The sequence below is a fragment of the Podarcis muralis genome, chromosome 3 (genome assembly GCF_964188315.1).
Source record: "Podarcis muralis chromosome 3, rPodMur119.hap1.1, whole genome shotgun sequence".
NCBI lineage: Eukaryota > Metazoa > Chordata > Lepidosauria > Squamata > Lacertidae > Podarcis > Podarcis muralis.
The window spans coordinates 36,454,899-36,526,780 of NC_135657.1; the positions used below are offsets into that span (position 1 = coordinate 36,454,899).

The following is a 71,882-nucleotide window of genomic DNA, read 5'->3' on the forward strand; positions in this document are numbered from 1 at the left end:
TAAAAAGGGAACCAGGGACTGTTTTTTGGTCAAGGATCTTCCATGTGCACCCAAGACAATTTCTGACTAACCTTGGAGGTTCTTTGCCGCTTTCTGTCCACAAAACCATTGCTTCCTTCCAGGCAAATCTGTGGGACCATCTGAGGTAAAAAAATTAACCTTTAGCCAGCTTCCCACACATACCTTAGACTGAAAGGGCAACCTAGAGATGGGAAGCAACAACGATGAGAGATTCAGTCATGTACAAACATCAGCAACACAGAATACAGCTGAAAAGCTGGGAGGCGAACTTGTTATGCCAAGGATGAGAGTCTAGTTTGCAATTAATAAGGCAGACAAATGTGGCATTCTCCCTATATTACAACCAACAGTTAGCAGCCTTTTGGGGTCATTGGGTTTTCCCTTTTCTTCAGGACATCTTTCCTCAAGTAACGTATCCTTGTACTGTTGTCTAGCAGTTATAGCAAAGTGCTGTGAGCATCACAGCTCCTGCACTTTCCCACTGGCCCTTCCACCAACATGAGCCACAGTTGATCAGTAACTTTTTATCACTATTAGCCCATCCAGGAAATTAAGATATCAGTTTCGAGAGCAGAGCCACCTTACACTCACTATTCCCTAAAACTATGTGAACGTCTTCATAGGACAGACGGCTACAGTAGTCTTTAGCCGTAAGTGTGCTGCTCCCAGCTGAAGGAAAGATAAAGGGGTGTGTGAAATCTGTTTGCATTAGTCTCATGTTATCCAGACCTGATGCTCATAAAGCTGTTTAAACAGAATCTCAGCAGCGTGAGCCGAGAATACAGCCGTGCGATTCTTCCGTGCCTCTTGGAACAGGAACATTAACCCAGTGAGTGCTCCACTCAACTAGGTCGCCTCTGCCTTCCCAACCACAGTCATGCCCTACCTCACAGTGTGCAACCGGCAGCTCAGCTGGACTCTGCCCCTGGTGCTGGGGTACCTCTTCTACCTCCTCCTGGGGGCCTTGGTGTTTCAGCTGCTGGAAAAGCAGGCAGAAGCCAAGACTCGGGACCAGTTCCAAATGGAGAAACTCAAGTTCCTGCAGAACTACACATGCTTGGATCGACAAGCCCTGGAGCAGTTTGTGCAGGTAAGGAGAGCAATCCCAAGGAACCCAACTTTATGGTCATCTTTGCATCATGTAACTTTAATGGTGGGGTGGGTGGCTGGTGTGCAGGAAATCCTGGCATAGGACTAGAGGTTGGGATTTGGGTCTTCCGCAACTTCTGATACTATGGTTCCACAGAGGATCTGTGCCCGTAGGAACTGAAAATGGACAACAACAACCAGCAGAGAATGCCCAGAAGAGAAAATATGATTAGGAGAAATCAGTGCTGTGGAAACACCCATGTATGCAGCAGCCATTTTGATTTTCTTGAATTTTCTCTCTGATCCCTAACCCCTTTTCAAAATTTAGCAATGCAGCTAATATTGAGTTTGAAATTATACTACTGTTCCAGTCTCCCCTTTTCATCCCATGAATAAGGTTTTACAGTGGAGTATATGTTCGTGTGTTTTAATGTGACCAAAGGCTTCCTTCCACAATCTGTTTTAATGAGTTTTTAAATGCACATGTGTTTCTGGTTTCCTGCATGTCTTCCCTTCAAGGCTGCACCTTCAGTGGGTGAATATTGTTGTTTCTTAACTTTCCAGTAGTTTTTGAATAGGGAAATGTTATTCTTTCCTCTTTCCCACTCCCCCTGCCCCACCCAGAGTGGATTGCTCTGTGGAGTGTGGCTGTGTGGCCACAAGTGTGATGTCCCTCCCTCTGAAACTTTCTGTGGACATGGAACTTGTGAACAGACCCAAATGCACACAAATCTGTACCCAAATATGTTCTTCATTCATCATCTGAATTATTTGTTGTTGTTGCTATTACTATTGCTTATATTGTTGCTTTTTGCCACAAACACTTGAGCAACTATATCCCCAAATCATTTGCCCATTTCTGTTCATGCAAGAAGATTTAATGAGAAATATATTTCCTTTGTTAAGATAAAACTAAGGATGTTAAGTATATGGAGTTGAGGAAACCATGCAGTGCACATCCACTGACACCTGGCTTTCCAGTTCATTACTGACAGATATTGAATGAGTTCTCAAAACCAGGCAGAATAGTTCTCTAGATTTAAAGGGCTGCATATTAAATAGTAAGTGTAGATACAGTTGCTAAGGAATAATGGGAAATTTAATCCTTTGTTTAATTTAAAAATCTCAATTCTGCCATGAATTTTGAGATCCTGTTTCTGAGAAAACAAGCTTTTATTTCACTACTTGAAATGTTTAAATGAGTTTTCTATAATTTAGCTGTGCTCCCATTTGAAACCAGTGGTTTTGCATTGGGCATAATAATGGTTATGATGAGTAACAGTTTACATGCAATTCTCACTGAAACCTGGATGCACTCCAGAGTTTGGTGGGACTAGATAAATTGGGGAGGGGGGGCTGAGCTGAAGGGATGAAAGTTATGCCAGAGCATGCTGAGCCGAGCTCCTTGTTTGTAGAATGAGAAGTGGAGGTTTTCTGGATAATAAGGGAGGACTGGAAATTGGGGCTTTGGGGGAAGTGGAAGACTTTGGGGCAATAGCTGAGAGTAGTGAAAATAGGGGAATCTGAGATTCTGGGGTGACCTAACTAAGGAGGAAGAAATAGCACAACAAGGAGAAAAAAGAGAGCAGTTCTCCCCAAGAAAGGGGGCTTCAAAGCTGAAGAGGTAGAAGGAGCGGGGGCTTTGGCCAGCTGATGGGCTTGAGAGAGAGAGTTGAATGCCTTATTCTTATTCTGTGAGTCCATAGGGGTTGGTGGAGGTCTCTTCAGTGCAGGAGCGAAAGAAAGCCTAAGAGAGAAGATGAGTTGGGAAGGGGTCCACAAGAAATGCTCTTGTCCAGAGACAGACGAATCCTCTTGATCAGCCAGAGATTCCTAGCCACTATTATGAACAGCATTCCCTCTTAGGCTTGAGCTGGGCTCCAGAAATTAACATAGAAACAAAGACTGTAAATCCCGCCTTCCTGACAGTGAATAGGTTTAAGAAGCTTTTGAATGGTGCCAGCTGGGAAGAGTTTGTCTAAAGAGTTGCAAAATGCCTTCTGGGAAAATATTATTCTGCTGTCTATATGAAATGAGGAAAAGGAGTAACATATGTTCTGGGCTCTGCTGGCAAGATCCTCAGGCTATCAAAACTTATTGATTAGTAATTGTGTGGGGGAGCAGGTGGTGGCTAGAGGGAATGACACGTAGGGGACACTATCTTGGTTATATACTTCCAGGAAGAGTCTGATGTCCTTTTACTTTTAAATTTACACATTTCTGACAGCAAGAGCTTAGACTACTTCAGAGGGTGGTGGATTCCCATTGATTGGGTTTTGTTAAGCAGGGGTTGGGTGTTCATCTGTCAGAGATTCTTTAGCTGTTAATACAGCATTGCAAGGGGTTGGACAGTTCTATGATTCTATGAAATGTATTTAATGTTGTCACCCACCCTGGAGCCTTGGGGTGAAGGGCAGGTAATAAATATTTACCAGATGCTCTTTGCAACTCAGCTGCTTGGACATGTGAGCCTGGCTTTCTGTAATGCCATAATTAACACTTCCATCTGAGGTGCAGGCTATCACAGCAAAGCTGGGTATGCTTAGGGGTGCTTCATAACATACACAAATTGCTATTTTGTTTTAACATTTTCTCTGGCACGACGTTTTAAATAGAAGACCCCTGTGCATTGCTGTCCAAAGGCAAACAATGCAGGTCATTTGGGGAGGGGGGAGCTGAGCATTTTCTCCTCTGTTATATAAGCAGAAGTTCAGAAAAGCCAGGGCATGTGTATAAGTGCTTTCATTAAAAGGAAACTTTTTTGATGTAGGAAGCCACAAGGATTACAGCAGTGGTTACTATACAAACAAAACCACTAGAGGGCACCAACATTTCAGCTACACAACACAACAGCTTTTAAATATCTCTCGTCAAAATAAATCATCCACGACCTTATTCAGTAAATAGGAATCCTTATCACCAATCTTGGCTTCATACTATTGTAATCTTAGCACACTCTTTTGATGCGATGCTTCATGCTAAACCATCACTCAGCATCCTTGAGCCTGCAAGGATGAACTTCTCAGCATCTGTATCTATCTGCTGGGTTTCTCTGCTGACGCTTTTCTGATTTCTGTGGCACATGAAGCGGGTTCATAAGGTTAGGCATTTTCTTGGGCCATGGGCCATGGCAGATTTGGCTCACCCCAGACACAGCATTGGAGTGTTTAATCACAAATAGTAGCGTACATGGGCATAGCCAAAGGGGAGCAGGGGGGCAGCTGCTTCCCCCAAATCAAGTAAATCAATAAAAAATACTTGTGTTTCTGCCCCCACCAACATAAATCCTGGCTATGCCCATGGTAGTGTAAGACCTTTAACACAGGACTAGGGAACCTGTGGTCCTCCAGATGTAGCTGGATTTCAACTCCCATCAGCCTCTGCCAACATGGCCCATAGTGAGGGATGGTGGGAGTTCAACAACATCTGGAGGGCCACAGCCCAGCCCTGATTAAATTGGGGTGGGGTAAGAAATTGAGGGAACCCAAAATTGACACATTTGCTCATCCCCAGCTGTGGCTCTCCAGTTGCTATGAGACTCTAGCTCTCACCAGCCTCAGCCAACATGGCCAATGCTCAAGTTGGATGGGAGTTGTAATGCAGCAGCTGGAAGGTCACAGGTTCCTCCTCTCTGCCTTAGAGTGAAACAGGCACAGCAGGGAGCAGTCATGTCAAGGACAATATCTGGGACATCAGCAACCAGGTAGTTAGAACACAGCTGACACTATGTATTTAACAGGTATGTCTCCCCTTCTTTTCCCTAATACACTTTGGCCCAGAGCAGATGCCCCTTCCATTAGCCCGCTCAGATCACAGTGTTGATCACAGAGTGCAGGAGCAATGCAAAAGCATATCTACAGTCCAGACAGTTCCAGCGTTAACCAAGAAATCCTTGCCAGGAAACCATTTTATGATTTTTTTGCATATTCAGAGCCACTTTATGAAGCTATGTGAGTATGTTGGTGTATCAAGAAGTGCTGCTTACTTTGGCTCATTGACCGTTGTCCTTTTCAGCCCTGCTACAAAAGCAGCTGTTGACAGACTGAACCTGTGCTTTACTCTCTGGCTGGTGAGACTCTCCCAGTTCATGATGTGACAACATTCTTCTATTCCTCCCCCTGTAAATGATCCCACTTCAGGTCATTATGGAAGCCTGGGAGAAAGGTGTCAACCCTGAAGGGAACTCCACCAACCCCAGCAACTGGGACTTCAGCAACAGCTTCTTCTTTGCTGGAACGGTGGTCACCACCGTAGGTAAGGTGAGCTGGGTGTTTTGCGGGAGGTTCCCCCCGATAAATCTTTCCTTGTTGGAGTTCCGCAAGGTTTTCAGTGAAGTACTGAATCATCTGTGACAGATGGTACAAAGCGAACCTGGCAAACCTGCGTCAGAAGGGTCTCTGGCGTTGAAAGATGTATTTAAAAAGCCATATATTCAACCAACGCCTATTTTTATGCGTACGTTTTCCATGACTAATTTTCTGGTCCTGTAGGATGGAGTGTGTGTGTGTAGTCAGTTTTGCATGTGTTGAAGTCTATGACGTGCATTCCAGCAGTACCTAGTGCCAATCAGAACTGGTAGGGCAGTAGCCATGGAGACCAACAGTAGGTGGAGCCGCAACTGATGACAGGCAGAGCCAACTCATTCTAGTTTTGTCTCCAACCTCTTCCCTGTTGAGGGCAACACTAAAACTAAGGAAGAGGAACTGATGAGAAGGGTCATCCCCAGTAAAAAGGCAGGCAGGTGGGGTTTGGGTGAGATTGGTGGGGCCCTAATGGACTAGCTGCCACTATTGCATACTCATGGAAATCTGAAAGTGTCTGCTTTGTAAATATACAGCATAAACCAGCCAATGCTCTGTAGCAATTCTAAACTTGCTCACCAAGGAATAAGTCCCATAGAATTCAACAGAGTGTGCTTCTGAGTAGACAGCTACATGCTGCCCACTTTTCCCCAACAAGATAGTGACAAATGTGCTCCAAATAAATGGGGTGCAGGGAGTCTGGAACTTCATCTGGAACTTGGGATTAGTCACCCAATATAGATGACTATTCCACGTCCGATGTGGTCAAAGCAAATGTTGAGCCCTGTTAAGCGAGTGTGACTATTTTCAATTCTTTTTGCTTTTCTTTCAGGTTATGGGAATTTGGCCCCCAGCACAGTCCCAGGGCAGGTCTTCTGTGTGTTCTATGCCTTGTTTGGAGTGCCCCTCAATCTGGCATTTCTCAATCAGCTGGGGAAAGGGCTCACCATTCACCTGATCAACTTGGAGAGATGGGTCCACAAGCCAGGCCGAGCTCAGGTACAGATGCTTGTTCAACATTGTTACCCTTTAGGTGACTTTCATGTATCATTTTAGGACAGGCAGGGGTGCCTTAGACACATTATAACTCATACAGATGTTGCTTCCTCTCCTGTGACAGTAATTGGCTGACTCAGGATTTCAGGACAGGGATGTACTTGAATTTCCAAAAAAAGAAGAAGAAAGCTTTAAATTGAACAGATGCAAGTTGCTTGATTGCAAACACCCATGGCTGCTATCAAGTCAGTTCTCTGTTCTGTGTCATTTTCTCATTTACCAGAACCTATTTCTGCAAACCACCATAGAAAGAATGTGTCAGACGCCATTTCAGCAAATGCAGTTCAGGCAGTCCTATAAATGTAAAGGATCCCTCATATGAATAATAACAAATGATTCCAGATGGTCTGTGGCCCCAAGAGAAAATGTTGGAGGAAGCAGGCAAGGTTTCGTGGAAGGAGATGGGGTCAGAGTTGGATGGTGATGGTGTGCAAAATGAAAGTAATATAAAAAACAGGCTTGCCAGAACACAGTGACAAATGAAGATGACAGACATGACATCTTAATTAAAAAAAATCTTTAACAAGTGGAAACCACCCTACCCCTCAAAATTTGTAGATCTTTATTTTTAAAAGAACAAACAAACTTCACCACCCAGTAAATCTAAACTATTGAAAGGTCATCAGGATGAGTGGTCTGTTCAAGTTGAGTGAGACACTCAGTCTTTCGTGGCGAAGACAAATTGCAGGAAGGTGTAATTGCTTATGGAAGTATAAGGTAAGCTGAAGAGAAACCTTTGTTTTACTGAGAACACTGGTGCCTCAAGACAAGATTGCCCCATGGAGATAGCCATCAATGTTTCCTGTCAGTAGAACTTAAGTTGCACAGTTAATTCTTGGAACAAACCAAAAAAATCAATTGCATAAAAATGAAGGTGACCCCTGCCTGGGTAAAGTAGGTCACATTGGAAGCACCAGAAACGTAAGATTTCTCCTGGCAGACAGCAACACGTTCCTCCATCCATCCAACCAACCAACCAAAAGGCATGGTCACAATTCAAGGACACATCACAGCCAGGCAAAAGCACTCAAGAGGACCTGAGGCAGGGCCAGTGAGGGGTGTGGTCTGGGGAGGTGGCATAGCCTGGGAAGCATCCTAAGTGGCCTGAGATACCCCACCCTTGTTCTAGAAGGTTCCAGGTTGCATACCAAGGAAGCAGGAGGGGCCTTCTCCATCCTCTTTCTATTATCTTTTTTGCTCTGGGATGCTGGACAATACCTTGCTCTGAATATATGTCCAGCACCGGAAAGACACTGAAATGTTTGTCAGGTGCATTCTGCTCAATCCATACCTACTCATTTGAGTGCTACATATCCTCTCTCCTTAAACAACAATTTCCAGGGTGAATTAAGAGGGTCTGAGGAAATTTTGAGTAGCTGTCAGCAGGGACAACCATATCTGATCTAGTGGATGCCTGATCCAGCACAAAGTGGGAACCAGGCAGGTCCTCATGACCGTACACTAGGCTTTGGAGAAATCATCTCCAGTGCAGTGCACCCTCACCCTCTCTTCTCCCAAGTCTTGGATCTGGAATAAGGGCAGGGGTTGTCCCTGACCTTGCACTGGACTTCATAGACACCAGAAGCAAACAAGACTTCTTGCTTGTTCCTTGGACCTAGCCAGAAATGAGAATTTACCTCAACCCTTGAGTCAGAGACTGGGATCAGACACTGTAGCAACCAAAAAATTCAGCTAAACCTCTAGGGCCAGGCAAACTTTGTAGATGCCTCCTCTGAATTACAACTGTTCACAGGGATATTCCAGGAGACAATTGTTTGTGCTCGTTCTAAACTGTGTGGCCCGTACCACACAAAGGAACCTTTTCCCTCCTGAGATAAACAGATTTCATGTGGTGTGTGTTTTAAAAGTGAGCATGTTCCATGACTCCATGACAAAGGAAAAAGACATGCAGGAAAAAAGCCATTTATAAATCATTGTTCCCAGAAATAGCAGACACCATCAACCCAACTCAAATCTCTGCCTTTGGTACTTAGGCCAGAATCACTTACATGGCAGTTTGTCACACTGGACTCAAAGGGACTTAGTCACAAGTAAAAATGTATAGCATCGCACTGTTAATCTCTCACGACATATCAAGTTTTGAAATCCTGGAAGCAGGATGAAAGACTGCAATTTCACAAAACACAAATATCAGACAGATTATTCATATTATTTCCCAGTATAGTATGCTTTCTGTATATGACTATGCAATCTTAGAGGGAAGGACATTTTTTTATATTTTCTCAAAGCAGATTTTCTTCCACTACTTTCTTAACTAGAAGGAACAAAAATCCTACCTGACAAAATTCAGGGGAACTGCAGATTTTAAAACTTCTCTAGTTGCCTCCTAGTCCATAAACTTTGCCTCTTTTGCAGAAAAAAACCTGCATATGAAAGTTCTTGTGGCTAGTTGTATCAGCAGTCCTGTCCACTGCATTCCTAATTAACTGTTTCCTAACTCCATGAAATGTTTTCTGGGGTCAGTCTTGGATCCCTGTTCTGCACCACCAATTATCTACTGCCAAGAATCTGTCTTCATCTGTTCTTGACTCCCACTCCTCACCTTACCAGCCCCTTGCCTTCTGTTTCTTTTTTAACAAGTTGCTATCTGTTATTCTTTTTAACAAGCTCATTCCCTGTTGTTTTAATATGTGATCAAGGTTGATCATAGGTTGCATCCAATGAAGTCGTCCCATTAGCTAAAGGATTGACAGGTGGTGGCACCTGTTCGCCGATAAACCTTGGCTTAACACCACCAACGAAACTTCCATCTTATTTAACTACCTTATCTGTGGTGACACACAGGTATACCTTTATAAAGGCTAGATTCAATGTTTTCCCATCAAACGTGTTGGGTAACAGACTCTCCAACGGACAGATCTCACTCCTCTGTGACTGTAAAAGTGGATCTATAGAATTGTTATGTCATATAATCTTCTGTTGTCCATTACATTCGGCCTCACGGTCCAAGTTTCTGGCCCCATATTTATCGAGAATTGCTGACGGACCTCAGGAAGCCCAAATAATATACTTACTAAACGACGAAGATACAAGTAGATCCCTTGCAGTCGCTAGATACCTGATTAATGTTTTATTTCAAAAGAGGAGAAATGGATCACTGTATGACTCTGACAGCTTAGCTAAACTTAAGAACCATCAATAAGTGCAAGAACTAAGACGCATACCCCCCAAAATCTGATGGATTTGAATTGTGGTTTACATAGAGGGAGCTTATTGTGTATAGTGTTTACTTAACTGAAGTAAAATTGGTTTTATATGGGTGTTTTAACTTGGAACTGTTTAACTTGTACTGTTTTTGGATAAATTTTGATGTATTGTCTTCGATATGGGCCAATGGCCGCAATAAATCTATACTATACTAGCTAAAGGATTTCAGCCTGCACAGCAGGAAGAAGAAAACAGACCAAGTCATGGTTTGATAAAGATTTATAGAATGCTAGGAGTGAGTTGTGGAGGAGGCATTAATTAATGCTAGTTGATTAAGCTTCTCTAGCCCTTGTGAGCTTGGAGGTGGGATACTCCTGTCTAGACATGGAAAGGGACACAAATTCTACCTTTTCCTACTTTTTGTCTTTTTGCTGTGTAAAAGTCAGTCTCCGGAATACATGGTTAAGAGGCTAAGGATCATTTACATCTGGGGAGGGGAGCCTCTGACTCATGGTCCAAACTTGACCTGCCAGACTTTCCCATTTGTTCTGAGAAGTGGTTCTGGGCAAACTACACCCACCCACCCTGCACCTGACATACATATATGATGTCAGGTGTAGCAGGTAAGGGCAGGGCTTCAAAGGAACAATTGGGAGCTTAAAGTGAGTTCACAGTTGTTCCTCTGCTGGAGCAGGGTGTTCTCCAGAGGGGGTGCATTCCAGGAGAGGAAAATGGCTTCCATTGACTGAAAACCACTTTTCCCTTCAGCTCTGTTCCTTGAACTTGCAAAAAAAAAAAGGAGGCTCGGTGAACAGTATGGGGCTGTTTGAAAGCCCTTTTGTAAACAGTCCTATGCTGCTCTCAAAGGGGTTTTCAAACAGCCCCACACTGCTCTTTGAACCTCTGAAATATGGAGGTTCAAAGAGCAGTGTGAGGTTGTTTGAAAGCCCATTGGGAAGTGGCCCTGTGCTACTATTTGAACCTCCAGTTTTAGGGAGTTTAAAGAGCAGTATGGGGCTGCTTGCAAAAGGCCTTTCAATCAACCTGCACTGTACTTTGAAAACAGAGGCTTCAAAGTACAGTGGTACCTCGGGTTAAGAACTTAATTCGTTCTGGAGGTCCGTTCTTAACCTGAAACTGTTCTAAACCTGAGGTACCACTTGGGGCCTCCTGCTGCTGCTGTGCCGCCTGAGCACAATTTCTGTTCTCATCCTGAAGCAAAGTTCTTAACCTGAGGTATTATTTCTGGGTTAGCGGAGTCTGTAACCTGAAGCATCTGTAACCTGAAGTGTCTGTAACCCAAGGTACCACTGTACAAGGTCACCTGACATTATAGTGACAACAGATGATTGACAGATGGGATAAGGATCTGGCCTACCAGCCAGAAAAGGTTCCCCACTTCTGATTTACATGGATCTTTGCTCCATGGAGGAGGTTTTTAAAAGTTCCTCTGGGGGAGCTATAAAGCAGTATGAAACAGGTATGAAACAGCCTTTAGGTAGCAGATCTGAAAGCACTCAGACCAACCAGACCAAGTCATGCCAGGCAGAAGCATAGTTCTTCTAAACTGTCATTTCCCTTCTCATGTTTCTCAGGTGGTTCAGACTCTGACAATGGGATTCTTCCTGATGGTTGGAACTTTGCTTTTTCTGGTTTTCCCACCCATGATCTTCAGTTACGTGGAAGGCTGGAGTTATGGAGAAGGCTTCTACTTCACCTTCATCACCCTCAGCACCATTGGATTTGGAGACTATGTAGTAGGTAATAGAAAGGGTGGTGGTGGTGACATATTCTGCCCCTGAGATCGTCCTCCTCTCCCAATTAACTTTGATCAGGAGGAACTCTAATGAAATCCAGGAATGTGATCACACTGCAATCAGCGCATGTAACATCTAGATTATTCATGACTTCTCTGCTGAGGCTGCAAATAAGTGCCAAAATTCATGCATTCATTCACTAAACAGTGCTTAACCAGCTCTATTAAGAACTAAGGAGTTATACTTTCAAGGAGGAAAATACATTGGTTTAAAACATGCTCTTGCTTAAATCACATGCAGTCCAACCAACTTAAGCATCACACAAATGACAAAGTGAACTAATAGCAATGGCCATTTGCTTGTGATCAGGGCCGGCCCTACAATGAGACAGAGTGAGGCAACTGCCTCACATGGCAGATGCTGAGGTAGGGGGAGTGACCAGGGATGTGACTGCATCCCCTACACAAGTGCTCTGGGGAAGGGCCCCATCTTGTTGTTTGCCTCAGACAGCAAAATGTCTTGAGCCACCCCTGCTTGTTTACTGTGGCCATGAGTGAGTCTCCACATTTATAGTGATAGGAACAGTTCCACACTAAGCAGCACAGGACTGACAGAAGAGTGCTCTCTTTCCCCTTCTGTTATTGTTATTTCTCCCACTCAGTGCAATGTTAATGTCCTCCAATCCTGAAAGGAGTAACTGGAATTAGAAGTGTCCTGCTGGATCAGACCAATCAGGTCCATCTGGTCCAGCATTCCATCTTCAACATTCACCAGCCAGATGCTTCTGGGAAACTTATAAGCTGAGCATGATGGTGACAACCCTACATTTACACAAAGCATATATAGATGGGGGTTTGGGGGGGGGGGGTTGTATATACACATAGAGCCTGAAATGTGCTCAGCCAGGCTTCACAAAGCACGCAAAAAAAAATTGCTGTTCCTTTCATGTCCAAAAAATAATGTGTGTTTGGTGGCAATCTACACAAAAACATGTTGTGAAAAACCATGTGCTGCAAAATGGCACATCAAGATGACTTAACACACTATTAATAACATGGGAAATGCCTATGGTGGTGTTTTGTTTTGTTCTGTTTTGTTTTGTTTTGTTTTACTTTTAAACCTGTGTCCATAGACTGCTATAGGAGCTGACAACATTACGTGGTCTTCTTTTTGGAAACAGACATAAATGTTTGTTCCTTGTTCCTCATTGTATTTGCTTTGGAAGAAAAGGATTCCTTGAGATTGCCATTGATTAGTGCAGTAAGAAACTGCAGTGTGTTCTATTTATTTATAGACACACACACACAAAAACCCTCCATGCATAGGGAAGCTTATTTCACCCTAACTCTTTGGTTCCTCTTTCCCCCTCAAGTACCACTTCCTGCATCTCTGGTTTGCATTCATGCAGAGCCAGCAACATGTGAAACTTTCTTGCAGACTCATGTGCTTTTCCTAAATCAACTTACAGGACTAAGTTGAGGTCATGTGTATCCCAAATTGTTTTCTCTTGGCCTGTCAGGGAAGGGGACACAGCTTAGTGGTAGCACATATGCTTTGCTTGCAGAAGGTCCCAGTTTCAATCCTCCCCCATGCCCCACCCCAGAAACTCCTGTTAGAAGAATTAGGTAGCAGACAATAAGAAAAGCACCTTTCTGCCTTACACTCTGTAGAACTATTGCCAATTGGAGCAGATAATGTTGGACTAGATCAGGGGTCAGCAAACTTTTTCAGCAGGGGGCCAGTCCACTGTCCCTTAGACCTTGGGGGGGCAGGCTATATTTTTTTTTCTGGGGGAAGAGAAAGAATTCCTATGCCCCACAAATAACCCAGAGATGCATTTTAACTAAAAGGACACATTCTACTCATGTAAAAACATGCTGATTCCCAGACCATCCACGGGCCGGATTTAGAAGGCGATTGGGCCGGATCCAGCCCCTGGGCCTTAGCTTGCCTACCCTTGGACTAGATGAACACAGCAGGGACGCGGACTTATAAAAAATATTGGGGGGGCCCGGGAAAGCTCATGAATAATAAATAAGCTCATGAATATGCAAATAAAGTGGCGCCGCCTCCTCGTGAGCGAATAGGGGAGAGCGTGCTGCGCCTATTAATCAGCTCCAAAGGAAATTGGGTGGAGCTTTTGCTCGGGAGGGAGGGCAGGAGGCATGCAGCCCGCCCCTCCCTGTGCATTTTGGGCTGGGGGAGGGGCGGCGATGGCGCTCTGCTGGAGGGGCGCCGGAGATTATTGGGGGGGCGGAGCCCCCTCAAACGAATTTTTGAGGGGGCTCGGGCCCCCTCAAGCCCCATGGAGTCGGCGCCTATGGAACACAGATATTCTGGCATTAGACAGCTAATTAGTGTATGCACCATGATTTTAAAAATCCTTCGTCACACTTTAACCCACAAAGCACTGGAATTCTTGATGAATTGTAATTTGGTTGTTTTATGCTGTACTCTTCCTTTGAAGTTCCTTGGTTCCAGAATGACAATCTTAAGGTCATTTACAGGGTGTTCTGGAAATGTTCAGAATGTTCTCCGACGAGCCCCACCTGCACTGTTAATGCAATGATTTCAGCACTTACCACTAAGGGTAAAAGTTTGCCTACTTAATTTACAGTCAAGCTCTACTTACCTCTGACTGTAACTTTTGGCATCCCATTGCCACTGAACTCTGATTGTATAATGTCCTCCTTTATATAGCTGCCAACTATGATTTTACTTTCATGCAGCTGATGAACTGGGCTTGAACCAATGAAAGCTTATGCTGTTATTAAATGCGTTAGTCTTTAAAGTGCCACAGCAAGACTAATTGTTTTAGCTGCAAGCAACTAACATAGCTAGCCCTCTATAATTTTTTCCTATGTTGCTGTCATCAGAGTAGCAAAGTTCAAGGACAATGATCTGGTGGCTATGGTAAGGATAGTTTCATGTAGATCTCGTTCATGCTAACAGTAGAGTTGGTGGCAACGTTGGGGATGGTGAGTAACAGTATGGGAAAGTTGTAAACCTAGGGAAAGTAAGAATGGGCATAATCCAACAGACCACACTGCAAAGGCAGAAAAACCAAACCTACCCTAGGCATGCAACTCATAATGCGTATCCAGGAAAATATCACATCACTTCTAATCTGTGGACAAATGCACACAGGTGGAATGCCAGTTAACAATCTTGCATGGTTTTGTACACAAGTGCATATGAGTTGTGTATGTGTGCATGGTGTTCATTGTGTTGGCATATATTCCTCCCAGTTGTAGAGAAACCAAATCTTACTTGTGGGTTTTCTTGGTTTTTTCTTTCTTTCTAGGCACAGATCCTAATAAGCATTATATATCAGTGTACAGAAGCCTGGCAGCAATCTGGATTATTTTTGGCTTAGTCTGGCTCGCTCTGATCTTTAATCTGGGAGCTGACCTGATGGAGAAATTCCTACAGCTTAATTGGCAGAAGTCTGGCCCAGGCACTGCAGAGACAGCTGTCACCAAATTAGAGGATAACCCTGATCAACCCAGGATCCATATCCCTAGCTGAGAGTGACTAATGGATAAGCAACACAAAAAACCAACAAGTCTCTTGTCCTTTCCCTTATGCCTACAAAGCGATGTTTGTGGGCAAGACATCTTGCATCAAATACTGTACATAATGAGTGGGTCACTTCATAAGGGAAAGGAGATTTTTTGGAAACAGAAGAAACCCTTTGGCAATATGTACAACAAACAGCCCAATGAAGCCTTTGGAGGAAAACGAACTGAAAGTGTCAATGCCACATGTTTTCCACACATCTGATTCCTTCCGCAAATATACAGTCTACCATTATACCACATCATCTTGTTTAATTCAATTCAGCATTTGGGCTGATGGATACCACTGTTTCCAGCAGGAGCAAACCAGCTGGCACTACCAAGGTTGCAACACACCATTTGTAGAGATTCATTTTTCCTCCAAAACTGATATCAAGAGAAACAAGGGAGAGTCACTGCTATCTGCTTTTGTGTTTTCCTTAAGCAAACTGTAATCTGAAATCTCTCAAGTGGTTCTGATCTTTGTGGATAGAACAAGATTTAGATGTTCCCAGTTCCACATGTTAAGTTTGGGACAGTTTCTGGTCTCAGGTTTCCAGACTGCCAACGGAAATTGTTCCCTCCCCTTCTTCCATTACCAGAGACAGAGAAAGGTAAACCAACTTATTTTATCCACTGCCATTGTTACAAATTTGAGGGTATTTGTAGGTTTAGGTCCTATGATCCCCAGAAATCTACACTATCAATTTAGGACTCCTTAAGCCTACAATGGATGTCTTCTCCCCTAGTGGGAAGAGAGATCAAGATTCTAGATGTCAAGTCATGCTAGGCCAGCCAGCATTCAATAGATTTCCTTCCTCCTGATCTTCTGGTAAGTGTGGATTGAGCTAGGTGACTACTGGATAGCAGTAATGTGTGAAAGGTTAAACTTTTGCTTAGCACATAGAAATGCCAGTGGCTAAAACAAATGAGTGGGAAAAAGATTTCTACATTCAGCAGTGAACCATGAGGGCAAATAAAATGTGGAAGACATGCTTCCTCCTGTCCCTACTTCTGCTGATGGGAGAGGGAATAACCTGTGTGCTACATTCTGCATACTTCTGCCAAGTGGCTGCATGTATGTCCACATTGATCAGCAAGACAAAACCCTGACAAAGAAAGCTATTGAATGAAGATGATCTTCTGTGTATTACCAACCCCATTGGATCTTCTGGACAGATTGAGCCGACTGTCAGGAGCTCTGCAAATATCAGCCTAAACCACTGTTTCCTTATGCACAAAATGCAGTTAAGAGATATAGTAAAACTAACAGGGTAGAATTCCTTCATCTGTTTTCAAGCACCTCTCAGCAACATCAGGTACCAACTGTTGAAAGTTGTTAGGTGATCCCTATTCCCTTTTTAAATGGTAGCTCTGGCAATCACTCCTTAGACTGTCAATCAGCCTTATCTTCCTTATAAAGCCTTGATAGAACCAGTCGAGATGGGGAAAGTTTCCATTTGTAACTGAATGCCTGCACTTTCCTCAGGACCTTTTCCATAAAAAATGCTGATAGTAAAATTATCCCCATTAAAATTGCACAAAACTGAGCCTCCAAAAGGTTAGCTAGTCCAGGCATGTCCAAAGTCCATTTCAGGGGCCTAATCAACTTCAATCCTAAAAAAAGGTTAACAATTTTGGTCGGCCCTTCACTCTTCACTTCATCAAATCTGGCCCTCTTTGAAAAAAGCCTGGACACCACTAGAGGCTAAGCCATAATCAGCAAACAGTAAAATTGAACTGCATGTGTCAGATTTTATTCTTGGAGATAACAATTGTCCTCAAAGTTGTCTATTTCAAGATAAGAAGTTTAGGGATATAAGGCTCACATAACCTCCAATTCTGTGCCTCAACACCAGCCATTCAGTATCATACCAGCTTCATTTTTCTGACACAAAATATAGCAATCCACACACTTTTTTTCCATCTCCTGGATCATAATGTTCTAAGCACACAGAAGATTACATGTTGCAGGGTTCAACAGTGTGTAGAATATTACTCTCCAACTGGTCATTTGTTATATATCACTTCTTTGTGGAGAAATGGCAAGCCCCTTGAAAAATCCATTCATAATCTTTCTTGAAACTGGCAAATGGATTCACCTTTACCACAAAATCTGAACTCTCTTGTTTGAGAGTGGGGGCTAGCCAATACACTTTTTATTATTTTTGGATTTTATAAAAGAGAAGCAATAAACTATACATGGTTTCCACATCAAATAAGGTAGGTATTGTGGATGCTGCCCTGGACTCTATCAGAAGAAAAGAAGGGGCATAAATTCAACAACAACAATGATAAATGGCAATTGATAATAGATAATACATGATGCCATACATGGGTTAAGACTTTAGAAAGGTCATCCATAATAATTCAGTGTCATATGCAAACTTGGCTCCCTCACTGCTCACTCCAGACCATTTACAAACAAGTTTAATGAAAGAACTCACCTTCCCACTCTCTGCTTCTTGTTCTCTAACCTGCTACTGATCCATAAGTGATAATTGGAAGCAACGAAAAATTTATTTCAAAAATGTATAAAATACTGCTAGAATGAGAGACAAAGGATGAGATTATAAAGGTGACTATGACACATTGGGCAATAGACATTGGCCATAATATAGAAATGGAAGCGTAGGAGAGGCTATGGAAATCAACACTGAACTTCTTGGCATGCTATGCCCTAAAGGGGAAAAAACAGATTTATAGGTGGTATTTAACTCCTAGTAAATTATTGAAAAGGGATCCAAATTATGTTGGAAATGCCAGGAGGTAGAAGGGACCTTCATGCATATGTGGTGGTCCTGTAAACAGGCTAAATGGTATTGGGAAATGATCTACACAGAATTCAAAAAGATGCTAAGGTTGACTTTTCAAAAAAGAAAGAAAGAAAAAATGAGGCTTTTTTTTTACTAAGCATAACTAATGGAGATATCCCTAAAAAGAAATTTAGCCTCTTCCTCTATGCAACTACAGTGGTTAGGATATTATATGCTAAAAAATGGAAGGACAAAAAAAAACTCCAACAAAAGAAGAATGGCAATATATTGAATATGCGGAACTTGCAACTAGGACAGCAAAGATAAGAATCCAAGATGAGAGAAAGATATGGGAAGAGTGGGGATTTTTTGGAATTATTTAAAGAGATACAATAAACTAATGAATTTCCAAGTAGAATTAGAAATATGAACAGCAGTCAAAAACAGTATTGTAAATGTACAGAGTTAATCAATGAAAAAAGATAAGGGTTACAGAAAGCTGATCAATTGAAAAAAGCAAAGAATACCAGAGCCAGGAAAACCTTGTTGTCTAAGGAAGGCCTCTTTCTAGACAGTAACTCTTTTATAGCTCTTCCTGACTAGGAGTACACAATAGCTAACCCAGCTGGATGAGAATCTTCACTGCCAGGAAGATGTTCCAACCTATTGTTCTAAAGATGTTTTACCAGCTTACCACACGGGGAAGCTGCATAGAGATACCAAAGTTACTGGTTCTAGACTCTGGGGGTCCTGACACTTGTATCCGTCAATCATGTTTTTATGTGCCTATGTCAGTAGTTAGGAACTGGGGGCCTGTGCTGCCCCTTTTACCCAGATGGTCTTGCTTATATGCCACATCTGTTTCTCCCATCATCCAGGACAGGGTGCAAAGCAGAGCTGGAAAAGCCCTTGGACGTCCTTCTTCATTGTTTCTGGGCTGTTCAGAGGCAACAGGGTTGGTCTAGTGTTCCAGCAATCAGTGATAATTCCTTTGCACTATCAGTCTGGTTGCTGGCCACTAAAGCATGTTATTCTGAATTACAGCTGCAGCTCCTGCTTCTCTACATGGCTTCAGTTTCTGTTGTGGGTGGAAAATTTCAGGCATGTACCCCCACTTCGTGAAGCAGGATTCATTAAAGAAGATCCTCTCAGAGTCACATTAGTTCAGGGTTAACCAATATGGTGCCCTCCAGATGTTGAGAACTACAATTCCCCTGATCCCCAAGCACTAGCCATGCTGGCTGGAGCTGATGGGAGTTGAAGTTCAAAACATGCTGAGGATGATAGGTTTGCTACCCCTGCATTCGTTCATCACAAAGGTGCTGCAGGGAATGGTAATACTCTTCTAGGCATCTTTCTTCACAGCCAGTAATCCAAAGCTTCTCTTCCTAAAGTTCAAAAAAGGGCAAGCAAAGTGATCAAGGAGTTGGAGCAACTCCCCTACATGGAAAAGTTATACCATCTGGGACTTATTAGTTTGGAGAAAAGGCGGGTAAGGTTACAAGGCAAATGAAGCTGAATGCTGGAAAATTTAAGACAGAGAAAGAGAAAGTACTTGTTCACAGCACATAGTTAAACTATGGAACTCATTCCTTCAGGATGTAGTAATGTCCAGCAAGTTGGCTTTAAAATAGGATTTGATCAGTTCATGGAGAATAAGGCTATCGGTGGCAAACTAGCCACAGTAGCTATGTTCTATTGTCACTATTGGAAGGCATCAAGCCTCTGATTACCAGGAATCTGGTTGGCCACTGTGAGAACTGGATGCTGGACCCGATAGGTGTTTGATCCAGCAGAGCACTTCTGACGTTCATTTTAAACTGAAGCCAGACTCCTTTGAAATTCCCTAGGCATGATGGGTATTTTCCTGTTTCCTAAGGCAGCCTTCTGCCCTACTTTATAGAGGAGAGTCCCCTATTTGTTGTGCTGTCCTGTCCGAGTCCAGTTTAAAGAGAAGGAATCAAAATAAGGAAAAGCAGGGACCCTCCACTCCAAAGTACAGCTCACATTAACACTGTGTACCTTCTGGTACTAGCTAACGACTTGCCTTTTTGCCCAGGTCTTGGGATAGGGCTTGATGTTATGAGGTCAGTTGTAAACTTGGTGAAGTAGTGGCAGGACTGTAGGACTACTTGTAAGAATTCCAGTTATGTTTTACTTTCACAGTGTAATGTATCCTGTTGTATTTGGATTTGTTGTATATGTTTTATGATGTAACCTGCCCATGGATCGTATGCTGATGAAGAGTGAGATAGAAAGTGAATAAATAAAATAAATGTTTTATTTTAAAAGAGAATGTTAAGGAAAATGGATATGCTTCAGTGTCGTTTTGTAGCCCTGCATTACCCCCCAAAATGTTTATTTCCTTTACACTTAAAAACATCCCTCATTTGTCTAGTCCAGAATGATCCTAGACACTTATTAACTGGATCATCCCTGAACTGAAATAGCACTTTTAATCCCTATAGCTGGAGTCATAGTCTGTAGCAGCATGATCCAAAACCATAGTGTGTAGAGCACAAATTTTAACAGCACGCTCCTATTCACTAGATACATTGACTGGGAGAGGTAAGTATGTGGTGTACATCCCCCTGGCTGAGCTGACTTTAAGGGCAATTACTTGCCCTGGCAGATCTATTTATGGGTGAGGGAAAGCCTTGCTGTCATAAATTATGCCAAAGGTGGTGGGCGTGGCGGGGGCTGCCCCCAAACTCCCTTGATTAGCTGGCCCCACCCACTTGTACCACCCCAAATGCAGGTGTAACTAAATCCACAGGAGTCCGTGGAAGACCAGAAAACCCAAGTTTTCGCTGCCCTCCCCCGATTTTGACCACTGACCTTCTGGCCAGAAGCCATTAGGATGCAGTTTATGTGCATCTACCTAGTTAGAATTGCTCCGCCCATCTCTGGCGACCTAATGCTGCCGCAGGTCTCTCGGCCCCTGTTGAGACGCATCAAATGTGGTTTACCTTTTGAGTAGCTACTCTGTGGCCAGCACTCCCCCTCTCAACGTTTACTTCCAGGGGCTGGCGGGGCGCCGGGCCTAAAACGAGGGCGGCGATGCTGCGGCCCTTCTGGAGGGTTTTGGGCACCCAACGCCTCCCCAGGCCCCAACCTCGAGGGCCCCAAGTTCGCTCCCGCGGGCCAAACTCCGCGAGTGAGCGCGCTGCGACTGACGGAAGCGGAGCTACTCGCCCGGTTTGAAAAGCGCGAGGCGCTGCCTTGGCTCCTCCCAGAGCATCAGAGAGCCGCCGGCGTCTTAGGGGAAGCCGCCAGGGTAGCTCGGAGCCGCTTCCCCCGCCTGGCCGAGTGTGGCCCAGCGCCGCTGCCGCCCACTTAACTTGCGCGCGGGCCGGTGAAGGCACGAAGCTGGCGATGTGCGGCTGTGGCGGGAGGTGCGGCCGGGCGACGCCGGGAGCCGCCTCGTCCTCGGGCCGCCGGCTTCCCGCCACGCCGTTCTTGCTGCTCGCCTACCTGAGCTACCTGCTGCTGGGCAGCGCCGCGTTCTGGGCGCTCGAGTCGCCCCGCGAGAGAGACATGGCGGGGCGGCTGCTGAGTGAGAAGTGGGACCTGCTGGAGAACTACACGTGCCTCGAGAGGGAGGACCTCGAGGACCTCGCCAAGGTACCGGGGGTACCGGGGTGGGGAGCGAGCCCGTCCCGCCGCCTCCGAGGGGAGACTCGCCCCTGAGCCCCGGGGCAGTGAGGGGGACGACAGGACGGCGACGGCCGGGCTGGGCCGAATCCCGTGAGGGAAGGGAGGCGCCGGCTGTGTGCGAAACTTGTCCTCGCACGCTCCTCTCTCCCCTCAGGCCGTTAGGCTGTTGTTTGTAGACACTTAATGGGGGGTTCTTATGGTTGAGGGGAGGGCGCTTTGCACGCGGGCAGAGGCACGCTCGTCTGCACGCGCTCCAAGGCTGGTCCTGGCCCGAAAGGAGGTTGGAAGCGGGGAGAGAACTGGCTGATAGAGGACAGTATAATCGTGGGAATGTAGCAAGGAAGGTGCCTGGCGGGTGGGGAGGAAGTCTGTCCGGAAGAACTTTTGCAAAAAGGAAAAGTAGAAGTCCATGGACAGGCCAGCCCTTCTGGAAATACTAGGGTAGAGTGAAGCATTGAGCATCTACGAAGATGGTTGAACCATCGTCAGATGAATGGGAAGGCAAAAAGCCCCCCGCCCCCGCAGAAAGGGTTCTGCAATAAGGAGTTTTCTGTAGAAACCAGGGAAGCCGCCTGTCCAAAAACACAAGACTTTGAAGAAGACCACATTATACCTGAACCAGTGCTATTTTTCTAGAAAAAGAGGTGCCGGAGCTCGCCATGAGCTTCTGCCTTGTTCTGGTAGAATGGCAATGGCGCACCCACCTGAGAGGTGCTGGAGCTGAGCTCTCTCTGAAAAAAAGCCCTGCCTGAAACAGTAGGGCAGCCATGGGGAATCTGTGGTCCTCCGGATGTTGGGCTACAACTCGCATCCACCTTGTTCATTGGCACTGCAGCTGGAGCTGGTGGGAGTTGGGAGTCCAAAAGCATCTGGAGGGCCAAAGGGTCTCCATTCCTCATCCGTAGTGTAGAAAGATACTGTGCAAGAAAGTTCCATCAGCCCTAGCTGGCATGGCCAAAGGTCAAGAGATGGTGAGAGGTATGGTTCTCCCATCCTGCTGAAAGGGAAGTATGTCACATGGGGCATGAGATGCTGAATGCATGTGAGCTGGGACATCTGAGAGTCTGAGCAGGAAGTCCTCAGTTCAGATGTTCCCTTAGTCATGAGCTTCTTCATTATCGCATTATCAGACAGAAGTACCGTGTCCCTAATGCAGTCAATCCAAATAGTGCCATCTTCTCATGGTACTACAAATCCAACCACAAACAAAATAATTAACCATTTGCCTCCTTTTATTGTTATGGAAAGCACCAAGTTGAAGAAGGCTGTTTTGTTGGTACTTCACATTCTGCTGCTTGAGCAAGGCTGCTTCACCCTCTGAGCTGGCCCTGGTCAGCTCACCCTCTGCAATATGGAGATGAGAATGCTGCCCTATGGGGTTGTTATAAGACATGGCAGGGAAAACAACTGATGTTTCTGGACTAGAACTCCCACCATCCCTGACTAATAATCATGCTGGCTAGGTCTGATGCAGTTCAATGACTTTTGGAGGGCCACAGGCTTCCTTTCCCTATTATAAGATTATAAGTCCTGAGAAATATACTTGAAGTACTGCTATGTAAATATAAATAGCTATTGCTATGAGCAAGACAAATGACCGTGGATTTTTTTAAAAAAAATATCTCAGTGCTATTTTCTGTTGACATTATTCCCATATTTGGATGTGACTGTCCCTGAAGAACTTATGGGAGAACATGGCCAAAATGAAGTAGCATATAGAGATGTAAAGTCATGTGTTGTGTTTCACATCACTTCTCCTAAGCTTAACGTTATTTTATTATTTTTATTGATACACCACCTAATGTGTTCAACTGGCTTTACAAGATAAACAGAAAGGCAGGGCACTTGCAGTATAAAAGGGTTTTTAGATACGATTTGGTAGGTGAAAATAACAAACAGCAGAGTTAATCGATGAGGAAGGATAAGGGTTAGAGAAAGCAGATCAATTGAAAAAAAGCAAAGAAGACTGTTTTCCACTTGTGATTTGCTACTGATTCTTTTGATCATAGAAATTACAAGCTGGACTCACTCTTTTGAGTCAACTGATATGTAGGCAATTTGATGTACCCTCTGGGCTTCTACTCTTGCTTCTGGCACAGTCTGGTTTGAATTTTGTGGCTTAGTCTTTGGGAGAACCTTTCTGGGTGAGGGAGAGAAGTAGTTGATTTTGAGCTTGGTTGGTTTCATCTCATCCCACTGTTCTTTAGTCTTCCTTTTTCCACAATAGGGAGACTGAGACATGACTAGCCTCCAATTATAATGCAGGAGGTGCATGAGATGGGCATGATTCACTGACCTGGTTTGCACATCACAGTTAGCCAAGCTATAGTACCTGCTTTCCTCCCTCCAGATCTTTTAGCATAGCACAGTGCAACCGCAGCTAAGCCAAGGTTTGGCTTAGCATGTCATTGAAAGGTAGGATCATGGTTAAGCTCTCTCTTCTTGGACCACAATCTATACCAAGTTTCATAGCCTCCTTGGGAGCAGGAGCAGGTTTTGGTAATCCTTCGTAAGGATCATTGGGAGCCCAATGATGCTTCCATGCGTGTCTTGTTTGCGTATATGGTCTCACTGGTTTGATTTTCTTCCACATTATCAGTGTGGGAGAGAACCTTTCTTGTAGTAAAGACTTTCAGATAAGGAGCCAGTTAGGGTTTATGATGTTTCACCTATGTACCTGAAAAGACGCATTAAGATTAATATTCACCCCAATATATTGTTGTTACTTATCTGTGTTAATAATGTGGAGAAATAATAACTTTCATTTGGAAAGGGCAAGGTCCATCTAACTTCAAAACAATCTTAATCACCACCACACCATAATAATCTGGCACTCAGATGCAGGTACTCCGGCAAAGAAACTTTGATTTCAGATATGGCTTATAAAGTAATCCTCTCCTGGGCTTTTTAGAAGACCCTGAAAACTATCACCCAATAATGCCTGGCTCACATGTCGCATTGAACCATAGTTTATTTTATCTTTGATTTAATGAGAACACCAAGTATGTTTATTCATACTGCTGAAATCATGGGTGCTTCACTCCACCCCCATTGCCAGGAAACAAGCCGTGGTCTCACTTAGTGTTGCACCTGAACCTGGATTTGTGATTGGTTCCTCTCAGTAACCAAAGTTTGCTCTGGACTTAGCACTTGTTTGTTTGAAGGAAACCAACCATGAGCCCAGGACTGGAGGTAATGCAAAGGCAGGCCATGGTTTGCTTTCCAGCTGCAAAGGAAGACTGCAACACCCATGGTTTCAGCAGTACACACAGGCACACTGAGCATTCACATTAAATCACAGGGTCTTACAACTATGGCTTAATGTGATGTGTGAACAAGGGCTAAGTCATCTTGATATTCCCACAAAAAAAATATGTTCAGTATCTTTTAAATAAATGAGAAGTGCTGCTTAATGGAGGCTATGACATTCCTGATTCATTATCCCAAGATTACTGTCCAGATTTGGAATCTATTCTAACATTAGATCTATTAGTTACAGTAAGACAAAGTGATGATGCTTGCCAGAAGACATAAGAAACAGATCCTGGATGGTCATTATCATCTATCAGTGTCGTTTATTTAATGCTTAAGGCTTCATTTTTTGTGATAATGGGCCCATTTTGAGGCAATTCAAATTCTATCTACTCATTCATTGGGGTCTATAAAGATGCTTTATTATACATTGTTTGTTAGAAGGGAGGATAAAAAATTGTTGCTAAGAACATATCTTGCTTGTCATGTTGTGAAGCAATTTGGTGTAGCTCTAGTGCATGTGTTCCTACATCAACTATTTGGGAGTCACATAGGGCACCTATTGCATTACTTAAAATTGAAGTAGGTCTCCCTTCTTTAAAAACACGCGTTCTTAAATCCATGATTCCATACTGGGAAAAGCTCCTGCTGTTGTTTGATAAACATTTATAACAAAACAATGTTTAGACCTGCAGAACCAAGAAGGCTGGCAGCAGTGTTGTAACCAATCCATGTTACCAGTTTCCTCTTCAGTGTCATCACAGGACATAACTCATCATAAAATCCATGTGCAATTAAGATGCCAAAATGGACCTAGAATTCCTCAAGTCCTCTGTTTGGTATATCAAAATTAAGTCCAACCATAAAAGGGCTGCTCATGTGTTGGAATTAACTCTTTGAACTGTGTTTACTCAGCCTAGATTTCTGGCAAAACAGAGAAAGGGGGAAACTGAGGTATGGAGAGGGGAGGTGCTGGGAGGGAGGGAGGGAGGGAGGGAGGGAGGGGAACCCACAGGCATGTCATGGCAGTACCTCTCCATCCAGTTTATCCTCCCTACAAAGTTACCATTCAAGCTCTGAGGTGGATTTCTGCAAGAGCTATCGGATTCCAAGTCTTGGTCCAGTCCATGTGCCTCATATGCCCCTAACAGCTCAGACTGTTGTCGCAGGCCAGAGAGATATACGTCGTCCTGTCAGAGGCCAAGAATCCAACCAGAGCTATAGCTTTTCCCTGGGAAGGTGGCAGCATATTGCCAGCTTCCAAATTCACAGAACTAATTAAAGCCATTATCACAAGCCGGCTGGCCCTATAAAGTATTGCCAGGGCAACTAAGAACAGGGACTGTTCTCTTCATTTCAGCATTTTATTATAAAATATATATTTCCTTGTATATTAATAAAGCAGGATGGACCAAGAGCAAGCGTGGATCAAAAATCGATAGTGCAAATATAACTAATAACTTAATTTCCCTTCTCTGTTACGTCCCAACATCTTAATTAAGCTTTAGCAGGTGGAACAAAGTGTCACGCATGAATAGGGAAAGTATAAACAGGGGAAACAAAGGCTTCTCTCTGCCTAGTCAAAGGATCACTGTGAAAGAGGCAGCTATCTGTTGAAATTTATATCCCATCTTCTTTCCATGGAGTGGTTTATATGATTCTCCCCTGCCCTCTGTAGTCACAGCTGCCCTATGATAAGGTTACCAGATTTTTTTTCCAATGAATCCGGGGTCACTTTTCAACTTCCTACTAAATAGAGGGATTTTGTCAGGGGACTGATTTGTAAATCTGGGGGTTGTCCCCAGGAAACGGGGATGTCTGGTAACCTTACCCTATGAGCTAAAAGGTAGCAACTAGGGCTTTGTGCATGTGCGCGCACACACCAGTTTAAAATGGATGTGTGCACGTTTGGTTTTTACACTGTCAACACAACGTTGTCCTTATTCAAGTGGCAGCCTGCACTTCCCCGCCCCCTTTAAATTTTGGTTTTCCCAATTTGTGGATATTGCATTAGTGGATGCACATTATTTGGGTACTTTTAAAAACATTTTTGGTGACATTTTGCTGGATGCCATCTGTCACTCCACCCCCACCTTCCATTGGCAGGTGCTCCTCGGTGGGCTAGTGGGGTTCTTTTGGGGTATTTCATTTTTGTAATGGCTTCAGATACACAAATAAATAATATTTGTATTTAACACACACTTTTAAAAAATTAACCCATTGTTCCGTGCAAATCTTATATATGGAAAAACTTGTATACAAATCGTAATCATAATGGCCATGTGCACAAGAAACAAATACCTGTGTGCATGCCCATGGTTTCCAGAATTCAGGAAGGGTGGGCTACTAGCAAGGCAGGGTATGTCACACACACACACACACACACACACACACACACACACACACACTTTAAATTAGCCTATTAAATTAGCTGTTATATTGGATATTAAAGCAAAGTAAGAAATTGGCTGCTGGCACAGTTAAACAAATACTTCCAGACCTGCCCACAATGCACATCAGGTTTCAGGGAAGGTGGGAAGTACTAATTGTGGGGAGTGGGACAATACACAGTGCACATACATCCAAGCATTGCCCACTAGCATGGATGGGAAGCACTGAGATAGAGTTCAACTGACAGTATTTGCATTTGGAAAAATGTGTAAAAAAAAAAAATACTCAGAGAAAAAATGGATCTGTGTGACCCATATGCACATTAACCCTTTGGTGTATGCACAGTTTAACTCAAGATCACCCAGTGGCAAAAAACTATGATGGGGCTATGATGTGTAACTAGCCACATTTACAGTGCATCTCCCCACTGCTTCTGTGCTCCCTACACCTCTGGCTGTTGTAACTACTGTGGAGTAATTATGCCATATGACTACTACTAAGTAATTTCCATGTTCCATATATGTGGTCTGCATGTTCAAGCTGAAAACTGCCCCATCCCATTATTTATTAAGAATATTTTTACCTGACCTTTATCATATGATCCTAGGGCAGACTTCTATGCAGTTAAAAACACTAAAACAGCAGCAGTTCCAATTCATTTTAAAGAACAAGGTGAAAACACAACCTATCCTTAAAATTGCTGTACACAAAAAGCCCCATGGAGCCACCTATGATAGCCCCTTAAGAGCAGGCATGGGCAAACTCTTTCCCTCCAGATGTTTGGGACTACAACTCCCATCATCCCTGACCACTGGTCCTGTTAGCTAGGGATGGTGGGAGTTGTAGTCCCAAACTTCTGGAGGGCCGGAGTTTGCCTATGCCTGCCTTAGAGGAAGGAGCCTATTCATGTTTTAAATATGTGCCATGCCAGAAAAGCAAGTTCCGATCTTGCCTTGCTCTGACAGTCTCCAGGCTGACTTAGCTGCCTTGTTGCCAGAAACTCTCATTCTTATTCCTTCTTATCTCTTTGCAGGGCATCATCCAGGCCTACAAGAGTGGGCTTTACCTTAAGGGAAACACGAGCCTGGGCAGATGGGACTTTGTTGGCTCCTTCTTCTTCTCTGTTTCTGCAGTAACAACCATCGGTAGGAAATGTTCTGAGAAAATTGCGTAAAACCAGTTATAGAAACAGCCTTTCCCCCTTCTTCCTTGGCAGAGGCGCCACCTTCAGGAAGCAAGGTTAGCCTACAAATGGGCAGATTCCTGTATTGCTTTGTCTTATGTTCCTGTGAGGCACCTGAATTCCACACAGAGACAGTAAACCGTGGGTTATGGAATGGAAACACACAATTATGCCTGTTCTTGTTTTGTTTTTTTTAAACTGTGGTACAAGCTTCTAGGGAACAGTGTGAAGTATGAGGGGAGAAAATAAAATTTCAGAAAGGCTGACCTTCTCTCTCATCAGCCAAGAATGGAATGCCCTATGCTTCCTAGCAAATTACCTTTATTAATCTATACTATATCTCTGGAGGTATCTGATCCCCAAATGTTTCATCATCCCACTGTGATCTGAGTAGAAGGGGGCAAAAGGAAGAGTGGCCCTTCCCCTGATAAAGTTTGCTGTGATAATCTAAATTTGTACACCTTGGAGGAGCAGATAGTAAAGAGAGAGGAAACTTATGGCTTAAACCAGTGGTTCTCAAACTTCTTTCTCTAGGCCACACATAAATACAGTGGACGCTCGGGTTGCGAACGCAATCCATGCTGGATGCACGTTCGCAACCCACAGCGTTGCAACCCACAGTGGTGCACACGCGGGTTGTGATTTGGCGCTTTTGCGCATGCGCAACCCCCGAAACCCAGAAGTAACCCATTCTGGTACTTCTGGGTTTCGGCGGGTCCGTAACCCAAAAAAACTCAACCTGAAGCGTCTGTAACCCAAGGTATGACTGTAATAAAATTTTGCTCCCACCACACCAAAAATTTTATTGATAAGAAATACACTGGAAGACAAAAAGAAACTTAGCTATGCTTGGTTTATAACACAGAACACAACTATTTATAATATGATTATGGGACATCCAGAAAGTATAAAACAATGCAGCCACATAAGAACACAAATCATTCCCAAAATATAATTATAAACACGCCACTTACAAATGTACTTTAAGTATGTGTACAGACTCAATGACAGGTATGAGAATGCTTTTCCCAGGTAATCTCATTTATATTAGGTCTAATTTGAGACAAACAAAGTCCATTTTTCATCTCCAGTCCATGTGAATCTGAGGCTCAGATAGCTATCCACATATGGTCGACAGACTTCCTTGTTTGGAGGTTTGCTTGAGGTTGCTACAGGAGTCAAATGAGCCTTCTCAAGCACTCTGTCTGAATGGCGATTTTGGATCACAACCAGGATTGGTCTCAGTATTTCTTGATGTTCTTGCTCTCATTTTGAAAAGATATCGATCTGTATTCTGCAGATTTTTTTTTAAAAAAATATACTATACTATATTACACTGAGGGACACTGGTGGCGCTGTGGGTTAAACCACAGAGCCTAGGGTTTGCCGATCAGAAGGTCGGCAGTTCAAATCCCCTTGAAGGGGTGAGCTCTCGTTGCTCGGTCCCTGCTCCTGCCAACCTAGCAGTTCAAAAACGCGTCAAAAAAGTGCGAGTAGATAAATAGGTACCACTCCAGCGGGAACGTAAATGGCGTTTCCATGCACTGCTCTGGTTTGCCAGAAGCGGCTTAGTCATGCTGGCCACATGACCTGGAAGCTGTACGCCGGCTCCCTCAGCCAGTAAAGTGAGATGAGCGCCCCAACTCCAGAGTCGTCCACGACTAGACCTAACGGTCAGGGGTCCCTTTACCTTTTTATATTACACTGAAACATTTGAATGTTTCTTTGATTGTCCTTGAATCTTCTTGCAACACTTGCCATCCTCTCCTGCCACACCAGTGTGGCACTCCACACCCTTTGAGTACCACTGGCTTAAACTAACATAAACTAATCTTTTAACTGCTTACAGTTCAGATCTGATATTCTCTATCACTGGTTTACCAATGGCGTCCAGTTGTTCTTCTGGCTCATCTAACTTCAGGGAAGGGGCAGGACCTTTTCAGCCGTGGTTCCTGTGTTAGGTGAGTCTCTCTCCAAAGAGACTTCACACTTCCAGTCCCTTGGTTTTTAGGAGATCGATATAAACCTTTTGTGGATTTTACTTTGTTTTCCAAGTTGTCCTGAGGTTTCAAGAAACTACTTTGTTCTTCTGGTTTAACAGTTTATGATTTTATTGGTTTTGTTCTATTGATAGTCTTTGCAAGTTGTTATCTGGGGGCTGCTTTAGGAGCCATAGAGTGCCATGTAATTTCATAAAGAAACCAGCTGTAACTATTTATAAGTAAAGTGCTTCTGAACTGTCTTCTCTGGCATTCTTTCCCTTTTGACAAACTGCATGAATAGCCTTAATGTGGGCTGAAAAGGGTCAGTCATTTATTTTAGGGATTGCCTAAGGGTGATAATATATTCCCATGTTTGTGTCATCCTACTTGGTTCTCTTTGATGTTTGGGTGTGTGTGTTTTTTTGATATACATTTACGCACATGCCCCACAAACCCGACATTGTTTCTCCTAGACTCACTGATGTAAATGTGCTGACGTCAAAAATGCCCAAACAGCCTATAGAAAACTCTTCAATGCTCTCATGATTGCTTCTGTTTCTTTATGTGGTGCCTCTGATCACATTTTTTAAATCTGGGCATGTGGTAATGAATGCTCTGTGTATCTGAGACTCAAACTACGCACGACTGCAGCAGCAGCAGCTCCATTTGTGGGTCCCCCAGTATAAAGTGGAATTGCAAATGCATTTTTATTTTTTTATTTATGGAGCAAAAGAGCACATAAAGTGAGGGAAACTGAATCTTCCCTGTGCTTAGTGCTTGGCTCCATGTAGCCTTTCCTCCTGGAACAGTGTCAGAAACTCAAATGTATAAGCTAATCCCCAAATGACAGCTTGAACTTAGATTGTGGTTGCCACAATGGAATACATAGGCACCATTCCCCCCCCCCCCCATTGGATTTTTTATTATATATATTCTGCTTTATATTTTAAAGAAAACATCTCAAAGCAGTTTACAACACATTCAAACATCAAACAATCCAAACAAATAAAACAATCCAGAATAAAACAAATAAAAGCTTCAAGGAAGATATTTCAGATCCTTCTCTAAGTGACATTTTGCTTTCCCCATACTTATTTACCTACTTAATATATATAGCTGCCCCATATCAGAAGAACTCTAGGAAGCCAGTGGGGTATAGTGGTTAGAGTGTTGGACTAGGACCTGGGAGGTCAGGGTTCAATTCCCCACTCAGTCATGAAGCTCACTGGGTGACCTTGGGTCACAACCTCTTAACCTACCTCACAGGGTTGACGTAGAGATTAACCGAGGACATGGGTGAACCATGTACTCCTTGGAGAAAAAGATGGGATATAAATGCAGTAAGTAAACTCTTCTGCTTATTTGCCTAAAAAGCTGAGAGGTGGGCAGCCAGATGGAGATGCCAGTCGCCAACCTGGCATCATCCAGAGATTATGTGGTTACAATTGGACCCACACCAGTTGCATAATGTGCCTAGTGCCTGGGGAGTTTTTAACATTGCTCTGGAACCAAGCTGGGCAGAAAATGGCCCTGGAGAGAAGCTATAATACAGGGGAGAGAGTTTAGCACCCCACTTGAATGGCCCTTTTGTTGCAAACAGGAGATCCCACTCCCCTAGTTTATTCATGGGAGCAGTTCTGCCATCAAATCTAGTGTGAGCCTGAGCTGCTTCTTTTGTTTTTGTGCATTTTTTTTTTAAAAAAAATTTACATTCCACAACATGTGCATATAAACTGTGCAGCAGTCCTCACACTGCATACACCCACCTGCATACGGCTCTGCACATGAAATTGTACAAGGAGCAGTCCTCTTGCCTCTGCCTTCTTACAAGTCACAAGATGGCAGTACTACATCATGCTATGTCTGGCATGCTGCAAGTTTTTTACTTCTCACTAGTGTTGATTTCAAAGCAGAGAGGAAGCTTTTTAATATAGGAGTATAACAATTCAAACAACAGCAACACAAAAGAGTAAAAATAAACCTTTCATCACTGAGTTATAAAGTCGGCCAGAAGAGGAAGAAAATCACTATTTCCCTAGCACGATATACTGCAGTTAGGAGAGAAAATCCATAGCAATCATTAAGAAATTGGAGATCATTATTCTCCTTGCTGAAATTAACAAGGAAACAGAATTCAAGCCATTCTTCCATGAAGGTATCCTTCCTAAGTTTCCCATTCACCATTTGACATTGTTGTGTCAATTTCTCTGTGAGAACAAGGTACACGCCAATCCTTCATTGCCTCCCTGAACAAAGCTGGCCCCATGTTCACATAGCTGTCAACCTTCCCTTTTTTTGCAGGAAATTCCCTTATTCCCATGCTGTTTCCCACTGCTTCCCGCTTCTATCCCGGATTGTTAGATATCCTGTAGACTGTCCCCGGGACAGGTGAGGCTGCTGATCCCTTATTTTCAAATCTGAAAGTTGACAGCTATGCATGTTCAGCTAAATTGCTACCACTGTGAGAGCTGTAAAGATCAAACAAAAAACTTTGTACCCTCCAGCACTCCCACTGTAAGCGTATAACATCTTGCACCCCTTCTAACCGAGTGGTGATGGTATTTCATTGATCAGACTGGGGTCAGGTACCATAATATATGCATGATCTTTAAGGCAGATTACTTTATTCTGGTGGAGAAGGAGCGAAAGGGAGATCTAGGCCACGGTGGGTCTCCAATCCCCTTCAGAGATCTGTGTCTTTAAGTCTCCCTCCCAAACCATTCCTGGTCTCCTGCTTGAGCTCCTGACTTAAAAGGAGCTGTGTATCAACTGTCTCCAGGGCTAGCCACATGGGGCCAGAATACCTTCATTCAGTTAAGTACTCGCTGCTTTCTGGGTGTAAATCCGATGTGAATTTGTGTGCACAATGCAAAGCTTTGTGTGGCATCCAGATGGGCATTCCCAGTCAGATTGGGAGGTACATGCTCATTCTATGGAAAACAGCCCTGTGCGGGCAACAGCAGCTGCACATCTGCTTTGCATCAGTGGTTTCTCATCCTGGAAGTTGGGTGAGTTGGGCTTTAGTTGGGCTGAGTAGGAGATTGGAGAAGAGGGAAGAAAAATGTCCTGCTCTTTGTCCCTTTTGAGAAAGTTTCTAAATGTCCTGCAGGACATATTCCTGTATTTAGGAATATATGTATTTAATTTATAGTGAAGAAAAACTTAAAAGGAAGGATGGCATTTTTAAAAAGGTTTGACCACAGCACAGAATTTGATCACCCTCCCTTCATCTGTTGGACACACTTTGTTACTATAACAAACCACTAGATGGCAGTACAAGCTTGGTGGGAAGGATTTGACAATTAGCAATCAGTCTTCCAGGACCTGTTCGCTGTGAGCATAACTTTTTAAAAACAGTGGTATAAGGGTGATAAGCATTATTCTAATACTCACGGATTACGCATCTAAATCAACGTTGCAGTCAATTTTGGTTGAGAGTTTTCCAATATATTTCAACAAAATATCAAGTTATTGTTTTCTATGCAGTGTAACTGATTTTTAATATTAATACACCTACCGGGTTTAGAAGATTGAGATGTGATTTCTTGGCAATTCACATAGCACATTATTACATCCAGCAAATCAGATGGGGATGAATTATTGAATGGCTTCCTTAACAAACACCACAAGGCAAAGCAATTAAATCTTGAGCTAACAAATTAGAGGGTAAAAGGACTGCAGTCAAGGGCAGTGTGGGGGACACTGGACTTGTTCACAAGGTCCTGACCTGCTGTTCCTTTGCTTAGCAGCACCTTCTATAGCAAGTGGGACTTAGAACCTGCATCTGCCAGAGTGATACAGAGATGAGCAAAACAGGCTCATCTAAATTTGGACTAGGGATGCACACAAACACTAACCCATTTGCAGCAGGAAAACATCAATTTTCTCAACCCATAATCATTCATGCTTATCCTCATCTGCTGCTTTCAATCTAGATCAACTAAAGCATCCATAACAGATGCTTAAAAACCTCCAAGGAAAGAGAGTCCACAACCTTGTGAGGGTGTCCATTCCACAGTATTCCAGATGTGGTCCAGAGGTGGTACTATTACTGCCCTTGATCTGGATACTCTACATCTGTTGATACAGCCTACAATAGCACTATCTTTTCCCCCTTCTTTTTTTGCTCCTTCCTCACACTGTTGACTCATGTTCAACTTGTGGTCTACTAAGACCGCTAGATCCTTTTCACACATACTACTGGCAAGCCAGGCGTCCTTGCTTTCTTTTTGCATGAAGACAGAGGCAAAGTAGGTGTTGAGCAGTTACCCAATATCATTTCTCCATCTTCTCCATGCAGAGAGCTTACTAGTTCCTTGTCCTTCCCCTTGCTTCAAACATAGCCAAAGAAACCTTTTTGAAATCATTTTTCACCACTCTTACAAGCCGGAGCTCGTTCTGAGTTTTGCCCTGCCTGACCTTCTCCCTGCAACCGTTGGCTCCATCATGATTTCACCTTTCTTCCATTTCTTATACATGCCCTTCTTAAATCTCAGCTCCTCTGTTTCATGAGCCTTTAACTGGTATGATGGTGATATATGGTGCTTTTGCCTACGTGGTTCAAAGCAGCTTATGTGCATTAGTTTGGTAAGCAGTCCTGAAAGGAAGGCTAGTGTTACAGTGGCAGCATTATGTGAGCCTGAGAGACAGTCGTGAATGAATATATATATATATATATATATATATATATATATATATGCTTTCGTAGATTTTCACGGGTACAGGAATGCAGGTTTTGGTGTCCTCGGGTGTCTTCCCGTGTAAAAGTTGGGGTGTCTAGGCGACGTTTCGACGAGGTCTCACTCGTCATCTTCAGGCTGGTGCTTTCGGCTTCTTGTTACTGGAACAGAGCAGGATCTCAGTGTTTGAGTTCCTATAAATACTGTTGAGGGGTGTGGTGTATAGCCTCCAATGTTCTGGGCAGAGAGGAAGTTCCCAGGCTAGTGTGCCTTTTCTTCTTTTGTTCCTTAATTGCTTGAGGGATATCTTGAGTGATTTCTTGAGTGATATCCTGAGTACCACTTAGGTGGGTCATTAGGTGTGGATTAGTTGCTAAAGCCTTTGTGTCTTGACCTCTTCAACTTTGTGAAGAGTTTTTCTGAGAAGATGGCTGTACTGCATTTAGTTGTGCTCTGGCTTGGCTTCGTGTATAGGGGCGAGCTGTGGTTTTGTGGCCTGTGCCAGCCAGATCTGTGTAGGGATTGCTGCACCCCCCTGCAATCCCTACACAGATCTGGCTGGCACAGGCCACAAAACCACAGCTCGCCCCTATACACGAAGCCAAGCCAGAGCACAACTAAATGCAGTACAGCCATCTTCTCAGAAAAACTCTTCACAAAGTTCAAGAGGTCAAGACACAAAGGCTTTAGCAACTAATCCACACCTAATGACCCACCTAAGTGGTACTCAGGATATCACTCAAGAAATCATTCAAGATATCCCTCAAGCAATTAAGGAACAAAAGAAGAAAAGGCACACTAGCCTGGGAACTTCCTCTCTGCCCAGAACATTGGAGGCTATACACCACACCCCTCAACAGTATTTATAGGAACTCAAACACTGAGATCCTGCTCTGTTCCAGTAACAAGAAGCCGAAAGCACCAGCCTGAAGATGACGAGTGAGACCTCGTCGAAACGTCGCCTAGACACCCCAACTTTTACACGGGAAGACACCCGAGGACACCAAAACCTGCATATATATATATATATATACCCTTTTATCAAAAAGTACATCTTATGGCGATCTTATCAAAGTTGCACACAATGCAAAAGTACAGAATGTTAAGACAAAGTGTACAAAAAGTGAAATGCAGTAACTTCCTTATTTACTTACACCTGGGAACAGGCTTTTCGAAACTTCAGATAAAGTTGTTCTCCATCACATTATCACATCAACAAATATTCAACCCCATTTCTATAAATTCCTAGTTCTCTGTCTCAGTACAGAGTCACCAGACCCCAGCCGTTCAACACTTCTGAGTGCTTTTTCTTATCCTGCATTTCTTGCCATAGGTCACCCAGTGGGGTTACATGTGCTTACAAAAGCACCACCCCCAATTGGAAATAGGGGCTCACTGGGTGAGACAGGAGAGAGTTGGGGGAGTGGGACAGGGTGGGAGCGACTTTGCTTTCTTCAAGTCAAAGAGCTATGGTGAGAAATAGATGAGAGCAAGTTGAAGAACCCTAGAATTCAGTACAACATGACAGGCACTTTAGGAACAGCCTCCCTACCCCACCCCCAACCACCATTTTCATGATCATTGACCTTCCACTGGACAAGGAAGTGCCCACCTAAGCTCATATTAAGTATTTGTTCATTTTCAGTGGAGAGTAGGGGGGAAACCAACTGGCTGGAGCTTGATTATATATTTACCTACAGGCCACCATGTTCCATTGTGGATTCCAGTTCTGCGGATAAATAACATCACATTAGTTTCCCTCAGAACCAAGTAGTCCAGTTAACATTCATAAGACAAACACATACATGTGCACATGCATATGTATATTAATTATACCATATTTATGTAAGTCAGTATCTTTAACTGAGACAGCTAATGTAACCAGAGGCTTTAGAAAATGTAAAATCATTGATAGTTACGGTAATTTGAAGTGAAGTTAAAATGTTTTCAGTTACTGCACTGTTATTAGTAAACAATGGCTTACATGAAGAACCCCCAACTTTTGATTCCTTCTATTCAGTTCAATATGTAAAATTGAGTTCAGCACTTAACCCTTGGTGCCCTGGCATCATGAACATACTGTGACATACTGGACCAAATACATGTAGGTCCACTATTGAACCGCTCATTATACAGAAATTCACTTATCCATAGATGAGGAATTAATACACAAACCTCTCTATACACACCACAGTTTCAGATATCCAAACAGCCGGACCTTTGTGTACTACTGTAAACCAACAAGGAGCCCTAAACAAACATTTTTGGTGTTTTGCTGATCCAAGACAGCTGTTTCGCCAGAAACCATGGTGGGAGGGATGGGAGACAAATCAATAATTCTGTGCTTTACTATCACTGTAACCTCTGATTTGAATGAATGATCAATATGGTTGAAGTGCCATTTGGTTAAATTGAACTGTTCTGTGGCGTTTTATGGACATCCCTGTGTGTCATCTCTGTGCACCCTGAGGTTGCTTTTAAAGCTCTCTCTCTCTCTCTCTCTCTCTCTCTCTATATATATATGGACTTTCCTGTTTCCCCACATAATCTTGTTTTAGAGCTACTTCTGTTTGTGTATTGTGGGTTGATGTGTCTTTAGCACAGTGCTTACCATCATCACTCCTTATGCTAACAAATGTGTACGCCAATATAAACGCAGCTGATCAAAGAAAACCATACTTGCGGTGTAGTCACACAGTGCTTCAGAATTCCCCTCTTCTAGAAAGCTCCATGGAACCCATTTTAACATTCTTTCAGGATCCTAAAATGGAATTGGAACAGTACTGTGTGGGTTTTTTATTATTATTTTTAAAAAATCTATTGGGCTTTCCCCCCCCTTCTTCTTCCCAGAATGCAAGGTTGCGTCTTTAAACACATGCCTACTTTGAAATACTTTCCTGCACATCAAAATGTGGTTGTTTTGAATGGACAGTGAGTTTTTTATATGGAGAAGTGTTTGATCATGTGCCCAACACAGACATTCTAAAATTGTGGAGACACAGGGAAATTGAACCATTTGCTTTTTCCATCTCACTGCTATCCAGATTTTTAAAAGGTGGGCAAATAAAAGCTAACAACTAGTAAAATACAACATGGGGGCGGGGAGCATGTTATCAGTGCAATCTATTGTAGGAGGCCAAATACATGGTTGTTATAGAGGACAACTCTAATAAACTTCCAAGAACTGCTCCTTGCAAGAACCAGGCCCCACAGAATGCAGTTTAAAGACTTATTTATGCTTCAATTTTGATTTTGCTCCATAAATGTGTCTGCCATAATAGTGTTCACAGCCAATAGAAGTAAGTGTGCTATGAAGCCAGGTGACTTTTATTATCAGTAATCATTGTGGTTTATATTGAATGCTTATGGTACCTGGCTATTCCTTTTTCCTTGCAGGCAGTCTGTTGCTTTCTCTCCCCCCCCCCCCCTATTTAAAGAGTACATGGGGGGGGGGGGGTTGGCATGCAGAGGAAAGAGCAAGCTGTTCCCACCAGGAAGCACATAGTATTCTGGTTGTTTTGTTTTGCCATTCAGTCGAATTAACCTCCCCAACCAGAAACAAACATCACATAGATTTCAGAGAGTTACATCTATAGAATTAAAGTGGGCTTTCAGGGGAATGTAGAGTCTGTTGAATCCTTCAAGTGGGAACGTTTCCTAATTTTAGGACCCGTCTGTAATCTAGAGTGCTTGCTGTTGGCACCTGCCTCCGTACAGCCTTATCCCTTGTAACGCTGATGATGTTTGTAATGTTGTTTTCCTTGTGAAGAAAAAAGTGTGTCTCAACAGATGCCTTGTTAGTTGGGGAAATGAGAATGGAGGGAGTCCAGCATTTATTTCATAGATGGAACTAGAATTTGAAGAATGGGAAATAGTTTTATATTGCATGTTTATTTACAAAAATACTACTAGAAATAATAATAAAAAGTGTCGCTATAAATCATATCACATGACACTTTTTACTATTGTTAGTAATGCTCTTGAAAATATAGGAAAGGATCTGATGATCAGGTAGAAGAATGACTTGGGCTATTCCTGCCTGGCAGCTGCTGGGAGGTGTGGCATGATGCCATGAGCTATAGATGATGTACATTAAACTTGAGTTTTACTGACCTCATGAGTTTTGTTTCATCGCTGCTGCTTTTAACTGCTGTTTTTATTGTCATTGATTTTTGTTTGGTTTTATGGTGTTGATTTTTAGTCGTTCCCCACCACCATTTGTATTTTTGTTATGCACTGCTGAATGTAAGATGTAAGCATACAAATGTTTAGGGGGGAGAGTAAGTATTTTGACCACATTCCTAAATCCAATTGCTCTGGAGTGAGTCCTAGTAATATTTCAGTGATCCTTTACTTTTAAGCATGCATTGGTTATATTGACAACCTAGTAAAATTGGTTATTTTATCTACCTGAATACAGCTGATATATCCTTGGCTGGTAGATATGCAGTACTTAACACACAAATACAAAATTGTTGACCCTAAATGTGAGACTTCTGTCTCACCACATCCATGCAATAATAGAATTAGAATATCAACATCAATATCTGTTACTTAAGGCATCTAATAACCTTTTGATCTTTTAGCTTTTTATACAGGTTGGCTTCACATATATTAGCTTACCTCTGAGGTGATGGGTGAGAACCTTGCTTCACTTAATGGAAGCTGGGATTTTCTGATAAGGCCACACAAGTACTTCTAGGGCTGCATACAAGCTGTGAGCCTCGTGCCACATATCCTTAACCTCTGACCCTCTTCTTTTGGTCAGATAACACTGAAACAGATTTATGTTTTTACAGCCACATTCTTTTAAACTAACTATCAACTTTCTCCTTCCAGGCTATGGTAACCTGAGTCCCAGCACGGAGGCTGCACAAGTCTTCTGCATCTTCTTTGCTCTTTTTGGGATTCCTTTGAACCTTGTCCTCCTCAACAGGATAGGACAACTGATGCTCTCTGGTGTTCAGCTGTGTGCCTTCCACCTGGGTGAGAAGTTTCACTGGCAGGTAAACAGCAAGAGTGCTTTATTGCTCATTTTTGCCAGCATGGGTGAGTTGTTTAGGTGCAGATAAAAGTGACATGTCTTTGACTTAAGTCTGTAGCAGGCCAATCAGCTGGCCCAATAATGCAACAGTATGGTGTCTTAACCCACAGAATGGCTTGTGATTCTGATGTACAGATTCTTCTCATTGCAATACAGTAGGTGGAGGGGGAACCTTTGGCCCTTCAGATGGTGTTGAACTACAACTCCCATCAGTCCCAGCAAACATGGCCAATGATGTAGTTCAGGAACCACTGGAGGGCCAAAGGTTCCCCATACCCTGCAACATGGCCTCCAGAGGCTATGTGTAACACTTGCTTCTCTGTGTGTTTAAGTGACCAGCTGAGGGCAAAACTAACAATGCTAGGCATGTTTACTCAGAAGTAAGTCCTATTGAATTCAATGGGGCTTAGTCCCTGGTTAGTATATGTAGGACTGCAGTCCTGGGAACATTTTTGATTTGTGGCTGAAAATGGCAGCACACTGAATAGTTATGAGACCAAAGCACAGACTTGTTTGTTGCCGCATCATTTCTTATTGCAATTCCTACATCAATAATAGCAACAGGGCTGCCCCTGAGGGAGATCACTAGGGTAATTATAAAGGCAGAGGGCAAAGACACAACAGCTCACTTCTCCAACAAGCATACGATCAGGGAGCTCAGGGACACGTATCTCCCAGCATATGCTGCCCAAGGCAGTTGCCTCACCTGCCTAATGGTAGGACCAGCCCTGTAAATTATAGTTATTATTACTGGTACTATCAGCACTAATATACTTTCTTCTTAACTCTCTGTGTACTGATACTTTGTGTAAGTACTTGAAGGACACTTCAACACTTTCTGCTAAGTCAGCTCTGGGCTCAGAATCTAGTTATGCTTTCAAAACAATGCAAAAGTTCTGACACTCAGATCAGGATTGTGGAGCGTTTTGGTTGTTTAGAAATAATCCTTAAAAACCGAGAACTTCACAACTAGGCCTGCATGAACTCTGTACTATGTTAATTGTACTAGTGTGGTTTCTGTTACACAAGACAGTATTGTGTATTGAGGGATCTAACAAGGTTACAAGTAGGTGTGATTGGAGAAAACAATTAGGAAACTAAGGCAGTATTTGGTGAAGGTGCAAGTCTCCTGCTTCATGCCTTTTACCTTAAGTTGCCTCTGTCTGCACCCAAACCAATTCCAAGCCTTGTCACAAACTTAAACTACTTAATTTTTACAAAACAGGGAGTAGAAGCCCCACAAGTGCAACACTTTGAGAGGAGAAAAAAAGGAAAACATGGCAGATGCTGCCCAAACCTAAGTTCTGGTTGAAATGTTATTTCACCTCCACTTATCAATGCTGTCTGGTCAGTCATTTCCCATAGCTGGCTGTCATTTTCCAGACTGGCTGTCTGGTCAGTCATTTCCCATAGCCACCCTCCAGCACTGTATTGTATATCATAATTAGGGTAGCCAGATACAAAAGAAGACAGGGCCATTGGACCTTTAATAGTTTTGTTGGAAGGGGTAGTTTCTGTAGGTTGGAGCTTGAATAGTAAGTTACACCTACTGAGATCCCTTCTTTTACACAACTATTAGAGGTTCAGGAGCCCTATTCTCTTCTGCATCTGGCAACACCATTCACAACTTGCCTCCCCCTAGCATGCGTGGAAGTAGTAGTTGTGTCTCTTCCACACTAGAAAAGCTTTCCAATAAATCTCCCCTGTGCTGCTTTTCAACACTACCCTACTATAATTTACCAACTCAGCTAGAAGGAGATGTTCTTCCCTTTGGCTCAGGTATCTGTCATCAACTTGTTATATTGCTGATGTGGAATTCAGAAATGCGCAATTTTTATTTTTTATAAATATATAAATATATACATAGATATAAAAATGCAACCAGCTGGGGAACTTGGAGCTGGGGAAAGAATCTCTTCCACACGCAGACTACTTGAGAACATTTTGGCCTGATCCTGTAACGACAGTGCTGAAAAGCAACAGAAAGTTTGTGTGAGTCATAACTTCCACTCAAAAAAACCAGAACTTTGGAGTAAAATATGTCAGCAGGGGCAAAAGAGAGAGCTCACAAAAATGTAATGTGAGTGCCCAGCTTGAATGCCTGTCTTAAGTTAGTTGTTATCAAAGAGAAATTGCTTTCCTTCATGCAAAGGTTGGGTTATTACCTGCTGCCTCTTCCTCATCATTTCCCCCCCTTCACGTTATGTCTGGCCAGGACTTGCATTCCTCAGGTTATCTACCAGCGTCTCTGGCTCCAAGTATCCAGAAAGCATGACGCATGTACATAGTCCTGTCCCAGTCCCTGAACTAGGCTAGGATCAACTACTGTGCATAGTATTCCTGAAAAACTCTGCAGTTTTTTCAGATGCTTTGCAATTCCTGGATATAGCAACACATCAGCTGTTTCAAACAAATCCCAGGCCCAGCACAGGTTGAAGATCTGACTCTGTTCTGATGACTGCTTGCATCGCATATCAAGATCCAAACATTTCACACCCACCAATGCAAAAAAGAAAAGAAAAGAAAAGTGTTTATTTCAAACATTGTCATTCCAGTGAAAGAAAATGTGCACGCTTTTGCTGGGGACATTTACTTTTCCACTTGCAATAGTAGAAGTTTCCAAACATTTTAATCAGCTTCAGCTGATGCACCAGCTGTGGCTATATCTGGATGGAGATAGACCAGCCACAGTGACCCACTCTCTGGTAACTTCCCATTCAGATTATTGCAATGTGTTGTATGTGGGGAAACCTTTGTAAATGGCCTGGAAACTGGAGTTGGTAGAAAATAGGGCTACATACGGCAAGTATTAACTGGGACTGGGCAATTTGCTCAAACGCCAGTCATGTATAAACTGCTAGTCTGTTTCCAGGCCCTGTTCAAATTACTGGTCTTAATCTTCAAAGTGGTTGGGTACCAGGGTATCTGAACATTTGCCTTCCCTTCAGAGGCTCTGTTCCAGGTGCCCCAACACTGGTGATGTCAGTTGGGTGGCCATCAAAGCTTCTAATGTGTGATGGTGTCCCAGTTGTGGAATGTTTTCCTCAGAGAGCCTTGCCTGGCACCTGGTCATTGGCATGCCAAATGACGGCTCCCCCTGGCCTTAACCCCCCCATTACCCCCATATGTGATATTGCTGTTTTAAACCACTGTTTATATGCTATGTACATGTTTTTAGTCATCTGATTTTATTCTCTCTTCTGGAAATGTTTAGGCTGCGAGTTGTAGTTTTATAATATTGTTAATTTATGACATTGCGTTTTACTTTTACTTTGCCATTTTTATCTTTGAGAGCCATGTGTGTGTAGTCTTATAGTTATTATAATTATATGGCCATATAATTATATATTTATACTAGATCCTAGAAAGGCCCATTTAACATGAAGAGGGGAGAAAGGAAAGGAAATTAGCAGTCTACCATTCCCACATCTCCAGATAAAAAACAAACATAAAATAAAATGTTATGAAGCAAATATAAATGAAAGCTGGAGAGCATAAAAAACGTATTTCCTAGAATTGATAGTGCTGTCTCCTTTAATCTGTGAGAACCTTTCTTCAACCTACTTTTGTGGCAGATTGATGCAATTAGTCATGCATCTTTCAAATCTGCCTTGAGTAGCATTGAATTTCCCTGGAAGATCCAAGTTCAAGTTTCAGCTAAGCCATAAACTAGTGGGAATAATAATACTCATTTCCTCATCTGTAACTTGAGGTTTCTGAGTCACAGCGTGACCAGTCAGGGCCAAACCCACAGAACTGTAAGGGATCAAAACGTGGCCACAAGGCCAGACAATCCATCTACCAGTCTTCTTCCACAAACCAACCTATGTAGTCCAAGCCACAGTGCACAACAAACAAAGGTCAGGTCTGCTGCAGCAAGGTGTTTACAGAGCAAGTAACTTGAGATTTACTGGGACTGATGGAAAGATGTACTTAAAGTTCCAAACTCCTAGACATTAGAAGAACCATCCAGAGCCCTCTGTAGGCTCCCATGATTTTAAGAACCATGCTACCATGATTTTAAGTTTTCACATTAATGAGGGTTAGAAATGTCTGTGTGTTTTATAAAGGATGTGAGTTGAGGTCCTCTATGGTATTGAGAAAAACATCAGATGATGTGCAGACCACCCCAATTACAAGCCACTGCCATTGAGGATTGTAGTGCAATCCACAGCCACACAGAATTACAGACACCTTCTTGATCATACTTAACACTTAACTGATGTAGCCAATGTGGTTCCCTCCAAATGTTGTTGGACTCAAGTTCTCGTCTTTCCTCACCATTGGCAAGGCTTGCTAGGGGTTTAAAGTCCAACAGTATCTGGAGAGCCTCATGTTGTCTACCCCTGACTTTATTATTTATTTCATAAAAATTATACACTGGTTGATTGTTTTAAAAAAGCGGTTTACAAAAAGATAGAACATTAAAATCAAACAAAAAGTTAAACAGATCAAAAGAAAACAGATTTAAATTCACATCAGCATTTCTAAGCATCTGGGTAGGCTTGCTTAAACAAGAATGTTTTTAGCAGGCACCAAAAATGCCTCAATTCAGCCTTTGCCTTGAGGCTGGTGATGCCTTGAGTCAGCCTTTTGTCAACCTGGTGACCGCCAGATATTTTAAACCACGCTGACTACGACGGATGGAAGCTGTAGTCCATCTGGAGGGCACCACACTGGCTGACTTAACTGTTCTCAGGGCTTGACTCTTGAGACCATACTTCTGTCTACAGACTTAGGGCCAGGTTTGATGTAATGTCCCTGGCTTAATAAACGGTAGCGTAATTCAACCAGGAAGGAACGTTTGGTCAGCACGTTTCCACCTTTCCTTCCTCTCGTTGCATGGTGACTTTGGTATTTTAATCCTGGTCATTACAACTGAAAAGGGGAACTGTGATTTAATGTCAGTTCACTAACCAGGATGGTAAACCATAATCAAAGCATGGTTGCTGCACTGCCATCAAACCAGTTCCCTGTTTCAGACACACTGTGATGTGGAACTGTGGCTTGAAGAGATACAAGAGCCTATTCCCATCTACCAGTCTGCTTCAAGCAATATTTTTGTTTCTTGTTAGAAAGGGGCAGCTGTCTTGACGCGGACCTGTGCACTGGTTGCTGGCCTTCTGCTGTTCCTTCTGCTACCTCCTCTGTTGTTTACTGCCATAGAAGGCTGGACCTACGAAGAAGGGTTCTATTATTCTTTCATTACTCTTAGCACAATAGGCTTTGGAGATTATGTAATTGGTAAGTAGTTCAGACCTATTATATACAGAATGTTTTTAGACTTAGATAAACCAGTAGGTTTATTTAGTTTGGTTTTCTCTCTTCCTTTCAGTAAGCTCCCATGTGTGAGTTCCTGTTATGGGCAAAAAAAGTGGCCTTCTCAAGTTTGAGTCTAATAACAACAAGGAATAATACCCTGTTTCTTCAGCTGAAAGCTGAAGTGTCAACATTTGCTTCTGCAGCATAAGCTGAAAGAGGCAGCCCTACTTGAGCATGAAGGGCCCTTTGCTCTGGAGCGCTTATGTGCTTGATTACACAAACACAGTTTGTGAGAGAATAATTTTTGGCTTCACTTCCACAAACAACCTTATGGCACATTGCTGTGGTGCCCTTTTCAGTGAGGGAAGCACTTAACTCTTTGGGAAAACAAGCACCGAATTAATCACTCAGGTTTAGAACAATCCGTGTGTGAGGTGTTTCTCACACAATCCCATGTAAGTACGCATGTGCGCGCGCACACACACACCTAGAGAGAGGGAAGCAGCCCTTTCCTAATGAACCACAAGCAGCTCTCAGATGAAAAGAGGCATCAACGGATCGGTGCATCACACATAATATGGCATTAATCCCAGTGAGGCAGTGATTTGAGGGCATTTGTTTGAAGAAGGTGGAAAAGAGCAGTGTATATAATTTTTAAAGGCCATATTAAATTATATAATGAGTAAATTAATTTCATTTCCCTTTGTAAACAAGTCTTGAATAGTCCAAGATACAACTCCATCTCCACTATGGTATGGCCTGGGCCTTTTGTATTTTCCTTACTACTTGCATGAAAATAGGCCCTGAGGTTGCAGGTCTTGGATGCATCTCCATCAAGAGCCCTGCCAATGGAATATGCACTTTGAATCAAAACGAGGTGCAAAATGCAAATTCTACCTCCACATAATGAGTATTCTTTTTTATTCTGGTGGCTATGGGCAACTGACTCAACCATTAGGAATCATGCTTCTTAAGCTACATTTCCCTGGTTCATTTATGCTATACATTCCTGGGTAATGAAATCATAGTTCAGTGTGTCCTTTGGGTTGGTCTCTGACCTGGATGGTGTCCCATCTACTCTTAGATGCTCCAGACACTGCAGGATTTCGTTTTTCTCAATCACCAGAGTGTTCTAGGCTCAATCCTGGTTGATTCAGTTCATTGTAAAATACTCATGTTTCTCTCTCAAGGGAGTGACATTTCATACCTCTAAACAGCTCGAGTGTTGTTTTTCCATAGGCATGAACCCTGAGCGTACCTACCCATCCTGGTATAAGAATGTGGTGTCTCTGTGGATTCTCTTTGGGATGGCTTGGCTAGCCCTGATCATCAATCTGTGCATCAGCTTGCTGGAGAACTCCAGTGGCCTCTGCCGGTGCTGCAAGAGAAGGAGCAGAGACGCAGAGCAAGAGTTAATAAGTGGCAACCCAAATGTCACTTTGGAATGTAAGGATGGGCAGAACTGCAGCACAAAGGACACTAAGCCTGCGGAGCCAAATTGAATGGCATATATCCTTTATTCCACCAAAGTGTTTTGGCTTTTGCTGGAGGGAAACATCCAGCTGGGCAGCCCATCACCAGAGCACCATTTCGTGGCACTGGCAGAAGTGTGACTATGTGGGATCATCCAACTTGGACCAGAGTGGAAATCAAAGTCTGCTTGTTGGGTTGTTCAAGGACTGCCTTACATGTGATTTCCTTTCTACGTGGAGATGAATCTCTGTGTCAGAGGAATAATAGGGCCTGTGCCATCTTAGCTGAAGGGCTTTTATATCACTGCAAGCGTGGGAGTTGGAAAACCATGAACATCACTGTGCAATTATGGCAATGTGTGGGAGGTTTCCCCCCTATATCAAGGTTATTTCTGTGTAGGAAAAATGTGAGGTGGCTGCCTCACCTATTAACCACTGCTCAAAATGCTGCTGTGGTATTGCAACCTATTGACTTTGTAGGGTTATTTGCCCAAAAGAAGGCCGAGCAGATGCTGCCACAGTCCTTGCCATTAATAAAGAGCATTTGTACTCCAAAGCGTGGCAGGTTCTGTTGCATATACTTATCACAGGTAACTGCCAGGTGGCTAGGATAAAGTCAACCAGTGCCACTCTCTGGAACCAACGCCGTAGATCCGCCTTTCTCAACCTGTGGGTCCCCAGATGTTGTTGGACTACACCTCCCATCACCCCCTAGCTAGCAAGGCCAGAGCTCAGGGATGATGGGAGTTGTAGTCCAACAACATCTGGGGAACTACTGCCGTAGATAGGAGCACCAAGTGCCCCACTCTCAACTCACCAAGATGGTCCAGGTCAATGGTATCAAAAGTTGCTGAGAGAGTGAGCAAGATCAACAGGGTTGCACTTCCCCTGTCCCTCTCCTGTTAATGGTCCACCCCCTCTGGGTGACCAGGACTGATTCAGTCCCAGCTAGATAATCTGTTTCCTCTAGGAGGGCCTGGTGCTGCACAGCCGCTACCACCAGAGCCCAGGCCGATGGAGCAGTCACAGTGTCCCTTCTTTAAGCACAGCAGGCACCACTTTTGTCACTGAGAGCTCGCCACCTTCCCCACACTATATGCAAGTATCTTTTATATATATATATGGGGCGACAGGGTTTGAGAACTTACCTGCTGAATCAGACAAAGGTTCATTTGGCCTGGTACTATCATTTCACTATCATGTCTCCCAGTGGGGATGTGATAGCCATTTGTTTCTACCCAGCATCTCATAAGTGGTGGCATCAGGCTTGTCATTTTTAGATATTGCATGCCAATAGCCATTTCGTTGGGGTTCAGTTGGGCGGGGGCAACCCTTACCTTACTAAAACCACCAGAGTCAGACGCAATATCCATAAAGGCAGGGAGGAGGGGGAAGAAGAAAAAGATGGCAGAGGGTGGTGGTAATAATAATAATAATAATAATAATAATAATAATAATAATAATTTATTATACCCCGCCCTTCCCGGTTCAGAAACCCGGGCTCAGGGCGGCTAACAGCAAATTTTAAACCCTTAATTGCAGTACAACATAAAAGCAGCATAGAAGCCATAGAAGCAATAGCAATCCTGTCATGGAGGCAGCAGCTAATTCCAGTTTCCTTCATTGGGAATAAATGCCTATGAGTGAGCACACCAAGCAGGCAAGAAATTGAAAAGCATATGGAAAGCAAACCCAGAAGATGGATGAAAGAAAAAACTATGTTAGAATATACCGTGGTCATTTTTCAGAGACCAAAGGGTCTTCCTTCCTGTCCCTATCTGGAGAACCACAGGCTTCCCTTCTCTGGGCTAAAGGTAAAGGTAAAGGTACCCCTGCCCTGTACGGGCCAGTCGTGACCGACTCTAGGGTTGCGCGCTCATCTCGCTCAAGAGGCCGAGGGAGCCGGCGCTGTCCGAAGACACTTCTGGGTCACGTGGCCAGCGTGACGAAGCTGCATCTGGCGAGCCAGCGCAGCACACGGAAACGCCGTTTACCTTCCCGCTGTAAAGCGGTCCCTATTTATCTACTTGCACTTAGGAGTGCTTTCGAACTGCTAGGTTGGCAGGCACTGGGACCGAGCAACGGGAGCTCACCCCGCCGCGGGGATTCAAACTGCCGACCTTACGATCGGCAAGTCCTAGGCACTGAGGTTTTACCCACAACGCCACCCGCGTCCCATCTGGGCTAATCAATGTTAAAGTGATTTATGCTTCTGTCCATCACAACACTTTCTGGAATGCTCTCCCCCCCCCCCCCCGCTTGCATTTCATTTATGTACCTCTTTCACTGCCACCCTCATCCCATCCATCTGCACACTTGCCCCATATTTGGCTGCTGGTGATATTGATGCAACTAAACAGCATTTGCTTCTTTCCCCCAAACTCTAGTTTTTGTACCATTAGGCATTGTCCCATTGTAATTTGATCATCTCACCTAATCTGTCTGCAAAGATCCCGTCAGCACGTCAGATTCTCTATTGCTTCCGGCAAGTTTCTGCTGTTTCCCAGGGCTTTGGAGTGGGGTGAGGTAGTCCTAGCAGAAGGAGATTTGTATCATAAAGGGTGGAAAAATCACCCACAGAACAGTTGTCTGCCAAAACTGGGAAGGTTATTCGTTCAAGGGTGACTAAAGAAAAACATGCCCACTCAGCTGCTTGTTGCAGATGACTGGGATTCTTCCACAATCTCCATTGGAAAATTACAGGAGATACTTTAAGGTCTTTAAAAGGTTTCTTCTGAGGCCATGCATGTGGTTTTGCTTAAACAACCATGTAATTAATTTTTTTTAAAATACAATGCTTATTGAAAGTTCCACAACCAAATAAATAGTTCACACCCTGTGAAAACATACATTAGCATTCAAAACAAGTGACCAGAAAGTTTAAGGAAATTCCAGCACTTGTTTCCCAGTTTCTAAACAGCTTTTTAGATTGCCCAAGCACTTGAAAGTGAACGAAGTTATCATGCATCAACATTATGCTTGGGTGCAATGGTGGTAGGCAAGATATCCAAACTATGGCTTAGTGTTAATGTACGAGTTTAGGATGAAGAGTGAGATGATGAAGATTATAATAATAATCATAGTTATAATTAATGTAGTTTACTTACTATTTGTGTGTGTGTGATTGTGGTGGAATCCTAATCAATAAAGATTATTTTCCAGCTCGCTCCACCCCCTCTTCCCTGCATAGTCCTCTATTATTCGCATGCATCCCAGCTATCCTTCTCTGAAGGGCTTTGCATGGATTGTGTATAATTTCCCAGACAATCTTCCTTTTAGCCTGCAGGGCAAGCTCTGCATAGATTCAGCAATACACCTGCAGCTTCAGACTAAATGATATCATTCAAGACGTAGGCCTGGTTCACACAACATGGTAAGACAGAAACTATAGCTTTGGAGGATCACATGAGACAGGAGCTTGTAGTCTCTTTGGTCCTCTCTGATTCTTTTTGTTCATTTACAACACTGAGGTATGCGAAGGTTTGTCTTAACATGTCATCCGAACCCAGGTTCATGTTTAATCTGTCCTTTGACTAACCATGACCCGTAGGCTGTAGCCAAGGTTTGTTCTTCACTTAGCCCAGAGCACACTTAGTGTGGGAGTAAAAAAGGGGGAGGAGCTAGGTACTTGTGCATTTCTCTCCCACAGCCCCAGTTGCCCATGGTTTGACTTAGCTAGCTTATAACATACACATTATATTCTCAATTACCATAAGAATTTCTCCTGCATTCTGTAAACACCAGGCCTTAGGATACTCCTATTTTTTTGAACTCATTAGACTGAGACATTTGGTCACAACATGATGCCTCTTATACAGCTATTAATAGCACAGGAACCCTTTTTTTGGATCTGCAAAATGTTCCAGAACTGCCCCTTGCTTCATTAATTAAAGGGAATTCAGATACTGTTACAACCCTGGGCTCAACATTAAAAATCACTGTTATTTTAAAACATTAAAAAAAGCATTTCTGTTCATCTCGCTGTATATTTTTTGTGACTGAATTTATGTTTCCACTGCTTTGTCCCATTTGGAATATTTTAACAACTTCAGAGAATCCCCAATGAACAAACAGAGTGCTGTCCAAACGTGAGTTTAAACCAATAAGCCTTAGATTAGGACATGAAAACACTAGCCAGCTTTCAAAAGTTTAGAAACCAGGAAAGAAAATATATAAAGCAGCAGCAAGTGTACTGTTCAGGACCCAAGACTGGTCATGGGTGGTAGACTCATTCCAGTGTAGGAAACATAATTATTTCGAGTTCAAAAAGAAAACTTCCAAGGAAAGCAGCAAGATGTCAGCCAGGATTTCAAAGGAATACACCTAATGCTTCTCATGCCAGAGCATATTTCCAAAACAGCCTCAGACAGAGATATTTGTCCAAAGTAATTTCATGGGTGCAAAATCCAGAATCTGATACAGAACCTATGTTCCCAAGAATGTCCTCTTTCTTTCCAGCGTTCATGGCTGGGGAAATGTTTGTCTTTCAGGGCTTCCATTCATTCATTTACTTCTAGGTTTCACAAAGGCATCTGGTCTGCCACTGTGGGAACCGAGTACTGGACTAGATGGGCCATTGGCCTGATCCAGCAGGCTGTTCTTATACAGGCGTCACCCTGCTTATGCACAACCAACTTGCATGTGACCGCATATATAGGCTTGGCGCTGGAAAATAGATTCAAACCAGAAAATGGTGGGAGAGAGCTGGAGAGTCCTCGTGGCTCATGAGGAGACCCTCCCCGGAACCTGAAGAGGATGTCAGTGAGGGTGGAGGAAGTCCTGAAGAAACCCGAGGCGCAGCAGAGTTTTGTTTATACTGCTCAGCATCCCCGCCTAGCAGCTGCTCTATGGGGTAGTGTAGCAGCAGCAACTTTCCTCTGCTACCTCCAGCCGCCCCAGTGCTTCAGCTCTGGTGGAAGAGAGAGTTGTGTGGAGAGAACTGGAGAGCAGGGGGGAAACAGGTGTTCAGGGGTTTTTTAGAGGGTGCTCCCAACTTAACTGATTTTCACTTATGCATGTGGCACCCCAGAATGTAACCCCCACGTAAGTGGGGGGAACCTTTATACTTGGCAAATGTATATGCTATTTTTCTGGAAACAGCACTCAAGCCAGCTTATCATAAATGTTCACACACTACAAAGCAGTGGCAACTAAAAGGGCACATAAATACAATGATAATACTGTACACAGAGAAGAACAAGGGCATGGTCTGAGGATACATGATACTGCCTTTCTGAAATTAAGCAAATCTGGGTCTGATTAGTACTAGAATGGTAGAATGCCTAGGAACCACATGTACACAATCTTGCTTTCCATGTCGCATGAAAAGGGGGGGGGAGTATAAAATGTACTAAATAAATAAAGCTCCCCTTACTACTCCTGTCATTTACTTATCCATACATTTCCCCCCTACCGCAGCATAGCTCCTTTCTGTAGGTAAAGGGGAAGGGGCCAGTGTCCATGACACTCATCAAAATATGCCCACAGGCTCAAAAGCCTTAGCAGCCCATGGTCTCTAGCCAGTGCTAGGAAAGTTCGTTTTAAAAAGGAACTAGCTGCAGTTCAAGTTCATCGTGCCCCAAAAGGGACTAGTTTGGTTCGAATTAAAAACACACACATCCATGGCCATTTTTTAACAGCATTGGAAATGTAACAAGCTATGGTGCTCAAGTATAGGGCCCAAAAATACATCAGGACCACACGCAGGTAAAAAGATGTCTGGCAGACATCATTTCAACAGGTGTGTGCATTTCCATACTAGAAGAGGCTTGCACTGTTTAATTTGTGCTAGCCACACAACTGTTGAAAGACACAGTGAATCATTGGCTCCCACCCCGGCCTCTGAGCCTGTACTTCCTGCTGCAAGAATCACCTGTTGGAAGAAGTCCTGAATGCTGCAACCTTGTGTCATAGGGGAATTTCCCCACTTTCTTCATCGTTCTGATCGTTCTTCTCTGAACCTTTTCCAACCCTACAAAATCATTTTTGAAGGAGAGGCAGTCAGAATTGTGCACAGTATTCCAAATGTGGCAGCACCTTAGCATAGCTGTCAACCGTCCCTTATTTGGCGGGAAAGTCCCTTATCCCAGCGCTGTGTTCCGCTGCTGTCCCTTATTGATGATGTCCCTTAAATTTCCCGGGTTTCAAAGGAAGCAGCTCCTCTCCCTCCCTGCCTGCCGGCCAGGAAGGAGGGAGGCTCCAACTGTGTTGCTTGGCTGCATTGCTCACCCAATAAGGAGTCTAAGAACGACTGGGGGTGGAGCTTGCATGCCTTGTGCTGATCAAATCGGCTGTGTTGCCTGGGGACTCGCCTTTGCTCAGCGCGTCCCAGCGGAGAGGTGACGGTCATTTTCCTTGCTGCATCCCCTTTGCTGGGTTGCTGCACTGTGGGAACCACCGCTTGAGGCTTTGTTTGGCTGCTGGCTGGGCTTTCTGCCTTTGGCTTGGAGGGGCTCAGAAGTTGAACATACCTGTGCTCTGAAAATCCCTTATTTTGGCTGCTGATCCCTTATTATCGAGGCTGCTGGTCCCTTATTTTCAAATCTGTAAGTTGACAGCTATGCACCTTAGATTTCTGACATTATGTCAGAAGATTTATTTTTCCATCCACAGCTACCACACTGGGTTGACACCCTCCTTGAGCTACGACCTTGAGGTCTTGTTCCTGGTCAGTCAATTCCTGAGTGTAGCTTTTATAATTTTGCTGCGGTAGCTGCTTGATGGTGCAACGCTCTCCCCAAGAAATCTTACCTGTTGCTAACTTTGCCATTATATTGGCAAATATATTTTTATTCTCCTGAACTTTTGGAGAGCACTAATTTTCAGGCATGTGGTGACACCTCCCCCCTTTACTTTTAACAATTTTAATATTTCTGTATTTGCACTGTCTCAATGAATTTCCTTTTACATATTGTATCCTGTATTTTATTGTCCTGTAAATCACTCCAGGAATTCTTTTGGGTGTGTGAAGTAATATGTAAACACACAAGAAACTAAACTGTGGTTCATTTCCCTCTCATTTAAACTAGCTAATAACGCCTCCCTATATCACATACTGCAGGAAATCTTTGATCTATGCTTGGACAAAACTGATTTTTAAAACCCTCTCTTTAAGTACTATAAAGTGCTGCTGAGTATTATTAGCATGATAATCTTGTGAACTGCCCTAAGAGCTTTTGATGAAGGGTGATATATAAATCTAGTAATAAATAAAGAATAAAACCCACACAGTCAATTAAATCTGGTGTTACCCTCTGCTCATCACTGCCAATGTGGCAGCCTCCATTATTTCTGGCCAGTTGGGTGGTATTTCATTGATGTGGGCAACTCAAAGGTTCCCATTCCTTGTTGGCTGGTTTTGGAACATCACATAAAGGTTTGGATAAACTTCAGCTAGACAGGCTGTGATACACAGGGCAAATGCCATACAGCATATGCAACACTCTTGAAGAAAAATAGCTACATTTTTCCTCAGTCTCCATCACATTTAATAGAAATGGGGGTAATGGAATATCACCATTCATAGTTTTCCTGCATGGAAAATCCAGCAGTGTTGGAATCCAACCCTCTTTTATTTTATTATGTTGTTATTTAACATTCACTTAAATCTTGGTTCAACTGAGTAACAAAATAGAGCAAGGAAAGCTTTTTTCCACACCATTACCATGATTGTAATGTGATTTCTTTACTCCTGAGTGATATTTGCAAAGCTCAACGTGAGAATGAAACCCTCAGATGCTAGGTCCCCCCCCCCCATTGAGATGACCATTGGCATTACCCATTGCTTCACCCGCAGGTTTCATTCAAAGCCAACTCTTCTGCCTTGAACTCTGCGAATATTCCGTTTTGGAAAACATTTCCCCTCCCTCTCCCCAAAATAGAAACATCAAGTCTGGCTGCATAGCTCTAACACTTTAAAACCTTTTAAAGATGTTCTTTAACTCCCTTTAACCTGGCTAGTTGGGAGCTTCTTTCTATTTGTTTTCCACTGATGTGGAAATCTTCCAGATCTTTCAAACCAATCCGATGCTTCCAGCATCTGGAGACAACATCAAATTCATCTGATAACTGTTATCTTTGTTGCCTTGCAACGTGGAGTTCTGTCCTCAGAAGGATACTTAAAGGTAAAGTGCTTCTTGCATTCTTGAGATGGTATCACCCGGGGAGGGTTCAAACCCGTGTTGACTATAAATAGCTGTAAAATGAAGTAGCACCAAGCGGGAGATGTTATCAAACATTACTGTAACCATTTCCCCCTCCAGTATAAATGAGTTAACTGGGGCTGTTTGTCTGGATCAGTATTCTGGCCCTCTCCATATGTTTTAGACTACAGCTTTCATCAGCCCCTAGCAAGTTGTGGCCACTGCTGGAAGTGGCACCTGCCTTCTTCACAAATCACACTGGGGGCAGGAGAAAACAAAATTGCCACAACCAGTGCTTTTTTACTTTTTAAAAAGTGTTTAGAGGTACTCTCATTTTCCTACTCATATTGAAATACTTCCCCTCAATAAGGCCAAAGTTAGATTCAGAAAATGTTTAGGGGTATGCATACCCCTGTGTACCCCTGTGTACCCCCAGAAAAAAGTAGTGGCCACAACTATAACAAAGGCAAAGTCAGGAGAACTCTTCTTGGAAGCAACAGAGCACACCGTCTCCACCAAGGAAGAGACAGGGGACTCCCCTGAGAAGGTGGCTAGTTCACCAACACAGGAGTCAGATATATGGAGAAACGTGACTCAAAGAAGTAGGAGGCCCAGGGTTCGCTCTGATTGTTTAGAAATACGCAATCGCTTTGAGGTCCTTTCCCCTAGCATGGAAGACGAAGAGCAGACTCCATTTGAGGATCTCTCCCTCATTACAGTCGATCAGGTATATGAAGACGAGGAGCAAAGGCAGTCCTCTGGGAATGTCCAGGCGACCTTGGAACCGACAGCTCACAGAAGAACCCCGACCAGACCTAAGAGGAGGCGTGTAGTGGTGATAGGGGATTCCCTACTGAGGGGAACAGAAGCAGTGATCTGTGGGCCTGACAAGATGTCTCGGGAAGTGTGCTGTCTCCCCGGGGCTAAGATCCAAGATGTAACTGAACGACTGCAAGGAATCATAAAACCCACTGACAAATACCCCTTCCTCTTGGTTCATGTGGGAACCAATGACACTGCAAGCAATAGCCTCCAGAAGATCAAAAGAGATTACGAGGCTCTGGGCAGGAAATTGAAGCAATTAAATGCACAAATTGTCATCTCATCTGTCCTCCCAGTTGAACGACGTGGCCCAGGGAGAGAGGGAAAAATAGTGGAAGTGAACAACTGTCTTCGCAAATGGTGCAAACAGGAACGGTTTGGATTCTTAGATCACGGAATGCAGTTTCTTGAAGATGGACTTCTGGCAAGCGATGGGCTGCACCTCACAACGGTTGGGAGGAATGTTTTTGCCAAAAATCTCAGAAACCTCATCAGGAGGGCTTTAAACTGACTAATGTGGGGGAGGGAGACAGTGCTCCTGAAGGTAGGAGTCTATCAATTGATGAAGATGATCATCCAAATGTCATAGACCGAATGGAGCAAAGAGCATGCAGACCTAGTGGTGGGAGGAGAAAATCCTTAAATAAGAGACACGGGGGAATGATTAATGGACTTCAATGTCTGTACACTAATGCGCAAAGCATGGGAAATAAACAAGATGAGCTTGAGCTCCTGGTACAGCAAACTAAATATGACATAATAGGAATCACTGAAACCTGGTGGGATAAATCCCACGATTGGAATGTAATAATGGAGGGATACAATCTATTTCAAAGAAACAGACCAGACAAGAAAGGAGGAGGAGTGGCGTTATATGTCAGGGATGTGTATACCTGTGAAGAGATCCAAGATTTAGAACCTCAAAGCCAAAGTGAGAGCATTTGGGTCAAAATTAAGGGAGAGAAGAATAACAGTGACCTCATTGTGGGAGTTTACTATAGATCCCCAAGCCAAACGGAGGACATAGATGATGCCTTCCTGGAACAGATGACCAAGCATGCAAAAGGAAGGGAGATAGTAGTAATGGGGGACTTCAATTACCCGGATATTTGTTGGATGTCAAACTCAGCCAAGAGCATAAGGTCAAACAGATTCCTCACTGCCCTTGCAGACAACTTCATTGTCCAGAAAGTGGGAGAAGCAACAAGAGGAACAGCCATTTTAGATCTGGTCCTAACCAATGTTGAGGACCTGGTTAGTGGGGTAGAAGTGGAAGGATCATTAGGCGCGAGTGATCATGCTCTTCTGAAGTTTACTATACAGCGGAAAGGAGCAGCCAAGCATACTAGGACTCAATTTCTCGACTTTAAGAAAGCCGACTTCATAAAGCTTAGGGAAGTGCTGGGTGAGATCCCATGGACAGTAATACTAAAAGGAAAGGGAGTTCAAGATGGCTGGGAGTTTGTTAAGAGGGAGATAGTAAAAGCACAACTTCAGGCAATACCAATGAGACGGAAACATGGAAGGTGCCTAAAGAAGCCAGGGTGGCTATCTAAAGAACTTTTAACTGAGTTAAGATTAAAAAAGGATGTGTACAAAAAATGGAAAAGGGGGGAAACCACCAAAGAGGAATTCAAACAAATAGCCAGCACGTGTAGACACAAAGTCAGAAAAGCTAAAGCACAAAATGAACTCAGGCTTGCTAGAGAGGTTAAAAGCAACAAAAAAGGCTTTTATGGGTATGTTCGTAGCAAAAGGAAGAACAAAGAAACCGTGGGGTCACTCAGAGGAGAAGATGGTGAAATGCAAACAGGGGACACAGAAAGGGCTGAACTCCTCAATGCCTTCTTTGCCTCAGTCTTCTCCGATAAAGAAAACAATGCCCGACCTGAAGAATTTGGAGCAAATGATCCAGCAGAGGAAACACAGCCCAGAATAACTAAGGAGATAGTACAAGAATACTTGGCTAGTCTAGATGTATTCAAGTCTCCAGGGCCAGATGAACTGCATCCAAGAGTATTAAAAGAACTGGCAGATGTGATTTCAGAACCACTGGCAGTCATCTTTGAGAATTCCTGGAGAACAGGCGAAGTCCCGGCAGACTGGAGGAGGGCAAATGTTGTCCCTATTTTCAAAAAGGGGAAAAGAGAGGACCCAAATAATTACCGCCCAGTCAGTCTGACATCAATACCAGGGAAGATTCTGGAGCAGATCATTAAGCAAACAGTCTGTGAGCACCTAGAAAGGAATGCTGTGATCACCAATAGTCAGCATGGATTTCTGAAAAATAAGTCATGTCAGACTAACCTGATCTCGTTTTTTGACAGAATTACAAGCCTGGTAGATGAAGGGAACGCAGTGGATGTAGTCTACCTTGATTTCAGCAAGGCATTTGACAAGGTGCCCCATGATATTCTTGTAAAGAAGCTGGTAAAATGCGGTCTTGACTATGCTACCACTCAGTGGATTTGTAACTGGCTGACTGACCGAACCCAAAGGGTGCTCATCAATGGTTCCTCTTCATCCTGGAGAAGAGTGACTAGTGGGGTGCCACAGGGTTCTGTCTTGGGCCCGGTCTTATTCAACATCTTTATCAACGACTTGGATGATGGACTCAAGGGCATCCTGATCAAATTTGCAGATGACACCAAACTGGGAGGGGTGGCTAACACCCCAGAGGACAGGATCACACTTCAAAACGACCTTGACAGATTAGAGAACTGGGCCAAAACAAACAAGATGAATTTTAACAGGGAGAAATGTAAAGTATTGCACTTGGGCAAAAAAAATGAGAGGCACAAATACAAGATGGGTGACACCTGGCTTGAGAGCAGTACATGTGAAAAGGATCTAGGAGTCTTGGTTGACCACAAACTTGACATGAGCCAACAGTGTGACGCGGCAGCTAAAAAAGCCAATGCAATTCTGGGCCTCATCAATAGGAGTATAGCATCTAGATCAAGGGAAGTAATAGTGCCACTGTATTCTGCTCTGGTCAGACCTCACCTGGAGTAATGTGTCCAGTTCTGGGCACCACAGTTCAAGAAGGACACTGACAAACTGGAACGTGTCCAGAGGAGGGCAACCAAAATGGTCAAAGGCCTGGAAATGATGCCTTATGAGGAACGGCTAAGGGAGCTGGGCATGTTTAGCCTGGAGAAGAGGAGGTTAAGGGGTGATATGATAGTCATGTTCAAATATATAAAAGGATGTCACATAGAGGAGGGAGAAAGGCTGTTTTCTGCTGCTCCAGAGAAGCGGACACGGAGCAATGGATCCAAACTACAAGAAAGAAGATTCCACCTAAACATTAGGAAGAACTTCCTGACAGTAAGAGCTGTTCGACAGTGGAATTTGCTGCCAAGGAGGGTGGTGGAGTCTCCTTCTTTGGAGGTCTTTAAGCAGAGGCTTGACAACCATATGTCTGGAGTGCTCTGATGGTGTTTCCTGCTTGGCAGGGGGTTGGACTCGATGGCCCTTGTGGTCTCTTCCAACTCTATGATTCTATGATTCTATGATTCTATGATTCTATGAGATTCTAGAGCAGAGCAGCTGTGAAAAAGCTGAATTCCATGCTACGGATCATTAGGAAAGGGGTTGAAAATAAAACTGCCAGAATCATAATGCTGTTATACAAATTTCTGGTGAGACCACATGTTATGTACTAACCTTGGATCCTAGAACAATAGGCAAGTAGGATCCTAGAATGCAACAACTGATTGGCTTGCAGGAGAAGACCAATCAGGCTCCAGGAAGAAGTTAATCAGCCTATTGGGCTGGTAGGATCATAGAATGCAACAACTGATTGGCCTGCAGGAAAAGACCAATCAGGCTCCAGGAGGGAAGCAGAATCAGCCAATCAGACGGGACTCATTGTGTAAATACAGTGGTACCTCAGGTTAAGTACTTAATTCGTTTCGGAGGTCAGTTCTTAACCTGAAATTGTTCTTAACCTGAAGCACCACTTTAGCTAATGGGGCCTCCTACTGCTGCCACGCCGCCGGAGCACGATTTCTGTTCTCATCCTGAAGCAAAGTTCTTAACCTGAAGCACTATTTCTGGGTTAGCGGAGTCTGTAACGTGAAGCGTATGTAACCTGAAGCGTATGTAATCCAAGGTACCACTGTACTAGTAAGGGTGCTTTGATGCAAGAAAGAGCATGAAATCACTACAGGATTCCGAGTATATTTCACCACACTTGGAATGGAGAGCAGCAGGGGCCCTGAAGTCTCTCAGTGCTCTGAGACTGGGCTCTGCACAACAGCATGGATCTGACTCAACTCCGTCTTTGTTGGGATTGACTTCAGGGATGGTAGAACTCTAAGAAAAGAATGGACAGAAAATAATGTTATTCATAGACAGGGAATGTTTTCATAGGATTTAACTGCATTTCCTCCTTTCATTTTGTAAGAGATTTGGAGGAATGGGGTGAAATAAATAAGCATTTCCTAATATGATCTACCTCTTGTGGCTTTTCTCTTTGTTGTGGCAGGGTTTCCTGTGTATGTTTGGGCTGAAAGAATAATTGCAGCAGATCAGAGGCTATGAAAAGCTGGACTTCCTATTTGTGTATAAAATTATTCAAGGTTCAGAGAAATTGGATAGGGAGGCATTTTTCTCCCCTTCTCATAATCCTAGAACCAGGGGTCGTCCCAATGAAGCTGAACAGTGGGAGAGTCAGGCAAGAAGTACTGTATTTTTCACTCTATAAGACACACTTTTTCCCTCCTAAAAAGTAAGGGGAAATGTGTGTGCGTCTTATGGAGCGAATGTAGGCTGCGCAGCTATCCCAGAAGCCAGAACAGCAAGAGGGGTCCATTGCTTTCACTGCGCAGAGATCCCTCTTGCTGTTCTGGCTTCTGGGATTCAAAATATTTTTTTTTCTTGTTTTCCTCCTCCAAAAACTAGGTGCATCTTATGGTCTGGTGCGTCTTATAGAGCGAAAAATACGGTACTTCCTTGCACAGGGCATAGCTAAGCTACAGAATTGGCTCCTTCAAGATGTAGCAGTGGCTGCCAATGCAGGCAGATATCAAAGGGGAGTAGATTAATTCAGGGAGGGTAATGTTATCAGGAGCTACTAACCATAATGGCTATATTACCTAAGTATTAGAAACATCTGAAAAATAAGTTAAGCCCAGCAGTACCGTGCGGGTACATCTCATTCCAGATCAATTCCAAGAAGCAGCAGATAAGAGGTCAATCACTGCAATCCCACACCCAAGTCAAAGCAATGCTGGTGTTAGCCCCTGGCATCACATCACAATGATCCTGGGCCCTCCCAGCAGCAAAGTTGTTTTGCCTCGAGCAAGACAATTACCAGCAGAAACAGGAGATAGCAAAACAACCCTGGCAGTCACTCCCCTAGCTTCCATGTCAACGCTCCCATCAGTTACAACACTGATTTGCACACCAGCAGTGCCTGCGCCTTACGCACCCAGGGAAGCCTCAGATCAAGGCACAAAAATGGTTGCATGCCAGGATGACGCTATGGAACTCGGTAGGCCCAACTTTTCACAGAAGGCATCCATCCAGGTGCCTCAGCACCTCCACTGCCCATGTTGCAGTGGAAGAGATAGCAGAAACCAGCAGATTCTTGTAGCTGCAGACTCTAGGCCTCCTCTCAGACAAGAATTTAGAAGCTCACACAGAAGCAGCCTGGTAATAGTCTCTTGCCAGGCAAACATCTAGGGCCAGCCAGGGAAAGAAGCAGTTACTATTCCATACTATGAGTGTGGCCCTCCAGTTTTCCTGGACTACAACTCCAATCATCCCTGACCATTGCCCATGATGGCTGAGGCTGCTGGGAGTTGGTGTGCAACAACAGTGGAAGGACATTTTGGGATACACTAAGAGCGAGACAAAATATGGTTTTCAGAATGATGTGATAGCTGGAGGTGCTTCATCTTTATTTTTTAATTGCTGTTTTTAGATATGTTGTGGTGTATTTTAATTATTGTTTATAACTAGTTTGCTTTATTATTTCATATTTTATAACTGATGTTTTGAAATGTTGCAAGCTGCCTTGAATCCCAACTTGGGAGAAAGGTAGGATAGAAAGGGATTAAATCCAATCAATCAATCAATCAATCATGGAACTCCAATGGGATTTTCTGCCTGCTGAAGGAGTGCCTCATTCATTCCAATACAGTGGTACCTCGGGTTAAGTACTTAATTTGTTCCGGAGGTCTGTTCTTAACCTGAAACTGTTCTTAACCTGAAGCACCACTTTAGCTAATGGGGCCTCCTGCTGCCGCTGTGCCGCCGGAGCACGATTTCTGTTCTCATCCTGAAGCAAAGTTGTTAACCTGAAGCACTATTTTTGGGTTAGCGGAGTCTGTAACCTGAAGCGTATGTAACCTGAGGTACCACTGTATGTAAATAAAGGAAATACTACAGGAACACTGTAAGCTTCCAGGGCTCACTGCTCCAGAGGGAACTCAGTGCTGGAGCATGGAGCATCCAATCCCTCATGGAAGTGGGGAAACATTTAATACTGCATTGCAAGGGGAAATGTAGCATACAAAGCAGCCCTTAAGTGACAGGTGAAATAAAGCAGAGAGACCTTCTCTCCCTCTCTCCTCATTTACTTATTTAAACTACCCCTCTGCAAGAACTAAGAGGACTTGCTCTCCTTTGGACCTGTTTTTCCCAAGGAGATCCTAAGCAACTTGTACCCTGTTTACAGGACCTCACAAGCAAAGGAGCCATGCCATGTGAGTTCAAGGGGAAAGTACTTCTCTGAAATGTTATCAGTCAATACGAGTCTTGCTACAGGATGGCTCTCCAACTTCCTGCACATGCTTTCCACATGACCTCATAAAAATTCTCTTTGAGGTTAATAGTTTTAATCATTGACAGCACAGCACAATGTCCATCTGATCTCACATAACTTTATAGTTTTGCCGTTGCTTCTCTCGGGTAATTCCATTTCTGATAGAATTCAAGGAGACAATTGGTTTGAAATTGAGATGTTCTTGGATGCAAGAACATGAGAAAAGCCATTCTGGATCAAGTCAACTGGTATTCAGAAGCATTATTGCCTCTGTTTGTTGAGGCAGAGCGTAGCCATTATGGCTAGTCGCCAATGATAGCCTTCACCTCCATTAATCTAAAGTCTAAAGATTTATGGAGATTCTTGGGAGAGAAGTCTGATTCCAGGAATTGAGGAGAGTTCTTGGAGACAAGAACAATCAGTGCTTTTTTTCAGGGGGTACACAAGGGTACGCAGTACCGGAAAAGCACTGAGAACAATCATGCAGAAAAAGGAAGTCAGAAGTACTGATTATAACCCTCTTCAGGCATTCTCCTTGTGTCTAACAGCATCTTGGCTGTGAGTCCTGGAAGATGGGCTCCCTGCCTTGCAGGCCTTTTTTTCCACCTGAGGTTGGAGGGTGGGATGCTGATTGACTCTAGCTACAAAAGCTGAGGCTGGAGACCATCACAGCTGTCTCTTAGTGCAGACCCAGGTCATTGAGCCACCACCTGCCACAAACCACCATTGACAGGATTAGACTGCAAAAGCAGCAGATATATTCTATGCTTACGATAATATTTTTTATCTTTTGTCAGTTATGCTGTTTTAAATGTGCATTTTATCTTTGACTTCCTTCATTAATGTTTTCTTTTGAAATGTTTAAGATAATATTTTACTTTCCTGTTATTCATTTTCATTAATTCATTCAGCCTTTATTGGCATAATGGTTTCCTATTAATTAGGTTGCTTTGAATGTATATTTTATACTTGACTTTATTCAGTAATGACTTGTTCTGGATTGTTTTATTTGATGTTTGAATGTGTTGCAAACTGCTTTGAGATTTCTTTTCCTTTAAAATATTAAGTGGTATGGAATGAAATTAATAAAAATAACAAACCCCTCAACTGTCCCGGGAAAACCGGGACATCCTGTTTTTTTGTGTGAGAGCACAGCAGCCATTTGGGGTGCTACGATCTCAACCCCCCCAAAAAAAAGGTGTTTTGGGGGGGCATGATCTCATGCAGGTCCTGTTACTCTATCAGGAGCACAGCCCAGAAGATGTGCAGCCCAGTTTTGGGCCTGAACATATTGGAGGATATGTAATAGTAATACATGAGCAGAGAGGAGCAAGCTAAGGCCCACCTATCGTAGCTACCCTGGTAGCAAACTCTGAAGTGAGAAGATTCCTGTACTCATGGAGATGCCTCACTTCTGAAGTTTCCCCTCCAATTTATGGAAGGCTACCAGGCTGTCAGCAGAGAGGACAGAGCTTAGCCCACTCGTCCTCGCTTCTGTAATGTTTTTACATGCAACATGAATACCTGAAATGTACGGAAGTGTGTTTTCTACCCAAGACACATGTATGACTGTGAATGAGAGTTCTGTCATTATATTTACACAGAGCTTGAGAGGTGCATCCACTTATTTCACATTGAAGCAATGTGAGAAGTGGGCTTGTGTTTTGCTCATGGGGCAGTTGTGAATTTCAGTAAACAGCAATTGTGATGCCTCTGAGAAATCCCAAATACCGGTAATTCATGTTGTTCTTATCTAGTTGCCTGAGCCTATTTTTCTACAATTCTACGCTGGGAACAAAGGCCTTTCACTTAAGCAAATGGAATTAGTTAATCTCCTCTGAAGGAATCTCTTTATGGGTTAGCAATTAGCCCATATTCATAACATGAACCAGGAACTTGAACAACATCCAAAATGTTGAAGGAAAATACTTGAGGCTTCCTCATTCCTCTCAAGCCACAGGGCTTAGTGCCCCCCCCCTCGCCCCACACACTGCCCAATGGCATGGCTTTCCTGGCTGACCAATATTTAATCACCCCCAATTCCCATGGTGCAAAACCTACCCAGTGCCATAGAAGATTAATGTATTAATAGGGAGGTGGCTGACAAAACTGCAAACTTCTTCACAACAAATATTTACTTGTACTACTGTGGCAATTTACTCTGTTTGGTGCCAAGAGGAAGATTCCTTCTTAGTGTAACATTACAACAGAAAACCAGATAATTTACAAATGCTAGTACCACAAATTATTTATAGCTTAGTTCCCCCAGCCTGCCTCCAAAGAAAGGGCAATTTAAGCTCACCTGACATTTTTCCAAGGCATGAATGTCTGTCAGCTAAGGTGGCTTAAGCAGTGGGCTCTGCTTCAAGCATTCAGTCCTAAAAATTATTGTGGAGCTGCTAAGAGAACAGCCCTCCAAAAATAGAAAAAAATACAAAACCTCTTGAAGCAAGGCTGAGTGCACATGGTCACAGCCAACTTTTTGTGTGTCTGTTTGTGGTGAAGAGGTATTGGCACCACACTGCTATTTTCCTATGGTGCTTTTCCATCCTAATTTCACAGCTGGCTCACTCCTTTCCCAGGATAGGGACTTTCTAAATGCTAGAACTCACAGCCATCCAATAAAACTGAAGGTTGGAAGATGATAGATTAGATAGATGATAGATAGATAGATAGATAGATAGATAGATAGATAGATAGATAGATGATAGATAGATAGATTTGCACTTATGTACCACTGTTGTGCTTTACAATTTTAAAATAGTAAAACACTGATTTTAAAAAATGTTCTCTTCTTCTTGCTCAAAGGGCAGATGGTGCCCATTGCCAGAAGTCATCAGATTCAGGGCAGACAGAAGAAAGCACGTTTTCGCCCAGTTCATATTTGGTTCGCCCAGTTCACGGATGGTTTTGAAAGACAAGCTCATGGACGATAAGGCTATCTTCTACCTCCACTGTCAAAGGCAGATTACCAGTTGCTAAGAATCCCAAGTGAGAAGAGTGCTGTCTTCTTGGCTTCCCCTAGAAATCTGGTTGGTCATTGTGAGAACAGGATGCTGGATGAAAAGGGCCTTTGGACTGATCCAGCAGGGCTCTCCTTGTGGTCTTACGACATCACACAGAAAAGGAGGAAAGGCCTGTAGATATCAAGGTCTGGCTGGTTCACTCACAGGCAGCTAAGAAATGCCTGTCTTTCCTGTGTGGCAGAGTCTGAGAGTGGCATTTCATGGCGGTGAGATTCTTGACCTAACCATTTTCACCTCTTTGATTAAAGGGATTGCCAGTTCCTACCCCACTTCCAACACCTCTTGTCAGTTGTGTGAATTATTTTGCAGGTTTTCAAATGCTTGCCCTGCGCTGACATTCTCTCTCTTTTTTTTCACTTTTCATAAAACTAAAGTACTTTTATTACACCAGAAAATGTTAGGCAGCTATGAAGTGGGGCACCAGAATCTTTATGAGATTCACCATAATTTCCAACATTCTGTTAACTGTGAGCCACACACCTTCAGTCAACTCTAGTTGGGCTGAAGAAGTGGTTATGATTTAGCTTAAATGCCACATGTGAACATTTTTTAATGGGGAATAGACTGGGTGGGGGCATTTTGAAACCAAAAGCCATTCTAGTCAATGTATACTTTGTATTTGCATATCAGGCCAATTTAACGCAAAGGGATTTGCATGTTGTTCCCGCTGTTTATCTCTACAGCTCCCAGTAATATAATTCACAGTCAGGAGTTCTGCAACCTGCCGTGATTACTGCTTCCCGCCATGAACTAATAGCTCAATTTATTATTAGCCTTGGGAGCTTGCACCGAAAATGCTGACGGGACCATAAAGAGCAGGTTTATCTGACAGCAAAACAAAGTGCATCCAGACATGCTGCTGGGGAAGAAAGGACAAAGTAATGCCAAACAGAGCACTGAAATCCATACGCTCCAACGTTCCGTAAACAAATATAAGGCGATGCTTTTTGTACTCCAAATACAAAGTATTACTTCAAGGGCCACCCTTACCCCTAAGGCCGTGCATTGCTTATCTTTCCTTTCAGTATACTGCAGAATACCCACACACACATTGAAAGAATGAGTGAGGGGTTGGGCAGGCTAGTCCCACCTCCAGGGTAAGCAGTGTCCACACTTGAGTCCATGAGTCCATGAGTTCGGCTGGCATGCAAAGGGGCTTTGTGTACATACTGGTGTGCATCTGTAGAATGCCAATCCAATGCCCAGATGGTGTGGTGGGTTGTGCATGGTGGGAATGTGACTAGCCTGCATGGCCCCACAGTCCCTTTCATGCCTGGAGCAGTGTCTGAACCCTCCCTTAGACTGCCAACAGTTATATACTGCAGCAGCTGCTAGGCATGGAGTAGCATGCTGCGTGCATGGTGCCTTGATGTTCTTACACATGTATGCATGAGTGCTAGAGATGGTGCATCTTCTCTCCACTTCAAGAGACCCTGAGAACAGCAGCAGGGGAAGTCGCTTGGGCACATGGAGCAGCGCGCCCAGGGGCGGAGCAAGCTGCCCATAGGGGCGGAGCGAGGGCGGGGCCTCTGGAGTCTGCCTGCCTCCTCCCACTCAGCCACCCTACAGCTGAGGGGGAGGCAGCAGGCAGACCGTTTGGGCAGCGCGGAGCCTGCACATGCCCGGTGAGTGCCACCTGGCATTTTGTCACCCCCCTCCGTGGTGACAACTGGGGCAGTCCACACCCTCCGCACCCCCCTTCCTCCACCCCTGCCTGGGAAGGAAGCTGAGGCTCAAAGAATGACGCATCAGGCAATTCACAATGACAATAACAAGACATCCCTAAAAGGCAAATTTAGAGTCATAATAAGGAGAGTGCTTTTTTTTTTTCCAAATTAGGGCCTAGCAAACTTGGGCACTTGGAGTGAATGTAAATCTCTAGGTCATATCCAGACGACCATTTTATTACACAGGGCTCTGATAACACAGAGCCGGAACGCAGACTATAACACTGGATCAGATTCAGAGAGCACAGGGGCCAAGCTCATAGGCAAGTGGGTCTGCTTCAGAAATTCAGAATGTCTTCCACACGGTGGAGGCTGCCTCAGAGTCTTGGGTGTGTGTACACTTGGCATCACACAGATGATAGCATCTCATGAACTCGGCAGTTGTGTGTCAGCTTGCATGGTGCTGCTCACAAACCATTTTGAACTTGGGATTTAAACTCTGGTTACTGTTGCTCCAAGCTCAACATTATGTATGCTGAGCTACGAAGAATAATGCACAGATTATAAAGTATTCTCATTATGTGTGGCACACATGCACACCCCCTGCAGCTTACTTGCAGCAAAAGACTTGTTTTACGTTTTCTTACCATTTCCTATGCAAGGGGTCAGCTGGAGCGCTGACTGATTTCACAAGCTAATGATCAAACTCTATGGAGGCCAATTACCAGGAATTGTTGGTTGTGTTAATTATAATTAGGCACTTACCAAAAGAATTAACACCTACCTATCTCAATTTTCTATTCTCAGCTGAACATTATCTCTCTCTCTCTCTCTCTCTCTCTCTCTTTACAAACATTTAAATTTAGTATGAGGGAAGGTGGAATTAAACAGACCTTTAAAAGTTAGAAGCAAGAAGTTGTGTTTTATTTCCTATTGTCTTTTAAAAGCATATGTTCAATAAATATGTCAAAAATACAGAATGCTACATATTGAGCACCATAAATAAATGAAGATCAAACAAACATGCAGCCCAAGAGTTACTACTTATTTGAAATTGCAGATATAAACTATTACGTTTTAAATGGTGTATTTATCAAAGTAAAGGTATATCGAAGCAACTTCATCGTGACATTGCATTATGTCTGCAATGGTATGGAGATATATTGAAATCCCTGGAGAAGGGTTTGGCTTTTCTTCTTTCAAGAAAATGCTTATTTATTAATTTAACATATTTCTATCATGCCTTATTAATACAATTAATAAATCATAAATAATTTCCATGCATGGAGCCAAGCCAATGAGTGGATGGGAAGAAAATCCAAGTTAAGTAGTTTATTAAGTAATCAGGAAAGCAAGAAAGAAAGCAGGTGACATTAAAAAAATGGATACGAACCATGGGGGACCACAAAGAGACCTCTGGGATTAGCAGGGATATAAGGGATCACGCAATCCCTGAGGTATCCTGGACCCAAACTGTTAAGGACTGGGGAGTCAGCTACATTAGTAAAGAAACACTGCTTTGAATGCACTATAAACATGCAACACCAGATGGCGCCAGAGAGCAGGAAATTTTAAAACACGATTTTCCATAGAGATTTTTTCTTTTGTTAAAATGATCCAATTTCTGACTTATTTATAGCAGCTTAAGTCTGGCCTGGTAGCATATGGGCAACCACTGCAAGCATTTGAGCGCCAGAGTAATGTGTTGGTGGCAGTCTGTCCGCATCAGCAGTCTAGCCACAGCAATTTTCACCAGCTGAAGCTTCCAAGCCAAGCCAAAGAAAAGCCTCGTATAGCGTGAATTGCAATAATTGAGCTGTGAGGTTACCAGTGCATGAATCACCATGTTCCCGTATGGCTAACTAATTCAAACAAACTTAAGATCTCTCAGAAACAGATGTCTTTGCTCATTGGCAGCAGTCATATTACTGAGGTTGCTTGACACAGTTTAATGTGCTGTGAATTGTTTGTAGCACAGCAGCTCAGTCAAATTGTGATTGTTAATGTGCATCCGGTACACTGCATGAGCCACTGGTCTGGATGAACCAGACAGTTCTTGGAGTAGCAGCTACCTGGCTTCAGCAGCAGAGGGTGCTTGTGATGCCGCCGTGTGTATTGGCGCCTGTGCCAGGTGTCAGAACGCATCATCATTTCATCATCATATTTCACATGCTGTGACATATTTGGGCTTGGGTGTGTGGATGAGTTAGGTAGGCGTATGTTTGTTTAGATGAAAGTCAGCAGTGGTGAAGAGGACAGAAGCGAAGATCAGTGATGGCTTGTTTGCTTGAGATGTTTCCATAGGAATATGCATTGCTTTAAAATGAGAGGTACCTGAAGCAATAATATATACCGTTATCTACCTCAAAGTGCGCTCATACATACTTTGAGTAAGCAACACATTTAAGGGAAACATGCATTTGAGGCAGGTGGTTTTGTTAAAGAGATTAAATTGAAATCCCAAAGAAGGGCTGCAAACCTACTTCACATTTGACTAGTGATATGTGTTTTCTGAATTGGAAAATTGTCCAGAAAAAAAGGGGGGGTGAGTTGCTGCAGTGGTTACAAACATTTAAATAGATATCCGTGTCAAAGTCTCAAATCCCTTTTTGCTCAAATAGAGAAAAAGAGATAGAGAAAAGGGTGTCTGTGTGACCCATGCTGAAAGCATCCTTGTAACTATTGTAAGGTATATACTGAACTTCGTGGAGCTTCCTTTTGAATATACATGTACAGGAGAGAGGCTCAAGCGTACTGTGATGTTTCTGGGATTCTTTGCCCCTGTTTTTGTGTTCCCAAAAGTTCATTAGATAAGCTAAATGAGGGCTTTTTAAGTTGGTCCAGGTTTATTACTGGGACTAGATCTACTCTAAAATACTAAAGTATTAACAGAACCGCACCCACAGGATTAATGAGCAGGAGCATTCTTGTGTGGGAGAGATTTCACTGGGTTATCGTGTTACAACGCTGCCAGTTCCCAGTCCTTACCGATACAACTTCCTTTGAATGTGCTAATTCTCTTTTTTAGTACTTTTGTTGGGAAGGCCGAAGTATTACTTGGGGTGAGACAATGCATTTTGCCACCAGAGACAAAGCCCAAAATCAGGTGCCCCCCTCACTGCCAGGGAAGAAGGGGTGAATGCAGACTGACATCCAGGAACATGGTGATGGGAAGAAAGATCAACATTGGGATCTGCTGCCACTGGGAACCCTGCCGCCTGAGGCAATCTCCTCACCAGGTCTCATGGGTGGGCCAGCCCTGGGGTGAAATATGGTTATTTAGAATCTGCCCCTATCAAAACACATGGAATCCAAAGACCTTAACTTCTCCTAGCTCCCAATAGAAGACATTTTAACATAAGCCTGGGTGGTACATCAATAGGAAATTGCCTGTAACAGCTGATGTAATGGCAGGACCTACTTAGCCTATAAAACAGGGGTGAAACAAAGGTCTATCAATTGCAACAAGTGACTGACAGTTTGGTCCCATAGAAAGGCAGGCAGAACTGAGTTTGGGATAAACAATGCTGGCAAGATGTACTTCTGCCTTTTAGAAAGGAATGGGGAAGGCAGGTTGGGAGTCTGGGTGAAGCAGGTGTCAAATTCTGAATTACGATATATAAAACTGAATTTCTACAGTTTAACTTTTTGCATCCATCACTAACAGGTACTTTATTGTGCTTTATAGATCTTAATTTTAAGGTGGATCTCCAATTAGTTCTTGTGAGTGACCCAGATTAATAATGCACCTAACCGAGTGCTGGGATGCGGGTGGCACTGTGGGCTAAACCACAGAGCCTAGGATTTGCCGATCAGAAGGTCGGCAGTTTGAATCCCCATGACGGGGTGAGCTCCCGTTGCTCGGTCCCTGCTCCTGCCAACCTAGCAGTCTGAAAGCACGTCAAAGTGCAAGTAGATAAATAGGTACCACTCCGGCGGGAAGGTAAACGGTGTTTCCGTGTGCTGCTCTGGTTCGCCAGAAGCGGCTTAGTCATGCTGGCCACGTGACCCAGAAGCTGTATGCCGGCTCCCTCAGCCAATAAAGCAAGATGAGCACCGCAACCCCAGAGTTGGTCACGACTGGACCTAATGGTCAGGGGTCCCTTTACCTTTACCTTTAACCGAGTGCTGGCTGTGGGTTTGAGAGGTACCTCTGCTGGGCTTCTTCCCTAGTGGGCCAACCCGGCTGTAGCAGACAGCAACAGTCCAGGCAGTGCAGGCGGCCAGGCCTAGCCACCATTTTGATTTCCCATATTGCCCTGGAATGACAATATGTCAAGGGTGTTGCGGATAATTAAAGTAGTGGCTCAACCCAGCTTTCCCATGATGATCAGAGTATTGGGCCTGGAAAAAATGTAAAGTAGTGTGGGGTCAAGGAAGGCCTTGGTGGTGGGTGCTGCCAGGCACTGAGATCCTGACAGAACCACAAGGTTCCCATGTGTGGACACTGGCTCTGGTATCCAGGAAGGACAGAACAGGAAAGTAGGGCTGTGGGGTGCCCAACCCTTGAATCTCACTAGCTGTCACTGTTGTGAGAGTTTTAGTCAATGTTTTGAAATCTAACTTCTTATATAAGTGCCAAGTATTGTTATTGTGAAATTGTGTTTTCCATGAGGCATACCGTGGCTTTTCAGCAACAAGCTAAATTTATCCCTGCGGTAGCTCCAGTGACTTGAATTTCTCCCGCTATGCCTGAGTGTTTCCAAATGTACAGAAATCTGGACTGTTGCTTGGGCTAACAAGGAGGTAATGATTTTTAATATGTGGAATATGATATCACCCGATTTACATCCATGTGTTGGATCTCTGCCCCTCTCCTCTTAT

At 43.5% G+C, this 71,882-nt stretch overlaps 2 protein-coding genes and 1 long non-coding RNA gene across 3 annotated transcripts; 2 read left to right on the forward strand and 1 right to left on the reverse strand.

Moving 5' to 3' along the window:
- Positions 1 to 667: 667 nt before the first annotated feature.
- KCNK16 (potassium two pore domain channel subfamily K member 16) lies at positions 668 to 19,939 on the forward strand. The gene is made up of 5 exons (XM_028724405.2): positions 668 to 1,111; positions 5,250 to 5,364; positions 6,244 to 6,410; positions 11,231 to 11,396; positions 14,697 to 19,939. Exons 1-5 carry the CDS (start codon positions 899 to 901, stop codon positions 14,918 to 14,920), a joined length of 885 nt encoding a protein of 294 aa, XP_028580238.1. The 5' UTR covers positions 668 to 898; the 3' UTR covers positions 14,921 to 19,939.
- A 586-nt stretch (positions 19,940 to 20,525) lies between these two features.
- On the forward strand, positions 20,526 to 50,603 carry KCNK17 (potassium two pore domain channel subfamily K member 17). The gene is made up of 5 exons (XM_028724404.2): positions 20,526 to 21,329; positions 28,039 to 28,150; positions 39,689 to 39,855; positions 44,969 to 45,137; positions 46,395 to 50,603. Exons 1-5 carry the CDS (start codon positions 21,081 to 21,083, stop codon positions 46,655 to 46,657), a joined length of 960 nt encoding a protein of 319 aa, XP_028580237.2. The 5' UTR covers positions 20,526 to 21,080; the 3' UTR covers positions 46,658 to 50,603.
- On the reverse strand, positions 44,664 to 49,159 carry LOC144327231 (uncharacterized). The gene is made up of 3 exons (XR_013392170.1): positions 49,061 to 49,159; positions 46,418 to 46,533; positions 44,664 to 45,069 (listed from the first exon to the last, which is right to left on the reverse strand). It is a non-coding gene; the product is annotated as an uncharacterized LOC144327231 (long non-coding RNA).
- Positions 50,604 to 71,882: the final 21,279 nt, after the last annotated feature.

What these genes read in the sequence shown, in the direction of transcription:
- KCNK16 (XM_028724405.2), top strand. Translation starts at nt 899, where the DNA reads ATGCCCTACCTCACAGTGTGCAACCGGCAGCTCAGCTGGACTCTGCCC. An exon ending in ACAAGCCAGGCCGAGCTCAG is followed by an intron (nt 6,411 to 11,230) that starts GTACAGATGCTT and finishes CATGTTTCTCAG; the next exon opens with GTGGTTCAGACTCTGACAAT. An exon ending in ATTTGGAGACTATGTAGTAG is followed by an intron (nt 11,397 to 14,696) that starts GTAATAGAAAGG and finishes CTTTCTTTCTAG; the next exon opens with GCACAGATCCTAATAAGCAT.
- KCNK17 (XM_028724404.2), top strand. Translation starts at nt 21,081, where the DNA reads ATGTGCGGCTGTGGCGGGAGGTGCGGCCGGGCGACGCCGGGAGCCGCC. An exon ending in ACCTCGAGGACCTCGCCAAG is followed by an intron (nt 21,330 to 28,038) that starts GTACCGGGGGTA and finishes ATCTCTTTGCAG; the next exon opens with GGCATCATCCAGGCCTACAA. An exon ending in GTGAGAAGTTTCACTGGCAG is followed by an intron (nt 39,856 to 44,968) that starts GTAAACAGCAAG and finishes GTTTCTTGTTAG; the next exon opens with AAAGGGGCAGCTGTCTTGAC.